Here is a 66,619-nt window from a genome sequence, read left to right on the forward strand (position 1 = left end):
CGCTAAAATATTTAATATGCTTACTTGAGCACCGCCTTGACAATAAACTATTGTTCTGTGATGAGCCATGTTTGTCACGCGGAAGACAGGAATAAAGCCAATCAACACGGCGACAGTCCAGATACATCCCATAGCAAGTCGAATCTTTCCCTTCGTCATAATCAATGGATATCTGAGAGGATATTTTAAAGCGATGAGACAATCTAGAGCTGAAAACAGTACTGAAAAAGTAGACGCCAGTGATATCACGGTAGATTAGCATACAACCAATTCACAGCCTGGGAAGGCTTTAATATATCGCCGGTTAAATATGACCTCCATAATACCGATGGTAAGTAAAGCTGCTTGTATATCATAAACTGCCATATTGATGGAGAATGCGTGATGATTTTTCCATTTACTTCCTTCCATCTGAATTAAGTAAATGTTACAAGGACCAGAAGGTTGCCAAGTGTTGCTATTGTTCAAATTCCCTGAAAAATCACACGTAGTGAGATTAAGGAAGTTGCACTAGTTGCCCCGGACCTGTTAAACTCAGAACTGTTTAGATCCATCCATTGACCGGTTTCAGCAAACCTACTGACGTTTCGTATATCTGATTTTATCTGACCAAAATTTCTGGCTAAACTCACCTGTTATGTTTATATTTGTGCATTTTTTCGCGTGACCGGCTTTTCCCAAATACTAAATATATTTATCGTTATATTGTTCTGCCAGCATGCTTCATACAGCTGCTTCGATGAAGCGATATGATCTCCTCCTGTTTCATTGGCGCGAAATTATCAGTGCAGGAAATTTTACCTATTGAACTGAATAAAAACAACCCATTTTATGCTGGTGTTATACACTAGCATTCAATTCTGCTGCGTGTTGATCCTTTTGAAATAGCGATGTCAAGATAAATCATCTTTTCGTGTAGGCAAGTTCGTGAAGCCTCTTCTAAAATGTTGATGAAATTGAAAATGATGAGGTAAGATTCATACATGGAGAACTGAAATTTGCGCGTCAAAATGCACTCATTTGTGGGTTTTTTTCCCCATTTGTTAAGAGAGTTAAACGCATCGAAATATCACCTTTCTGCTCACCTAAGGATTGTGACGAGTTGCTTCGAATAATCCTTTTGATGTACCATACTTCATTATTTAGCTGTATTCACTTGAACAGGTTCTTCTGTTATTTGGAATACAACCTGGCTATGAACAAAGCTATAGAACTCGACATTTTTGTACCCCTTCGTGGCCTAAAGTTTCCTTGAGGTCATGGGTTCCGAACAGGTACTTGTACATATTTCTGACCGTCTGCACTGTTGTTCATGTACATTGTAAGATATCGATGATTCATAGGCAGGAGAAATGCAATGTTCACGATTTAACATCGTCGCCTTCGATACAACATGCATCTTTGGCGGCATCCTCACGATTTGTATACAGATTTAAGTCATTCGCCTACATCCATTTGGTTGATGACATACGAATGTCTGTTTTGGCACCTAGATTGAGTTTCATCTTAGATGTATAAGGTTTATTGTATTAACACTGACAGTCATACATGAAAGCATGTAAGGGATTCATCGTCCGTAGTATACGGACTATGTGGCAAGTCACTATGAAAACCAAATCTTCAAATGAGTCGTTCTCTTAGAACAATTTGTACTAAACAAATGTGTCCTCAGATCACAGTTTTGTCCAAAACACCCAGCCGTAAAGTGTCGCTCGATCCAATTCGTGCCGCCTTACAACAGAAATGTCCAGACACGACGTCACTGAATAAAATATTACACTATACAAACCTTGTACGCAAACTCAGCACTTGACATGAATTTCCTGATCTCCAGCCTGTTCAAAACAATATCACGAGTTTTTATTCATGCTTTGATTCAAGTCCTCTATGCAGAACAAATTTACTGAAGCCATATCTAAGCATTATTCGCCTTTGTTTAGGTTGAAGTGTCCGGGCTACAGTACTGATACTTGCTTTCATATCGGTTATATATACAGTGATCTTACTTTGTTTTGATTTACATTATATACTTACAGTATTCGTTCATATCTGGAAAGAAGGTAAATCCGCGGTACACGAATTTGTTTGGATTGAAACCATATATCTACCATGGTGTAACTGTTCATTTTGAGGTTATTTGTACCATTCATCCCTGTTTGGCTCGAGGGGCCTCCGTGCACGGCCAAGGGGGTTAGTGTGCCATGCAATGACCCAGGAGTCTCACACCAATGCAGTCGCTGTGAGTTCAAGTCCAGCTAATGCTGGCTTCCTTTATGGTCATACGAGAGAAGATCAGCAACCTGTGGATGGTCGTGAGTTTTCCTCGGGCACTGTCCACTTTCCTCCCATCACAATGCTAGCCGCCGTCGTGTTAAGAAAATATTTTTGAGTATGGCGTACAAAAAGTAAACAAATAAATGTTTGCGCCTTGCTTTGATGACGTCATATTTGCACTAGTGGTTTTTGTTTTTATTGACTTGATTTTGATTGTTGCTTAACGCCATACTCAAAGAATTTCCAATTACACGCTGGATTTTATGGGTGGCGGAAACCAGAATGTCTGGGGTAAACCACTTTTGCATGTTACCCACTAATTTCCTCACGTGATATATACACACCGATATGGCGTAACACAAGTGGTGTTTAGAGAATGGTAGACTCAGTTAATGGTCACGCATGTCCTGTCCAAGGCCGGTTTTGAAACAGCACCTCTTGCGTACTAATGATTTTAAGGCAGGCACCTTTAACTACTCGGCCACAGTCCGCTCCTTGTTTTGATAAAATCTTATCTACTGTGTGGGCCCTTGTTTGGATTAAAGTCATATCTGCTATATTGGTCCTTCTTTTGATTAAAGTCATGTCTACTGGGTTTGTCCTTCTTTCTATTAAAGTCATATCTACTGTGTTGGTCCTTCTTTTGATTGAACATATCTACAGCGTTAATCGTTTTTATTGAAGTCAAATCTAGTTTATGTAGGCCTTTCTTTTACTGAAATCTTATCTGTAATGTGTTGGTCTTCTACTTGATTTATGTATGTATTTGTTTGATTAGTGTTTTACTAAGTACCCCCTTTTGATTGAAGTCATATTTTTCCTGTGTTGGTTCTTCTTTGAAGTCGTATCCATACTGTGTTGGTCTTTCTTTGATTGAAGTCATATATACTGCGTTGGTTCATCTTTTACCTCGTTTTAATTGAAGTCATATCTACTGTCTTTATAATACATGTTTTCACTGAAGTTTCACTGATCTAGAGTGTTGATCCTTATGGTTGTTTCATAGCTTTTATAGGTTTGATTGATTTATTTCGTTTATGAACTTTACTATTGTTTAACGCCATACTCAAGAATGTTTCTCTCACTCTCAGAATGGCGGTCAAATTTTGTGGGTGAAAGAAATTTGAGTGTTCGATGTAAATCACGGACCTTTGGCAAGTTAACCATGACCTTTGCCATGTGTGACGAACATTCTAAACAAGTACTGTTGACGGCTTATTGTCAGCAAAGCCCCACGAACCTTGAGAGCTTAGGAATCCACAAAGTCGATGTATATAAGTGTTTTAATTGAAGCCTTATCCAGATTAATGGTCATTGCATGGGCTGATAGCGCTTACCAGATGTATATACATACACTCCATGAAAACAATGACTCCTTATATCTTATTCAGATAATTGGTCATTGCATGGGTTGATAGCACTTGCCAGATGTATATATACATACACTCCACGAAAACAATGACTCCTTATGTCTTATTCAGATAATTGGTCATTGCATGGGCTGATAGCGCTTACCAGATGTATATACAGAAAGGGTAAATGTAAATGCCCACAGCCCAATGGACAGATAAGTATTATTGAAGCCTGTATAGCGATGTAATTATATCGGTGAATGCGAACCTTAATCGCTGAGGTTTGGTACAGAAAGAACATGAAACCGGAATGGACTTACACACTGGTAAAATTTAGGAAAGTAGCGATTTTACATACATAATTTTAAAAACACAGCGTCTTACATGGACAAATGTAAACGATCAGATTTTTGGATGGAGAGTGGGATATAGACCTACCCATACCTGAACATGTTTATTGACTGTTACTATCGCAATGTAAAAGATTATTATTTCAAGAAAAAATACCTTAGGGCATCTTATAAATGTGGACTGTTTACTATAAAAGATAAACATATAAAATATAACTGCTGAACGTTAACTAGAAACAAATTCTAATAGTACAGTTGACAATAACTGTGAAAATGAGTTCTTGGTGTGACAGTGTTGTCTTTGAGGTAGTACAGCCACCGGCGGCTTTCAATACACATCAAAGTGAATTTCCATTTTACCTGCCTGCAAATAGTAAGTTCATCATACCATGTTATGTGAAGCCTGCCACAGTACTGCTTGACGCACCAAGCATTTGCATGCATACATGTATAGTTAAAGAGGCTACATACCGAAGAATATTGGTTACAGACATTAAAGTATAATTTCGTTAAACTTGTTTGTTTCATACAAAGAATATTATTGTTGGTTGGTTTGTTTATTTATTTTCGTTTTTGATTTTGTTCAGTTTTTGTTTTCTCTTTGATATGCAGACACACTAGTAATTTACGTGCAAATACTATACAAAGGAATTAAAGTCGACTCATAAACTGCAGCTCCGTCCTTGCAGTCGTGTGCATCCAGAGCGGAAGCGTGGGCTAAAAGTGAGAATGAAGTTCAAAAGATGTCGACAAGCTACGTTTCGGGATGCCATTCTATGGATTTTCCATCCTCGTACGATAAATTCCACAAAGCCGACTACAGTGAAAATTTAATAACTCTTTACGATGGTTAGTTTGAAGTACTGGAAGTTAACAGTTGGAAACTTTTGTCTCAACACTTTAATTTCCAAAGCCCCAAAATGAGCTTTAAGATAATATTTCAAATTTTGAGTTACATATATGTGAGAAACGGCTTTGTGAAATTGGCCGTCGCATATTGAATTATATAATTATTACCATTGTAGTACTATATATATCGGAGATTTGCTGCATGAATTTTTCCGGGAAGTTACAATTTAGGATAAACTGAAAAAATTATTTTAAAATGGGCATGTCAATAATGGTGTACAAACCTCTAGGCCTCTTTTCCCTGTTATTCGAAGTCGGGTCATACCAAAGATTTTAAAAATGGCACTTGTTGCTGCCTCGTCAGAATAAAGAGGTTAGACCAAGACAGGTTGGCCCGGTGTCAGTATAATGTGACTGGGTGGTTTGTCATGTCTGGTATTTTCGGCATTATACTTTGGCGACATGGAATCTCTCTGCCACCAGAAAACACAGTATATGTACACACACCTAATGACTCCTCGTCGTCATATGACTGAAACTTTGTTATCGTCAACGACCGTAGCAAGAAACTCCACTCGATTGACTGACGACACCGTTAAGTGCTGGTGGAATAAGTAGCATTTTGTTTATCAAGCTGTGCACTAAATGATGGATTCCCATCTAGTTTTGATGTGCCATCAAGTTAAGGCAATGAAAGCCACTTGGATACCGAGATTTATAGATCAAGTGGTATTGGCAATTGGATCTGTTTAATGAAATTATGTTTCGATACTATAGAGTTTAGGGATTCCCTATGATGCAATTTCTCTAAATACGACATCCCACGATCTGTATCCCCTTTCATCAAACAAATTTTGGATATCTTGGGCGAAATCTTTGACGATAGTAACCTAGATCTGGACGCTGAAGACATTGCTAAGCAGATGCTATGGTTTAATGAGCATATTCCCCTCAATATGAACACCATGTTTTGGAAGGCCTGGTATAAGGCAGGCATTAAATATATGCATCGATTATTTAATGAGAATGGTATGCTTTATTTGCCAGATCAGTAATATACAATGTATGGCATTTCCGTTGAGGATAACTTATCGTAGTTTACGGCACGCCATACAAGACAGGGAAATAACAAATGGTTTCGCTGTCTGTTTTCAGCGTAAAACTCACAAGGTTTTACAGTTAAAATGTAATTAAAATTAAAAAACATATACTGGCATCGTGTTTCAAAACTTGCCAAAGAACCAGCTGGGTTGAGTAGATGGAAGAGTGAATTCATGGTAGACGATGCCTTATTGACAAACAGCTGTGTATTTTTTAACAAAACCTGTAAAATTAGTAAACTTAGGACTTCCACTTAAAGTTGTTATATATTACTATGCAAGAAATTTCGGTTTATGATTAATCAGGTTGATAGCCCTTTTGTACGGAATGCGGTGACACAGACACTTCATGTCTTCATGTCTTCTACCATTGTCCAATAAAATGCATACTTTGAAAAAAACTTGAAGAATGGTGGAAAACTGAGATAGAAGAGATAGAATGTTTAAATAAATGTGCTATTATACTGGAGGCAGTACTATACAATAAAAATTCCCTTTTGACTTATTGTATATTACTAGGGAAGTGGTTCATACACAAATGTAACATTGAGGGTAAAGAACCGATTTTCAAATCTTTTCTATACGAAATAAAAAATAATCTTAACCTTGAAAATTATATACATGTGAAAAATAATGGAATTTTTGACGACTTTCCAGAAAAATGGCCACAAGTATGTACATCACTTGAAAGTAGGCTTCATTTACAAGAGGCATGAGTCACTTGATGTTTTTTCAATCTATATTGTAAGTTAATGGGTTCTACATGCGGGGGTATCTTTATTCATTTGTCAAGTGTGTATTCTAAACATGTTGGTATCATTGTCATTGGTGACCTGTAAAATGTAAAAGAGAATCAAGATGAGCTTGTGAAGAAAAAAAAGTAGCAGTTTGTTGTCAGTTACCCGGTCATTTGGTTTGATCATGTACACACGAAATTACACCTAAGCTTGCATGTTTCCAAATTTATACATGTAACTATATGTCTAGAGTGTGTACAACTTGATTCTAATCAAAACCTGAAAACAATTTTATTGATGAATGCTGATTAAGTAGTTCCCAGGGAGGACACTTTGATGAGGTTAAGCCAAAACAAGCCTACCTGTGTCTCACAGGCGCGCCAGAGGTAAGCTTGTCTGTTGGTGGCAGTGATGTAAAGCGAATTGCAAAGAGCTATGCGCTGTAAGGAGATATGGTGGTTGAAGATGAGGGTTTCTTAGGGGATTCCCCTCCAATCATATACCTGTGAGGCTCCCGTGGAGAGGGTTACGGTTTACGAAGAATCATAAATTACATGTACCTCACAGATAAACTTTCAGTGAGTGAAGTTTCTCACACGTGATACCGTTGCGTTTTAAATTTTTGACGATGTAATGTATTACACGTTTGGTTACGAGCCGGGATTAAGATTGATATATCCTAATCCCATCATCATGTTACTTGTTAATGTCAAGGTCACGTGATAATGCGGATGTCACGTGATGAACGCACATCACCCAAAACACAACCGTGAACTCACCGTGGTGACACAAACTTCGTTGGTCCCCTTGTCGTTTGCGGAAGGTTTCGATGGTGGCATGCAAGTCTGTCATCTCATTCTGCAGTACTGTGTAAGTAAAATACCAGTGGTTGAGTTCATGATGTGAAAAGTAACGTCAAACGTAAACTTTATAGGCCTTTAAACGGAGATGTTTAATCTGTGTTGTTGTTGTATTCCACTTTGACACTTGCCTTACACTTAGCCCTACTGTATAGCTCTACCTGAAGGTAGGTACTGTACTGACTGTGAAATAATATCGGAGCGAAGGTGTCGTCATGCAGAACTACCTTACACTTCGGCATAAGCTTATACATGCCCAATACCGCACACTTCAGAGTAAAATCAAATAGGATTGCCTTAGACTTCTGTGCTTTTTTGTCACTTACCCTGGTACCGGTATGCAAAAAATTTCGTTTAATTCCTGTTTAAATAAAATGTGATTGCCTACTGTTACTAGTACTAGCTAGAGCAGGAGAGATTGGTTGTGCTGTATACGATATGCATTAAGAGAAGGAATAGTAACCCTTCAGATCATTGTTGCTTATATATTTAAAAATAGCTCCTGGACTTCCTGGTTTCATGCCCAGCAGGCCCTAGTCTATTCAAATTCAAATTCGACCGACCGGGTTTGGATAGTGTTTGATTATTACTACATCATGGGCATAGGATATGATCAGGATGCGCATATCATATGGTACCATATTATGAGCATATGATGACCGTATAATTTTACTACATACATACATAATTGTGCATTTTGCTACAATAGCCATAACTGTGAAGCTCTACAACCCTTTCAGCACGTTTCAGTGATAATCAAATGTGAAACAGTATTGAAATCCATGAGGGTACACCTGTAGAATTTGTCAGTAAAAGTGCATCCAGTTTTGGTTTCTGTCTATGTAGGCTTACCCTTTACAATCACATGACAAAGTCAGCATGAAATCCCTACAATAGTGTAACTATTGTCACGTCTGCAGATTGTCTACAGTAGTGAAGTGACACAACATCATTCGCCTATGTTCCTACTTTGTACTGGTGTAGAAGTTTAACATCTACATTGTATTATATGTCCTTGGCGTTTACATGCTTTTATCAGAATAGTCCCAAACAGTAGGCTACAAGCACCAATCCTTTTCACACATGCAAACATGCGAATATGCTGAAGAGTTACCTTAGACTCGAATTTTTTTGAACATTTTTGAGCAGGCAAAAGTATTTGTCATTACACAAAGACACGATGTATTTGCTGCCAGTAAGTTCATAACAAAGACATCATGAATATTGCGAAATTCTGATCAGCAGGATGGCAGGATGGCATGATGATATGCATATGATGTTGGGCCCACCATTATGACCATGAGCGGACGATCGTGTCAGGATACCAGTAGAGAGTAATTTGTTTATTTGATTGGTGTTTTTACATGTGCGCATGAGCATGGGATATTTGGCTAGGATCCTGCTTTACCATTGGCCAATGCATAGGTTTTTTGGTCTTACTTGGCTGCTACCACCACCTATAATCTGGACAAACAACAGAAATTAATAAATTTGTTTCTAGTGCACTGGTTATTACTTTCATACAATGAAAGATACATGCAAAGACCTCTCCACCCTTACCACAAAGGAAACATTACACTGCATTGAAAGCTTCCTAACAGCATGGAATATGGAGGTATCCTGTCCAGGGCATCACAGAAGTATGGCTAACAAGGAGATAAATATTAACAGATTTCAGAATCAAACTAAAACCAAAAAGAATTCAACTCATTAGGATTCCAGTCTGAATCTGCCTGGCTAGAGGATCATGCCTCCGTATGCACTTGCGGCTGTTAAGAAGATTTTTTGTTATACATCCTGAACAGCATAAAGCAACCAAAGCAAACAAACAAAACCAGAATTCTTCATACACAGCATGACATACAGCAAGAAAAGAAAGAAAGCAAAGCTTATAAAGCAACACCCAGTACAGCTGAACAGGCAAAACAAATCAACTAAATAATACATAACACCAAATGAAAGTCAGGTAAGCATACAGTGAGGTCTTTGTGATCAGTCTGTCGTGACATATGGACAACATGCCTCATCTGAATTACCTACCCTGTCACATGACAGCTGCTGTGACGCAACATGAGATAAGTTTTCGAGCTGTACAACTGCGAGAAGCTGGACCTGGCATACTGAATTAGGCCTGTTCAGTACATTCATGTGTACATGTACATACCAGTTTTGTCATAACTGTGGCAACTGTAGGCCTATGCCAGGCTGCAGAAAAACATTTAGAGTTTCAGGTTTTAAATGAAGTATGTGTTTTTCAGCTTAGGTAGAGTATACACATTTGATGGAGTTTACTGAAGCTGTATATTTGTTGTACATGTACAATATCGTACATGTATTTTCATTAAGGTTTTTTTAAAATTTCTTTTGAATGGCCTAAAAAAATTATATAGCATTTATCCTTGGCTTTTCAAATCAGTTTACAAAATTAAAATAGATCTTAAAGGTAGGTCTTCAACCAGCTTATATCAAATTATTTTTTATTTGTCCATGTATCAGTACATGTACACATATCATCAAGAAGTTTCCTACATGGAACTTCACAAAAATACCAGAGATTCACTTTACAATAAAAGGAATCATTCATGTATTTGTTTAGAACATATCTCTTTGGATGTAAATGTGAATTGTAATATGTGGACAAACTTTGAACAGATTTCGAAATCATGCAATTTGCCATTTAGTTGAGCTATAATAAGTAATCAGGATTTATGTTGATTTTGTTTCAGGAGTGAAACATGAAGATTGCAGCAGAAGAAATGATACCCGAGATGCTCTCGGTATTTGAAGGTCTCAAAGTCGTATTTGAGCTAGACTCTAATGTTCGATATAAACAGAAGACTGCTCTCAAAGAACTCGTTATTAAAAATGGAGGTGTTGTGTCTTACATTCTTACCAAACAGGTGAGGTGTATGAGAGTCATTAACTTGTCCAATATCATGCTGTTAATGTGTATATTACAGTATGTGTTGTTTCTAATCATGAAAGTGGCTAACACATGTTCACATTTAAGCATTTAAGGTAGTGATGACCATAATTTAACTGGTCAAGAAAGGATACCAGTTATATTATTATATTATTGAATACACGTCAACCTCATTGTTCAAGGTTGTGATCGAACCAGCACTTAACCATCTAAGCCAGCAAGGCCACAGTAATGCTTCAAAAATGTTCTAAAGTATATGTGTGGGGCATTAAAGGGTGAAAAACACTACTTTAAAAAAAGAAAGTATGAATGTGTATGATGTTGTTGTTGTTGACAGTGCTCTTACCTGGTTGTCAGCAGTAAGGAGAAGGCCCAGTCTTACAGGTGTCAGACAGCCAGCAAGTATGGCGTCCCCTGTTGTCCTCGTGAACTTCCTGCAGGACTCTGTCAAAGCTGGAAAACTTCAAGACTTTCGAAAATATCTTGTCATAAAAGAGGACTTAAAGATTTCAGACGATAAAATCAAAGGTTTGAATATAAACCTTATGTCATCTTAGATTTGCAACATACAGTCAGTGTTCTGAAATTATCGCAGTTTTAGTCCTGTTTTAGTTGTAGTAAGGATTACTGTATGTGTAAAGAGGTAGGGCTTCAGAATCATCACTGATTGGCTGCTGTACAAGATAAGTTTAAATAGTTACTGTTGATTTATTTGATGTGCACTCAAGTGTGACCAATGTTACACAGTTTAACTGAGTCAACAGAACTCAGCCAGTCCCTGTCAGTCTTGTATCCTTCTAAAGAGAAATATATGTGATGACAGTTTAATCAGAACAGTTTTAAATATGTTTTTTCACCTTCTTCAACTTACATGCAGTAAAGTTTAATATCTCATATTCACCTTTTACACACACTGTCATTGTTGACACCCAGTGAGTGTTATGAAAACAATGCCCATACTTTGGTGACATGAACTATCATGCCACAAGAAGACATACTATATATACACACACCGAGTGACACCTCCTCATCACATAGTATTGAAAAATTGTTAAGTATGATGTTAAACTCAAGTGTACTTGTATACATATTTTGTTATGTCAATGGAATATGCCAGTGTCTCCATATCAAGTATGACTTACCATTCTGCAGACATACGTAAACATACATGTTAGATGATGTAGTACATTGCTCCAGTTCATTTTTTCAGAGTCTCCAAAAAGCCTGAGGATTCAGCGCCATCAGGAAGAAGACATTTGTGATATCAGTTCCAAAGTGTGGGATCAGAATGACAAGAATAAACCACAGTTTGAGGAAGAATCGTTTGAATTGGCAAAGTGTGCAGTGTTTCAGGTATTGTGTTACAGTACCTATAAACACACATGTTTTTGTTATTAAAATTATTATTATTGAAAGTATCAGTGTTGGAAAATAAGCCCTAGCTAATTTACACTACATTTTCGACCTATTTGATTTAAAATGTTTGATTCATGTATCTGTCTTGTCTTACCTGATAAGCTGTAACATACTTGTAATGTTTGAAGATGGCATTTTGAATTTTAGCTTTATAAATTTCCTGCTCCTTTTATTTTCTCCTCAAAAGGCCAAGCAGAACATAATATATGTGTTTGAAATCCATGCATCCAAAAAGCAAGAGGTGATAAGAGGTCAAGAGGTGACAAAGATTGATCATCCAAGATTCAGGCTGTTTTCTCAACAGTATTCACAGGTACTTAATCTTTAAGTTTTCTTTGGAGTGCTTTGTATCGTATTTGGATGCACAAGAAGCAGACCTGAACAGACATTTATTGCACCTACACATACAACATGCCTGTGAAACAGATGTGGTATTTTTGAGGTTTCAGTGAAAAAACAATGTGAACCAAAAATACATGTATTGTGGACTTTATCAAACCTTTATCAAACATTCAGACTACATGGACATATATGTATACTGTAGTCAATGTTTATTTGTACAAGACTACAACCAAATCCAAAATAACCAAGTTCTCACCCTCTTCTCCAGATCATGGGCATTTGTATGATTACCATGTTGCTTACCGTGCAGTCTCTTACTGTAGAGTTCCATTTATTACTATGTAGGCTAACTTAAACGATAATGTATTACTACCACATCCAATGGTTATCCTGCCATTTCCAGTTAGGGCTAAGGTAAACCATAATGCATTACTACCACATCCAATGGTATCCTGCCATTTCCAGTTAGGGCTAATGTAAACAATAATGCATTACTACCACATCCAATGGTTATCCTGCCATTTCCAGTTAGGGCTAATGTAAACTATAATGAATTACTACCACATCCAAAGGTTATCCTGCCATTTCCAGTTAGGGCTAATGTAAACCATAATGCATTACTACCACATCCAATGGTTATTCAGCCATTTCCAGTTAGGGCTAATGTAAACCATAATGCATTACTACCACATCCAGTGGTTATTCAGCCATTTCCAGTTAGGGCTAATGTAAACAATAATGCATTACTACCACATCCAATGGTTATCCTGCCATTTCCAGTTAGGGCTAATGCAAACCATAATGCATTACTATCACATCCAGTGGTTATCCTGCCATTTCCAGTTAGGGCTAATGTAAACAATAATGCATAACTACCACATCCAAAGGTTATCCTGCCATTTCCAGTTAGGGCTAATGTAAACAATAATGCATTACTACCAGATCCAAAGGTTATCCTGCCATTTCCAGTTAGGGCTAATGCAAACCATAATGCATTACTACCACATCCAAAGGTTATCCTGCCATTTCCAGTTAGGGCTAATGTAAACCATAATGCATTACTACCACATCCAATGGTTATCCTGCCATTTCCAGTTAGGGCTAATGTAAACAATAATGCATTACTACCACATCCAATGGTTATCCTGCCATTTCCAGTTAGGGCTAATGTAAACCATAATGCGTTACTACCACATCCAAAGGTTATCCTGCCATTTCCAGTTAGGGCTAATGTAAACCATAATGCGTTACTACCACATCCAAAGGTTATTCAGCCATTTCCAGTTAGGGCTAATGTAAACCATAATGCGTTACTACCACATCCAAAGGTTATTCAGCCATTTCCAGTTAGGGCTAATGTAATCTATAATGAATTACTACCACATCCAATGGTTATCCTGCCATTTCCAGTTTCGGTTAATGTAAACCATAATGCATTACTACCACATCCAATGGTTATCCTGCCATTTCCAGTTAGGGCTAATGTAAACCATGATGCATTACTACCACATCCAAAGGTTATCCTGCCATTTCCAGTTAGGGCTAATGTAAACCATAATGCATTACTACCACATCCAATGGTTATCCTGCCATTTCCAGTTAGGGCTAATGTAAACAATAATGCATTACTACCACATCCAATGGTTATCCTGCCATTTCCAGTTAGGGCTAATGTAAACCATAATGCATTACTACCACATCCAATGGTTATCCTGCCATTTCCAGTTAGGGCTATTGTAAACCATAATGCATTACTACCACATCCAAAGGTTATCCTGCCATTTCCAGTTAGGGCTAATGTAAACCATAATGCATTACTACCACATCCAGTGGTTATCCTGCCATTTTCAGTTAGGGCCAATGTAAACCATGATGCAGTACTACCACATCCAATGGTTATCATGCCATTCAAATGACAAAATCTTTTAATTTGATGAGATGGTATAAACTGCTGCAAACTACACTTTCGGGTATATGAATTTTTTCATATACATATATAATAAAGAGAAATAAATCACGACAGGTTTTACCTTCATTTGCAGGGAAAGACACAGAATATTAAATACGTATTCAGTAATTCTGCTGATAAAATTGTGGAAGCATACACACAGCAGTGTGAAGAAGTGCAGAAGAAATATAATGCTGAGAGAGTACAGAACATTCAGCAGGTTCCCCTGGAAGCATTGGGAACACGTCAGTTTAGAAAGGTAGGATCACGCCATAGACACCTGCAGTATACAAGTATGTACAGAGATAGCTGCATTATTCCTTATATGATTGATGGTTTGATTGAGTTGTTTAATGGGTAGATTCCTTGAATAACAGGTTATGGTATTACATTGTCCATCATTAGTACATGTGTGCCCATGTGTGTAACCTTTTCAGCAGTTGCACTATACATGTATATACATAGAACCACTCTAATTAGAGTTTTAAACTGGACATATTTAGGCATGTGTAATTTGTTTACTGAAAATGAATCCTGATTGCAAAATCTTACGCCCCTTTTTTAGCACGTGGAATTTTCATGTTGTCAACACTGTATCTGCAGAACTCCTTCATGTGGAGTTTTTCATCTGGATATGCTTATGCACTGTCCATTGGCCCAGAAGCATAATGAAACTTGATTTGAGTGTGTGTCTTTGCTGATCATTGAAAGATCATACATAACATACCATAGTACCGTAGTTCTTTCAGTTTGTCGAAAAATTTGGGTTCATTCGAGAAATACATTGTATTTGTTGATGTAGAAATGCGAGAAACATAACTGATCTGTAAATGGTTCTGTTTTCAGGTGTATCGAGAGAAAATGGTCACTGAAACCATCCCTGATCCTAGGGTGCTCACCCTTGTTAAGCAGGTGTGGGAGGAGGCTGTTGGACATCTGGGGCAAATCCTCACTGTACCTGTGGACAAGATTAAAATGGAACAGGTACATGCCTGAGTTAATTTGAAATGCTCTTTTTATACACCGTTATTTACAGGTTTCAGTTTGGTTTGTCTGTTTGTCCATCTCTCCCTGTGAACAATGCATTTGCGGTCTGTTTGCTTCAGATCAGCTTATCCTTTTTAGTAGGCAGGCTTTGTGTAGGCAAGTGTGAATTAGGACTGAAAATAGGATTTTATAATGCCTGGTCATACCGTTGCATGTACATGTAGTGATTTTGTATTGCCTGGTCATACCGTTGCATGTACATGTAGTGATTTTTGTATTGCCTGGTCATACCGTTGCATGTACATGTAGTGATTTTGTATTGCCTGGTCATACCGTTGCATGTACATGTAGTGATTTTTGTATTGCCTGGTCATACCGTTGCATGTACATGTAGTGATTTTTGTATTGCCTGGTCATACCGTTGCATGTACATGTAGTGATTTTGTATTGCCTGGTCATACCGTTGCATGTACATGTAGTGATTTTGTATTGCCTGGTCATACCGTTGCATGTACATGTAGTGATTTTGTATTGCCTGGTCATACCGTTGCATGTACATGTAGTGATTTTTGTATTGCCTGGTCATACCGTTGCATGTACATGTAGTGATTTTGTATTTGGGATCATACTGAGATGAACTGGGTGATACAGGTTTTTTCAATCAAAGTTCTGATTTCCCGAGTAGTGGAGTAAAAGTCACAGTTAAGCTCCAATAAGGTGATCACAGTAGACGTCTTCATATTTGGTATGTTCTTACATATTGAAGTGAACTACAGTGTAGGTTTTAATTTAATCTGGGGCATTTGCAATCAAATTCTGTTATAATGGAGTTGAAGAAGGTGCGTTCCAGTGATGTCATCCCTGAAATCAAACCAGTCCAGATTTTATCTCTGGTATGCAGGTTTATGTTGAACTGAACTAGGCTTCAATTTAAAACAAAGGTAAGAAAATAGCTGTGGAATATTTTTGAATCTAACTTCTGAGAAAGTGGCGAGTCAGTGTTTTAGCTAAAACTTTTGAAGCTGGTTTGATCAAATTTCAGCTGATTATTAATAACTGAAACATTGTACTTAACAATTTTTCAGTCATATGACGACGAAGGAATCCTTAGAGTTCATGTAATGTGCTTCCTTGTTGCAGGATGGATTTCCACCACTCTTTTATATACTGCTGCTTCACTGAAATGGCTTACCATTACCATTTCCAAGTAAGCCCCCCCTGCTGGAGCCATTATACTGATACGGGTTAACCAGTCATTGCACTATTCCCTTCTTGCTGCACGCCAAGCGAGGAAGTTACAACTTCCTCTTTTGATGTCTTATGTCTGACTCTACCCAGGATCAGGATTGAAACAGACGCTCTATCATGAATAGTATTACGGAAATGAAGAAGTTCATACCCAGAAACCAACTGGTGGATATAGTTAGATTTATTAACTATGACTGTGTAAATCTACTGACAGGTGGAGAAGGCAGAAGGAGTGTTATTACAGATAAAGGAGGCACTTGAAGGTCAATCCAGTGCTAAGGATTTGGAGAACCTCAGTTCTCAATTTTATGAAGCCTTGGCGCATGTGAATCCAGTAACTATTACAAACAAGCTTATCCTGTGCAGGAAGAAAGACCTTTGTCAGGTACGTGAACCATGCCTCTATATATATGTGAGCAGCTACCCTTTAAGGAACAAGCACGTACATTAAGGTATACACGTAGCTTAAATGTATTTAGTAATGTTATTAAGTGTATTTAGCTGTTTGCGTATCTTATTATTAAAATGTTTTCTTTTTCGTAAAAATTGTATTTTGTGCGGGAAGCGCAAGTAAATGTGTGGGATTATGCATGCATGCAACATTACATTGAAATCATGTAAAATCAGCACAATGGCTTGAATGTTATGTAATTATGATACATGTTCCTTGTTATTTGTAGTTAATCCGGGACATGACAGCAGTAGGGGAGACAACCCACTGGCAGAGACATCCCTCAGAAGTAGCCACGTACAAAGCTCTACGTTGTTCTCTGGAATACATGAAGACAACTGATTTAGACTTTGAAACTGTCTCCAGTTTAGTTAAGGACAGTCTCACAAGGTAAGTCAGTTTTAAGGGTCGTGTGTCGAAAATTTGTATGTACATGTTTTTGATCTGGAATCAAGACATATGGTAAATGACCTAAAGTTTCGCCCTGGACTAGGAAAGTGTATCCCAGGATTCATTGCATTGGTTGTGGCTGTTAATGACTGAGCGCAGTGGGAGAACATCAGGGGTGGTCAGGGGATTATACTGACCGTACAAGAATGTAATAAACAAGTCCACGCTTCACTGAAGAGTTAGTCCATGTTCCTACCACAAACATTTCATGTTTTCCTCAGCTTTAATCATAATAGTTTTAGTCCTCTGGCGACATGTTAATCACGTCTGGGGAACAACCATACACAGGAAATCATAAAAAATCTTGTTTATAAAGTTAGTGACGGTGTTGTGCCAACTCTAATGTGATAACTCAAACAAGTCCTGTCTCCTGATATGCCGGACTCGTACACAAGTGGTAAAAGTAAATCCTGGTAGTTTTCGAAAACCTTGCATGGAGTATGTTTTCTGTGTTTAATGGAGGTTCCCGATAAAAAAACACGGAAAAGGAACCTTTCTGCAATAGGATGACAATTCTGACTGTAAAGAAACAAAATGTGCGTGTAGACTGACATACGAAATTGGAATTACCTGGACACGAGAAGCTGCTAGTCAAGAAACCTGCAAAACTTACTGTCAGTGACTTGACCCCATATAGTGAGGATTAGCAACCACAGCTGCTAAAAAGTGCCATTCAGAGGGTGAGGGATCTCTTCTCTCATTTTGCCGCTATCTCAGATTGTGCGGAAATAAACAACATTAACTCACGTGTGAAACTTCGTTTACTGTAGATGTTTTGTGTTATAAGGAGGGGCATGTCATATGATGCAGTTCAGCATGTGACATGTTGGAATACAGCCATGTCTTTGAGATGGATCTTTTTGGAATACTGTTCAAAGTGTATCCTTTTTTTTTGTCTTGTTTGTAAGACAAAAGCACTACATGTCTTGGAGAGGACTTGTATTCCACCAATGTGACTTGCATATCTGTTCCTCACACATGAGAAAGTTTAATTGTCAGTGACTTTCCGAGGGTTTATACCCCAGTTACATTGGTTTATTTATTAGATTGGTGTTTTCCGCCCTACTCGAGGATATTTCACGTATACGATGGCGGCCAGCATTATGGTGGGAGGAAACCAGGCAGAACCCGGAGGAAACGCACAGTCATCTGTAGATTGCTGGCACACCTTCCCACTTACAAGCAAAGAGGAAACCAGCATGAGCTGGACTTGAACTCACAGCAACCATGTTGCTGAGAGGCAAGCTGCCCTTTAACCTGCCCTAACGTGCTAACCAACTGAGCTACGTAGGCCCCCTGCATTGGCATACTCCACGTATAAAACACACTACCATTGTAAAAGTTAAACCTGTTCGAATGTGGAATTGGACAGTGATAAAAAAAAAATAAATGTATGAACAATGAAATGTCACGCATAATGTCTGAGACAAATGGAAATAGAAAACCATACCATACTGCATCTTATTTGTGACTTTATCTGCTAGGTTAGGATAATACTTCTTCCTATTTTTTCACAACCAACCTAATGGCCCTGATGTCTTCCTTCTCCTTCAGACAAGACAGAATGGAAATCGTAAATATCTTCACAGTCCAGCGACCAATGGAAGAAGAGATGTTCAGACATGACCTATCCCCCAAGAAACTGCTCTTTCATGCCTCCAGCTTCTCACGTTTTCTTGGAATACTCTCAAGGTGAAAATAATTTTGTTCATTTAGTACTTTTTTCAACACTCTCTTGCGGATCTTTATGAGAACAATCTTGGTCCACTACAAGAAAATGAATAAATGATACATTGTTTGAACCTCAAAAGTCCTGACCATTCCATGGGTTGCTATTTAAACAGTTTATTAACACGTGTAACCCTAAACGACCTAATATTTCGCCCACAAAACTGCATTTTTAGAGGCAAATAAATGTCACAAATTATTATTTTTAGTGCCGAAACTTACAATTTTCCAGTAGAATATTATCCCATGTCCCAAGCAGACCTCAAAGCAATAGAACTCTCAGAATCTGGAAAAAATGGGCAAGTTAGTCATGGATGGAATTTACGGTCATTTTATGGTATGTAGTGAAAGAAAAGTGGCCTGTCCATACACTTATGAAGCATTCCAGTTCACCAACACTGAAAAGGGCTGATTTATTTGTACATTAAAAGTAATTTAAGAATGAGTACTGTATTGTATGGCATATATATTATAAGTGGCATTTCACAATAAGCTTCATTACAATACATGCCGGCTGTTTTCAGTTATACGTTAAAAAATGTGAAAGAATTAGGTTGATTAATTTTTTTACTTATAAGTTTCTGTTTTTCTTCAGTATATTTAAACCGTCATTGTTGATTATCTTCATAATTGTGCAGTAGTTCTGTGTTAAAGTGAACAAAACAACCATCCCCACTAAGCATGAATGCATTTGATCCTGTTGCAGAGGTCTTCTGTTGCCCAAGCTTGTGGTGAATGAGTATGGGGGAAGTAGGTCGGACCCTGGTAACCTGGGTTATGGCATTTACTTTGCTGAATCAGCCAGGTATGTGTAATGAAAGTTTCAGAAACCAATCAGAAAGTGCCAGAATATTTTGATCCAGATAATGGTAATGACACTATCCCATGTTTCCCATTAGAGTTCAATCATTTTTTAATCAAAAAATCTACTCCCCTTATTGTTTTCTTTTTAAATTACATGAAGGGAAATTATATGGTTGAAGTGTTACTAGATTCTGTTCATTTGAATAATGAAGACGGAGACAATAGATTTCTTACATATGTTTGTATATTCTCAGCTAGGTCCTCTCCTATATCTAAACCAAAAAAGTTGTGGACACCTATTGATTTCATTTACTTCTCAATTAAATATACTTTACAGAGAATTACTGCTACATGTTTAAGCTGTTTGGGTAGAAGTTTTCCATGAACTGTGAGGCTTGTTTTAGCATCTTCACATCTCTACCTCCATTTCAGCGTGAGCTGTGCATACTCTGGAGTGAGTCAGTCTCGTGGGACTCGCTTCATGCTGATAACAGAGGTGGCCCTGGGAGAGAGTTGCAAGTTCTACACTCAGCAACCTGATCTCACTGCGCCACCCCCGGGCTATGATAGTGTACATGGGGTAGCTCACTCACCTCAACAACCCTCCTTCTTCAAGGTACGGACCGACATTTACAGATATACATGTACATGCACTTTTGTTTAAGCATCCATTCGCTTCAGTCATGTCTATATTACATGTAGGTGTCCTCAGCCTGTTACTGTTTATTTCATTTGAATGAGTGTAGGGTAATATAGACTTGTTGTGGAGTGTGGGGTTAGGGTGGGTCGGAGTATCGCAGCTATTGCAAATTTGCACTTGTTTGGTATGGGGTCTATAAGCCACAATTAGAAGAATATCTCGTTTACTTTTCTTTTCCAGAATGATGAATTTGCCATATATCAGAGTAACCAACAGAAGCTGAGGTACCTGATCGAGTTCACTTTACCTGGGGACAAGCCACTGCCTGCACCACTACAGCTCACCAGAAGTGTGAAATCACCAGACTTTGAGCACCTGGATTTCTCTGACATCATGGCAGGTATGGGGTAATGTTCCATCAGCTCACCCATCCATCATGTTTGCCATCATGCAAATATAAGGATTTTCTGCCTCTACGGTAGTTATTGAATGAACTTTTTGAAAAGCAGATATTTTGTATTCGTATGGCATTTTGTTATTTCACTTAGGCCACACCAATTAAAATTTTTGTTTTGACAAGCTGAATAAATCTTCTCTCTATGTCGGAGGGTATGAAAATAAAACTGAAAAACCACCTACACTGTAGCTCATCACATTTGTGGTAACTGTGAACTGTCCCAACATATTTATGTGATCCGAAAGCCTAGGAAAACTATAAAATCACAAAAAACATTAAAGATTGTACAGAATAAAAAGTTGGGTTTTCAATTTTATTTTTATTTCGTTTTTGGATTTTCTGTTGTTGGCTTGCCTGTGAAACATAAAATAAAATTGGTGTAGCCTGAACTCTAAGGAGGGACACACCAAAAGTGTCATGGAATTATTGAGCCACAGACTAGGGAAAACTGGATTTATTTTCATTCAGTATAAAATTTCATATGTAATAAATGTATACCTAAATGTATTATAAAATTGTGGTGGTGGGGAGTGAGAGTCTCTCACCAATGCAGTCAATGTGAGTTCAAGTCCACTGTATGCTGGATTCTTCTTTGGCTTTATGTGGGAAGGTTTGCCAGCAACCTGCAAATGGTCGTGGATTTCCTCTGGGCTTGGTCATATAAGTGAAATATTTTTAAGTACAGCATAAAACACCAATCAAAGAATTAAAATAAATACTATAAGATGGTTTTGGAGAACTAGGAAAAGGTATGATACTGAAAGTTTTGCACTAAAAAATGGTTCCATATGATCATGAGTGATGGAGAGTGATGTGGGCTGTGTCTAAGGATTGGGGATCTCTTCCTCATAGTGGTCTTTTAAGCATTCACGTTTTGAAAGAAATATTTTGATGGTTATTTAAAGAAGTGGATTAAGCTGAAATAAAAAAAAAATGGAAAACATGTTTGTAGTAGATTTTTAAAGTTGTTTGGGATTGTGCATGAATTGCTTTCAGATGTGACACGTGTCCAGAGTAAGGAAGACCCATTGAGTAAAGTGACCAGTGGACTAGTGAGTTCTGGGGATTCGTCTGTCCCCCTCAAATCGGTCCATATCAGGGCACGTCTCCTCGACATGGCTGCTCAGGTACATGTAATGCTGATTTGTCTCATCATGTTTGTACAATGTAGGATTGTGGTGCTGTAAAGGAATTTGGTTTGCTCAGTTTATACTGATCAGGCTAGTATGATTGTGGCGCTGTAAAGGAATTTGGTTTGCTCAGTTTATACCAATCAGGCTAGTGGGATTGTGGCACTGTAAAGGAATTTGGTTTGCTCAGTTTATACTGATCAGGCTAGTGGGATTGTGGTGCTGTAAAGGAATTTGGTTTGCTCAGTTTATACCGATCAGGCTACTGGGATTGTGGCGCTGTAAAGGAATTTGGTTTGCTCAGTTTATACTGATCAGGCTAGTAGGGTTGTGGCGCTGTAAAGGAATTTGGTTTGCTCAGTTTATACCGATCAGGCTAGTAGGGTTGTGGCGCTGTAAAGGAATTTGGTTTGCTCAGTTTATACTGATCAGGCTAGTGGGATTGTGGCGCTGTAAAGGAATTTGGTTTGCTCAGTTTATACCGATCAGGCTAGTGGGGTTGTGGCACTGTAAAGGAATTTGGTTTGCTCAGTTTATACTGATCAGGCTAGTATGATTGTGGCGCTGTAAAGGAATTTGGTTTGCTCAGTTTATACTGATCAGGCTAGTAGGGTTGTGGCACTGTAAAGGAATTTGGTTTGCTCAGTTTATACCGATCAGGCTAGTATGATTGTGGCGCTGTAAAGGAATTTGGTTTGCTCAGTTTATACCAATCAGGCTAGGATTGTGGTGCTAAGGTTTGACATGTTTGTACTGCTAGTAGAATTGTACTGCTAATGTAGACTTGCTCATTTTGTTATGTACTGTAAACTTAACTTGGTATACAACAAGTAAGCAATAAATTTCCCATTCCCATAAGTTTTTGTCCCATTTTAACCATTGTCAACAAAATTATGACTGTTTTTGTCTTGTGGTCGTTTTTGACATACTATACATATTTAATATTCTGATGGCTGAAACTGGCAAGGGACATGTATTGCCAAAAAACTTAGTTTAACAACAAAGTGTAACACCTTTTAATTAAGACACCTGTGTACATATATACTGTGATTATTAAACACAGGTGGTTGTTCTACAAGAGTACAGTAATGACCTGAACACAGCCATCGAGGCCAAGTATGTGTTTCCACTGGATGACCTGGCTGCTGTCTGCGGGTTTGAGGCCTTCATTAACGGTAAACACATTGTGGGGGAGGTGAAGGAGAAGGCTACAGCCCACAGGGAGTATAAGGAGGCTGTTAGTGCTGGTCATGGGGCATACTTAATGGACCAGGATGAAGAGACACCTGTGAGTTGAATTTAAGGCATGGTATCACATTCCTGAGGCTAAACCACTTTTGAAATGAAGTCCATGTTTGCCAGTTAGACACACCTAACAAAATCGTGTCTAGAGAAACTCAATTTAGGTGTGTGCTGATCAAATTCCTGGTCTTTTGTAAGGGATGTGATCACCACAAAAACAAAGATGACAGCCTGAATTTAATCCACAACTGTTTGGCTGGTAAATTCTTTTAATTTGAGGAAATTTGAGTTAATTGTTTTACATGTTTCAACCATATTGACATCATTTGAATGTGAGTGAATTATTTTTGTGTACAGTACATGTATCTTACATCCATAAGATATACGCAGTTGTTAATAAATAAATAACGCAATGAAATAAATAAACATTGATTAAATGAATAAGGAATAAAAATAAACTCCAGTCAAACAAACAAATATTTTATTAGGAGATAAATAATAGGTTATCTATTATTATCTTTTTTAAAGGTTGGTGGTTCACCCCACAGACTCAGGTCTCCACCAGCCATAAAAACTGACTACCATCACCTAAGTGAAATATTCTTGAATAAAGCATTAAGAAACAGTCAGATATATGAATCATTAATTGTAGTAGTGGAAGGTGAATCTGATGTCTGTGCTTGTTGTCCAGGATGTGTTCACAGTTAGTGTTGGGAATCTGCCCCCAAAGGCCAGTGTTCTTATCAAGATCACCTATGTGGCAGAGCTGCTGACAGAGGAGGGACTGATCAGCTTCAGTCTTCCTGGTAGTGTGGCGCCATGGAAACGAGACTCCGCCCTTGACCAGACTACACAGGTGAGGACGAAAACTTACTGACCAGGATCCGTGTCTCTAAACTACAGTAAATGAATTGTAATTTCGTGAAAGTTTTCACCCTGCTGTGGGAGCTGTAGTACATAAGAGTGATTAGTTGGTGAGCAGTCATATGACTTAAGCTAATAATGAATTTATTTTTGAATTTTAATACTCCTAATCACCCAATGTTTTATGTGATTTTCTAGTTGGTAAAGCTTCTTTAAAATAGTAGATGATTTACTGTACATATACGTTAAACGTGCATGATGTGCCTAAATATAGCTCATCATACAAATCAGATACAAGTTGAGTGATAAAATCATGGGGAGTAATAGGTCTATTCGTGTTGTTACATTGCATGAAATACAACAGTGGGGTCTGTGATTCAGGATTGGTCACTTCACCATGCTTGTGTTATTAACTAAATCCTCACCCTATTGGACCTCTAAAGCACTTTTCCCCATGGAATTTATGCCTACATTAATATTAAAATAGCCTTTAAATGAAAATGTATTCATGTTGAAACATTGTAGCTCGACACTGTTGACATATTATGTCAGATGTACATACATGTACACATCTGAAAATTATGTTTTTGTGATCTTGGCTTTTTTCAGACAGCTGTGGATACACTGAAGGTGGACTCTAACATTGGTCAGAACACCAGTCTCCAGATCTCCGTGAACATGCCCTTTGACATCAGGTTTATCGAGTCACCCACGCACAGGCTGAAGAAAAAGGTATGTAGGTAGATATGTGCATATATGTACTACATTGTACATATTCAGGGAGTGATGGCCACTAAGTTTGTGTTTTGAACAGAGATTACTCTGCTCAAATAGTTTTATGGAAAAGCATTATTTTAAAGCTTTTATGTACTTATGAAAGTTTTTACAGGCAAAAGTTTTGGTGAAATACAGTATGTAAGCTATGATTTTTGGTCTGATTTACTACAGACTACAGCCTCCAGAGCAGTACTGGAGTTAGAGAAGAACCAAACACTTGAGGGTGGTTTTCAGCTCCTGATTGGCCTGTCAGAGATTCATGTACCACGGATGTGGGTTGAGGAACACCCGGACAATGAGGACAGTCAGGTAATCATAGTTGTCTCCCCCTTCCTGTGATGACCAGGCCAGATTGACCCTGTACTGATGTTCATAAAGTCAAGTGGACCTGAGTTGGAGCTGTTCCTTTTTGCAGAAGAATTGTTGCAAGTGTTCAAGTTACTTTCATGGTACCATTGGAACAAGGCATCCTTATGTAATATATTTAAAATAAAATTTCATCCATAACTCACTTACTCTTTTTTCCTGATTCTGAGAGTTCTGTGGGTCTTGAAAAGGTTCTTTCACGTTTCATTGCAAGGTAAGATGATATCCATCTGGAAAGATGTTACCAAAAGTAATATTTTATTTGTTTATTTATTTCATAAATGGCAAAAAGTTATATCCTCCACACATCACACATACATGTCTGTATGTACTTATTTCCTTATTTTTTTCTTTTAGTACAGTCATCATATCATCATCAGGATATAATGTTACCATATTTCATAATGTTTGATTATCTTGATATTTACTGTATTTTTCTCGATTTCAGGCATGCATGCTAACATTTTACCCAGAGATTGATAGTGGAAAGTCAGGAGCATCCAAGACTGTCTTCCTTCTTGACATGTCTAACTCCATGAAAGAGAAAGCTGCTAAAGACGCTGTGACTCTGCTTGTCATGTTGCTCAACCAGCTCAACAAAAATACTCACTTCAATGTGATTGTCTTTGGAACTGGTAAAAAAAAAATTTTTCCACTTAATAGCTCTTTATTTTGACTGACATTTCATAAACACTGTATTATGATTTAGACTGTTTTGAAACCTGACCATTGCAGTAAGAGAACATATGTGATGTATAAAGGAAAGAGTTACTATACATTAGGCCATCAGTGAATTTAGTTGGTGGTACATTCCAGAGTTTCTTCTGTGCTGTGCTGTGCTGGTGTTTAAATGTGCATCTAATATTTTGAAACCAGCCAAGAAGATTGCATGTTATGAGATAACTAACTTATAGGATGCTTTTGTAATATACATAATTAATATAGTTCATACTGGAATGATGCCCTTCAGGCAAACTATATATACTGCTGACAGCTTGGGTAATTCCAGTAAAAATATAAGTTTTTTTGATGTGACTATGTAACAATCGTTGATATGATCTTTTGTCTGCCCATTCCCCTCCCCTTGCTTTACAAATGCCCCTGTCTGGGTTGTGTACATCATTGTCTTCCGATGTAACCCAATCTGGCTTGTGGGGAAGATATGTGAAAACTAATTAAGTAGGACTGTTTAAGAAGACCCACGCTTTGTTATATCACTTTTGTTATGATCTAATTAACTTTTGAAAAATATTACTGTATTTGTATATATTTTCTTAAATATACAGAAATTCTTCATAACTTGTTCCTTGTACACATGTGTTAACAATTTTTATCATCCATGTGGTGACTGTATAAAGACTGTATATTGGTGGGGGGGGGGGCATATATGATGATTTGTAAACACCTGGCACACAATCTAGTATTTTATTTATAGTGGTGTGTCAGTAGATTAATTTGTAAATTTGGAATTTAGTAAATTAAAGGCTTGATGTTTCGTTACTGAGCAGTGTGGTTTTTGTCTTTAGACTCAGAAGAGGTGTTCAGTGACTATCAACCAGTTACCAAAACCAGCATACAGGCTGTACTCAAATTTCTCAAGGTTTGTATATAAAAAACTAAATGGAAAAGCTTTGAAGGAAAAGGGTAACACAGGGTCATATACAAGAAGATTTTGATACCTTTCACTGGTGGCCAAATTACAGCATATCCTAACAAGGCAAAAATTGTGGAGAATATTGTCCGATAATTTTTTAAAAAATTCCTTATATTCATAGAAACTGACTGTAGAAAGATTTATCGGTAACATCAAAACTTTAATTTGGTATAGGACATTAAGTTAAGGTTTTTGATGGTCTGGAAATAGTTTCACCCAAACTAGCCTACTAAAAGGGTGTCCAAAGGAAAAATCTGTATTTAGCACGGTAGCACATCGCATCATGAAAGAATTTACTATCAAAATAATTTATACTATCTCCCTATGCTGGTATGTCTTATTCTTTTTTGCTCTCCATTACACAGGAGAAGGTAACCAAAACTATGGGAGGAACAAACTTATATCACCCCCTCCATACCCTCCTGCTTCTTCAACCAACAAGTACCCCCCTCAATGTCCTCTTGATATCAGATGGCCATATCAACAATGAGGAGGTGATATTGTCTGATCTGATGATTAACTCTACTTCCCTTAGGCTCTTCACTGTCGGAGTCAGGTTTGTACATTTAGTAGTGAAAAATGTAGAGATTATTTCAGTTTGTTAGTTTGCTCAAAAATACCATTGTATACATGTGAATGAATGATAAATACAGGAACGCTATTCATGCCATCTCAGGATGATCACTAAAGCACACCACAGTACATCAGTACAAAGTCATGGCATATGGGCCTGTAATGTGTCTCGGTCATTGATAAGCAAACTTTAGGCATGATATACCAGGCCTATAAAGTTGATGACATTGCTCAGGTTGACCAAACATAATAACCTTTTTCTTTTTGTAGAATATCTCTGTACTTGTTTTTTTAAAGTATGTGTATGTAAGTCCATAGTGACCCAGTATATGAAACTAGTAAGGATTTCAGTTAAAATTGTATGTGTGGATTTGAAAATGTTGTGCATGTTGTATTTTACAAGAATACAGGGGTGATTAATTCTGTTGTTTTCCACCAGTGATTCAGCTAACAGGCACAGATTAAGGTCTCTGGCAAGAATTGGAAGTGGCTGCTTTGAATTCTTCGACAGCAAATTGAAGTCTAAGTGGGGTGCAAAGGTGTGTAAAAGTTGTGTCAAAGTTGAAGCATATTTATATTGTCAGACATCTGATTTTTCAGGTTTCTCTTGGTACTAAAAGCATGAAGCAAAACTGTCATAAAAAAATCTCATAATTTGCTATACCTTTGATTTATAGGTGAAGTCTGTATTGTACAGAGTGTCACAGCCCAGCCTCACCTCAGTGCATGTGGAGTGGCACCAGTATGATAACAACCCCCAACCTCCCATCCAGGCTCCCCGACAAATCATGTCTCTCTTCACGGGAACACGGCAGGTTGTCTACGGATTTGTCTCAAATTGCCAAATGGTAAATGAAGCAAATTTATCGTCAGTGCACACACAACTGATCCTGTGTGAAATGTCATGTACATGTATTTTAGATTTGTGCTGGGACAGGCATTGAAGAAAGGGTTAAAACATCCTCCGTCTCACCACAATCATCCTCCCTCTTCCAATAAGCATGTGTGAAGTTTGCTCCCACTAGGGTTTAAATCAGGGGGTGTGTGAGGAACTCCACCAATGCAGTCGCTGTGAGTTCAAGTCCAGACGCTGGCTTCCTCTCCGGCCATACGTGGGAAGGTCAGGCAGCAACCATGGTCGTGGGTTTCCCGCGGGCTCTTCCCGGTTTCCTCCCACCATAATGCTGGCCACCGTCGTATAAGTCAAATATTCTTGAGTACGGTGTCAAATACCAGTCAAATAAATAAATAAATAAATCTGAGTTACTCCAGCTGGTCTTTGCTGTTTCATACACTTGCAAAGTGAAACACTCTTGAGTACAGTGTTGAACAGCAATCAAATAAGTAAAGAAGTACTTTTAAATGCGTGCAGGCATAACTTAATCATTTAGCTGTTTGTTATAGTGTATTAAACATCATGCTGCATGTGTATGTTGATTAAAGAATGATTCAGTGGAAGTCATATCGTACAGTAGAATATTGGATCCTGACTTGATTAATATTACATCGGTTAATGATATGATCATATGTATGCTGCCATGTAGTGAAATTTTGACTCATGATGCGTGATATTTTTGGTATAAACCATGACTGATTATTATTTGTGTTCTTGTATTTTGTCCAAAAATGGATGTTTTACATTCTGCATGTATTACAAAGGTTGATATTTCTGATAATTGTTGTCCAGGCCACTTTGAAGGCTGTGGTGAACGGGGCAGAGATATCCACAGTGGTGTCATCCTCTCAACTCAGTAACACCAAAGGCACTGTGAGTATCTGTATACTGTGAATAGTTAAATCAAAGGCACTGAGATCATCTGTATATTGTGAATAGTTAAATCAAAGGCACTGAGATCATCTGTATATTGTGAATAGTTAAATCAAAGGCACTGAGATCATCTGTATATTGTGAATAGTTAAATTAAAGGCACTGAGAGCATCTTTACATTGTTAATAGTTAAATTAAAGGCACTGTGAGCATCTGTACATTGTCAAAAGTTACACCAGAGGCACTGTGAGTATCTGTATACTGTGACTAGTAACACCAACGGCACTGAGTACATCTGTATACTGTGAATAGTTAAATCAAAGGCACTGAGATCATCTGTATACTGTGAATAGCTAGACCAAAGGCACTGAGATCATCTTTTGTGAATAGTTAAATTAAAGGCACTGAGAGCATCTTTACATTGTTAATAGTTAAATTAAAGGCACTGCGAGCATCTGTACATTTTCAAAAGTTACACCAGAGGCACTGTGAGTATCTGTATACTGTGACTAGTAATCCTAAAGGCGCTGTTAGTATCTGTATACTGTGACTAGTAATCCTAAAGGCGCTGTTAGTATCTGTATACTGTGAGTAGCTACACCAATGGCACTGTTGGTATCTGTATACTGTGAAGAGCAACACCAAAGGCACTGTGAGTATCTTTATACTGTGAATAGTTGCACCAAAGGCACTGTTAGTATCTGTACACTGTGAAGAGCAACACCAAAGGCACTGTTGGTATCTATATACTGTGACTAGTAACACCAAAGGCACTGTTAGTATCTGTATACTGTGAAGAGCAACACCAAAGGCACTGTGAGTATCTGTATTATGTAAATACATGCACAGTGTGGTAAGATTTACATTGTACATGTATGGCACTGTGCAGTAGATGTAGGTACATGAACAGTAAGGCAGGTATGGTACTGTGCATTAGATGTAGGTACATGAACAGTAAGGCAGGTATGGCACTGTGCAGTAGATGTAGGTACATGTACAGTAAGGCAGGTATGGTACTGTGCATTAGATGTAGGTACATGAACAGTAAGGCAGGTATGGCACTGTGTTAGAAGTATGTACATGTACAGTCAGGTATGGCACTGTGCGTTAGATGTAGATACATGTACAGTCAGGTATGGCACTGTGCATTAGATGTAGATACATGTACAGTCAGGTATGGCACTGTGCGTTAGATGTAGGTACATGAACAGTAAGGCAGGTATGGCACTGTGCAGTAGATGTAGGTACATGTACAGTCAGGTATGGCACTGTGCATTAGATGTAGGTACATGAACAGTCAGGTATGGCACTGTGTTAGATGTAGGTACATATACAGTCAGGTATGGCACTGTGTTAGATGTAGGTACATGTACAGTCAGGTATGGCACTGTGCATTAGATGTAGGTACATGAACAGTAAGGCAGGTATGGCACTGTGCAGTAGATGTAGGTACATGAACAGTAAGGCAGGTATGGCACTGTGCAGTAGATGTAGGTACATGTACAGTAAGGCAGGTATGGTACTGTGCATTAGATGTAGGTACATGAACAGTAAGGCAGGTATGGCACTGTGTTAGAAGTATGTACATGTACAGTCAGGTATGGCACTGTGCGTTAGATGTAGATACATGTACAGTCAGGTATGGCACTGTGCATTAGATGTAGGTACATGAACAGTAAGGCAGGTATGGCACTGTGTTAGAAGTATGTACATGTACAGTCAGGTATGGCACTGTGCGTTAGATGTAGATACATGTACAGTCAGGTATGGCACTGTGCATTAGATGTAGGTACATGTACAGTCAGGTATTGCACTGTGCATTAGATGTAGGTACATGTACAGTCAGGTATGGCACTGTGTTAGATGTAGGTACATGTACAGTCAGGTATGGCACTGTGTTAGATGTAGGTACATGTACAGTCAGGTATGGCACTGTGTTAGATGTAGGTACATGTACAGTCAGGTATGGCACTGTGCATTGGATGTAGATACATGTACAGTCAGGTATGGCACTGTGCATAAGATGTAGGTACATGTACAGTCAGGTATGGCACTGTGCATTAGATGTAGGTACATGAACAGTAAGGCAGGTATGGCACTGTGCAGTAGATGTAGGTACATGAACAGTAAGGCAGGTATGGCACTGTGCATTAGATGTAGGTACATGTACAGTCAGGTATGGCACTGTGCATAAGATGTAGGTACATGTACAGTCAGGTATGGCACTGTGCATTAGATGTAGGTACATGAACAGTAAGGCAGGTATGGTACTGTGCAGTAGATGTAGGTACATGTACAGTAAGGCAGGTATGGTACTGTGCAGTAGATGTAGGTACATGAACAGTAAGGCAGGTATGGCACTGTGTTAGAAGTATGTACATGTACAGTCAGGTATGGTACTGTGCATTAGATGTAGGTACATGAACAGTCAGGTATGGCACTGTGCATTAGATGTAGGTACATATACAGTCAGGTATGGCACTGTGTTAGAAGTAGGTACATGTACAGTCAGGTATGGCACTGTGCGTTAGATGTAGATACATGTACAGTCAGGTATGGCACTGTGCATTAGATGTAGGTACATGAACAGTAAGGCAGGTATGGCACTGTGTTAGAAGTATGTACATGTACAGTCAGGTATGGCACTGTGCGTTAGATGTAGATACATGTACAGTCAGGTATGGTACTGTGCATTAGATGTAGGTACATGAACAGTAAGGCAGGTATGTCACTGTGCAGTAGATGTAGGTACATGTACAGTAAGGCAGGTATGGCACTGTGCAGTAGATGTAGGTACATGTACAGTCAGGTATGGCACTGTGTTAGAAGTAGGTACATGTACAGTCAGGTATGGCACTGTGCGTTAGATGTAGGTACATGAACAGTAAGGCAGGTATGGCACTGTGCAGTAGATGTAGGTACATATACAGTCAGGTATGGCACTGTGTTAGAAGTAGGTACATGTACAGTCAGGTATGGCACTGTGCGTTAGATGTAGATACATGTACAGTCAGGTATGGCACTGTGCGTTAGATGTAGGTACATGAACAGTAAGGCAGGTATGGCACTGTGTTAGAAGTATGTACATGTACAGTCAGGTATGGCACTGTGCGTTAGATGTAGATACATGTACAGTCAGGTATGGCACTGTGCATTAGATGTAGATACATGTACAGTCAGGTATGGCACTGTGCGTTAGATGTAGGTACATGAACAGTAAGGCAGGTATGGCACTGTGCAGTAGATGTAGGTACATGTACAGTCAGGTATGGCACTGTGCATTAGATGTAGGTACATGAACAGTCAGGTATGGCACTGTGTTAGATGTAGGTACATATACAGTCAGGTATGGCACTGTGTTAGATGTAGGTACATGTACAGTCAGGTATGGCACTGTGCATTAGATGTAGGTACATGAACAGTAAGGCAGGTATGGCACTGTGCAGTAGATGTAGGTACATGAACAGTAAGGCAGGTATGGCACTGTGCAGTAGATGTAGGTACATGTACAGTAAGGCAGGTATGGTACTGTGCATTAGATGTAGGTACATGAACAGTAAGGCAGGTATGGCACTGTGTTAGAAGTATGTACATGTACAGTCAGGTATGGCACTGTGCGTTAGATGTAGATACATGTACAGTCAGGTATGGCACTGTGCAGTAGATGTAGGTACATGTACAGTCAGGTATGGCACTGTGTTAGAAGTAGGTACATGTACAGTCAGGTATGGCACTGTGCGTTAGATGTAGGTACATGAACAGTAAGGCAGGTATGGCACTGTGCAGTAGATGTAGGTACATATACAGTCAGGTATGGCACTGTGTTAGAAGTAGGTACATGTACAGTCAGGTATGGCACTGTGCGTTAGATGTAGATACATGTACAGTCAGGTATGGCACTGTGCATTAGATGTAGGTACATGAACAGTAAGGCAGGTATGGCACTGTGCAGTAGATGTAGGTACATGAACAGTAAGGCAGGTATGGTACTGTGCATTAGATGTAGGTACATGTACAGTCAGGTATGGCACTGTGCATTAGATGTAGGTACATATACAGTCAGGTATGGCACTGTGTTAGAAGTAGGTACATGTACAGTCAGGTATGGCACTGTGCGTTAGATGTAGATACATGTACAGTCAGGTATGGCACTGTGCATTAGATGTAGGTACATGAACAGTAAGGCAGGTATGGCACTGTGCAGTAGATGTAGATACATGTACAGTCAGGTATGGCACTGTGCATTAGATGTAGGTACATGTACAGTCAGGTATGGCACTGTGCATTAGATGTAGGTACATGTACAGTCAGGTATGGCACTGTGCATTAGATGTAGGTACATGTACAGTCAGGTATGGCACTGTGCATTAGATGTAGGTACATGTACAGTCAGGTATGGCCTGTGTTAGAAGTATGTACATGTACAGTCAGGTATGGCACTGTGCGTTAGATGTAGATACATGTACAGTCAGGTATGGCACTGTGCATTAGATGTAGGTACATGTACAGTCAGGTATTGCACTGTGCATTAGATGTAGGTACATGTACAGTCAGGTATGGCTTTGTGTTAGATGTAGGCACATGTACAGTCAGGTATGGCACTGTGTTAGATGTAGGTACATATACAGTCAGGTATGGCACTGTGTTAGATGTAGGCACATGTACAGTCAGGTATGGCACTGTGTTAGATGTAGGTACATGTACAGTCAGGTATGGCACTGTGTTAGATGTAGGTACATGTACAGTCAGGTATGGCACTGTGTTAGATGTAGGTACATGTACAGTCAGGTATGGCACTGTGCATTAGATGTAGGTACATGTACAGTCAGGTATGGCACTGTGCATTAGATGTAGGTACATGTACAGTCAGGTATGGCCTGTGTTAGAAGTATGTACATGTACAGTCAGGTATGGCACTGTGCGTTAGATGTAGATACATGTACAGTCAGGTATGGCACTGTGCGTTAGATGTAGGTACATGAACAGTAAGGCAGGTATGGCACTGTGCGTTAGATGTAGATACATGTACAGTCAGGTATGGCACTGTGCATTAGATGTAGGTACATGTACAGTCAGGTATTGCACTGTGCATTAGATGTAGGTACATGTACAGTCAGGTATGGCTTTGTGTTAGATGTAGGTACATGTACAGTCAGGTATGGCACTGTGTTAGATGTAGGTACATATACAGTCAGGTATGGCACTGTGTTAGATGTAGGCACATGTACAGTCAGGTATGGCACTGTGTTAGATGTAGGTACATGTACAGTCAGGTATGGCACTGTGTTAGATGTAGGTACATATACAGTCAGGTATGGCACTGTGTTAGATGTAGGTACATGTACAGTCAGGTATGGCACTGTGCATTAGATGTAGGTACATGAACAGTAAGGCAGGTATGGCACTGTGCATTAGATGTAGGTACATGTACAGTCAGGTATGGCACTGTGCATTAGATTTAGGTACATGTACAGTCAGGTATGGCACTGTGCATTAGATGTAGATACATGTACAGTCAGGTATTGTATAAAGTTCCACTCAGTTACAGAAAGCTTTGTTGCCATTATCCTGAACATATTTCATTTTGTATCCACCCAAAAATACATAAAGAACTTGGAATAATCAAGTGAAGGTGTTATTGATAGGCTAAAAGAAAGTTAGAAATAATAAGTAACTATTTTTTAAATAAATATGAAATATTATGTTCTTAAATGCACTGAGATTCTGGAAACAGGGTTTCACCATTATTGCTTTAAAATTTTGATATCGTGGGAGTATTAAAGCAGTTATTATATTCTATTTTGTGCAGAAAGGGAATGAAATTAATGAAAGGGTAACAGCCATATGCTTTATATAAAATTAATGACACATTTGTTGACTGTTGTTTCAGATTGTTCACAAATTGACAGCCCGTGGTATTATTCGAGATTGGGAAGATGGCGTCTTGTCATTGGACAGAAACAAGCATGAGGTTGGCACTTTGTCTGTTTTTTTCTGTTTGCACCACTATTATTTTATGTTAATAATATGCATTAAGCAACTTTAGGGCAGTTGAATAATCAGCAGGTCTTATGTTCAAGACTTCAGGGGATCATTTACAGTATACAGTTGATACAAGTGTTGTCCATGATTGATCATGTGCTCTAGTATGAAAAATTCGGTCTAATTCTACCTAACAAGTGACTTAGAATCACCAAAGCGAAGTTGCATTGTACTGATCCTGGGATTAGATATTGGCATTTGTGACATAAAGCAAACAATCGCGCTTGTGAGGTCATTTTATCAGTCTGACATTCTTTGAAGAATTGTCAAAGAATTTGTCTCTTCCTCCAATTTTTGTGTATCTATTTGTATGTCAGCATGGGAAAATGTGACCAAATGTCAGGGGTTTTAAACCCAGAGTGCACCTCTTTCCTCCACCTATATACCTGACCATACTTTAGTATGTGGTGGATCTCATTATAAAACAATACAAGTTTATTGTCACTCAGCTCACTGGCTTCTTTCGAAGTCGGAAGACTGGGATCAAACTTGGGTCAGATTATACTTGGCACTTGTTGTCACGTAGCTTGGCGCTCAAGAGCTGAACGTTTAAAGCAAGTAAACAGGAATGGTCGGCTTGGTGTTGGTATAATGTAACGTAGGTGTCAGAGTTGGAGCTGTTTGTTTTTGAAGAACAATTGTTTCAGTTGTTACATTTACTATTGTGGTACTCTTGGAACAAGGCATCCTGATGTAATGTATTTGACATAAAATTTCATCCATGACTAACTTACTTATTTTTCCTGATTCTGAGAGTTCTATGGATCTTGAAAAGGTGTTTTTTCAGGTTTTCGTGAAAGGTTAGATGATATTCACCTGGAAAAATGTTACCAAAAGTAGTATTTTATTTATTTATTTATTTATTTTGTAAACAGCAAAGAGTTATGATTCTCCAGATATTAGTGTAATGAGGATGTCTGATGTGTTCGGCATGACAATTCAGTGGTGGCAGTATATGTACATACACCTTATGACTGCCCTCTTTGTCTTGTGTTGTAGGCTGATAGACTGGAGCTGAAGGAGTACATCATCAGGCTGAGTAAGGAGTACTCTATTGTCACCCAGCTCACTGCCTTCTTTGTCTTGTGTTGTAGGCTTATAGACTGGAGCTGAAGGAGTACATCATCAGGCGGAGTAAGGAGTACTCTATTGTCACCCAGCTCACTACCTTCTTTCTCTTGTGTTGTAGGCTGATAGAGTGGAGCTGAAGGAGTACATCATCGGGCTGAGTAAGGAGTACTCTATTGTCACCCAGCTCACTACCTTCTTTGTCTTGTGTTGTAGGCTGATAGACTGGAGCTGAAGGAGTACATCATGAGGCTGAGTAAGGAGTACTCTATTGTCACCCAGCTCACTACCTTCTTTATCTTGTGTTGTAGGCTTATAGACTGGAGCTGAAGTACATCATCAGGCGGAGTAAGGAGTACTCTGTTGTCACCCAGCTCACTACCTTCTTTGTCTTGTGTTGTAGGCTGATAGACTGGAGCTGAAAGAGTACATCATCAGGCTGAGTAAGGAGTACTCTGTTGTCACCCAGCTCACTACCTTCTTTGTCTTGTGTTGTAGGCTGATAGACTGGAGCTGAAAGAGTACATCATCAGGCTGAGTAAGGAGTACTCTATTGTCACCCAGCTCAATACCTTCTTTGTCTTGTGTTGTAGGCTGATAGACTGGAGCTGAAGGAGTACATCATCAGGCGGAGTAAGGAGTACTCTGTTGTCACCCAGTTCACTACCTTCTTTATCTTGTGTTGTAGGCTGATAGACTGGAGCTGAAGGAGTACATCATCAGGCTGAGTAAGGAGTACTCTATTGTCACCCAGCTCACTACCTTCTTTGTCTTGTGTTGTAGGCTGATAGAGTGGAGCTGAAGGAGTACATCATCAGGCTGAGTAAGGAGTACTCTATTGTCACCCAGCTCACTACCTTCTTTATCTTGTGTTGTAGGCTGATAGACTGGAGCTGAAGGAGTACATTATCGGGCTGAGTAAGGAGTACTCTATTGTCACCCAGCTCACTACCTTCTTTGTCTTGTGTTGTAGGCTGATAGACTGGAGCTGAAGGAGTACATCATCAGGCTGAGTAAGGAGTACTCTGTTGTCACCCAGCTCACTACCTTCTTTGTCTTGTGTTGTAGGCTGATAGACTGGAGCTGAAGGAGTACATTATCGGGCTGAGTAAGGAGTACTCTATTGTCACCCAGCTCACTACCTTCTTTGTCTTGTGTTGTAGGCTGATAGACTGGAGCTGAAGGAGTACATTATCGGGCTGAGTAAGGAGTACTCTATTGTCACCCAGCTCACTACCTTCTTTGTCTTGTGTTGTAGGCTTATAGACTGGAGCTGAAGGAGTACATCATCGGGCTGAGTAAGGAGTACTCTATTGTCACCCAGCTCACCAGCTTTGTGGCTGTGGAGGAGAGAGCAAAGGTAGGAACACACCTGTGACTCTGCTGGGATTTTTCCCGAAATTTCATGTCTTTGGCATGATACTTGAGTTACGGCATGGGTTCCCCCTGCCACAAGAAACACAGTATATGTACACACACGTAATGACTCCTCATTGCCATATGACTGAAAAATTGTTAAGTATGACGTTAAACCCCAAGCATACATACATATGTACATATATCCATTCATTCATTCATTCATTCATTAATTCATTTGTATGATGATCACTTTGTCATGAATTCAGGATGATATTTTCTTTCATGTAATAATATTTGGCCTTTCTCCTTCACTGTAGGATGAGGCCAAAAGTGTGACGTCAGATGCTCAAATGGAGGAGCTTATTCAGGCAGAAGATGTGGATGATCTGTCCTACATAGGGTGGGAAAGATCTCCGGTAATTACTGTATCTGAGCAGTATCAAATGCACATAGCTAATACACATTACACATTACAGAACCAATGTGAACATCATATATATGTAAAATATCTGATGTGTAGCACACAGGTTCAGCCTCATGGTGGAAGGGGCAGTGCAAGTCAGGTGTAGTTCAGTTGTATGGGGAATTAGGGGTGGGGGTGTCAATGTAATTCAGGTGTTGTTAAGTCATATGGGGGATTGGTGGAGGGGGGGAGGCAATGTAAGTGAGGTGTAGTTCAGTTGTATGGGGGATTAGGGGTGGAGGTGTCAATGTAAGTGAGGTGTTGTTAAGTTGTATTGGGGATTGGTGGAAGGGGCAGTGCAAGTCAGGTGTAGTTCAGTTGTATGGGGAATTAGGGGTGGGGGTGTCAATGTAATTCAGGTGTTGTTAAGTCATATGGGGGATTGCTGGAGGGTGGGAGGCAATGTAAGTGAGGTGTAGTTCAGTTGTATTGGTGATTGGAGGGTCAGTGTACGTCAGGTTTAGTTAAGTTATTTGGGGGATTGGTGGGGAAGGGGACAATATAAGTCAGGTGTACTTCAGTTGTATGGTTGATTAGGGGTGGGGGGGGGGGGGCTCAGTTTAAGTCAGGTGTAGTTATGTTGTATAGTGGATTGAGGAGGGGAGAGCAATGTCAGTTAGGTGTAGTTAAGTTATATATGTAGGTTGGAGAAGGGTATAATGGCCTGTATCACACCCACGGCATGTTAAGGTGGCCACCCACAAGTTGTACATTACCACAAGCTGCATTATACAGGGTGTCTACCACCCTGCGACTCAGCTTGTTTCAAGGTAAAGCTCAGACTGCAGTGAAGGTGTTCATTTTGCTTGATTCTGAGGGTACTGTTGATCTTAAAAACGTCTTGAGATGCTGTTCTACAGTGAAATAGTGTAGATTCAACACTTTCCAGTCGTCAAGACAAACAGTGGGCAGGTTCAAACCCAGCCTTAGTCAAAGAATATGTAGATTCCAGGTTAGGCAGGGTTGTTTGTCAGTTACCTGTACATGTGCCAGATTAGGCATGGTTGTTTGTTAGGTTGCAGGGGAGGCAGGGTTGTTTGTCAGGTACATGTACCAGGTGAGGTATAGTTGTGTGTCACGTACCAGGTGAGGTGTGGTGGTTTGTCAGGCTCATGTACCAGGTGAGGTATAGTTGTGTGTCATGTACCAGGTGAGGTGTGGTGGTTTGTCAGGCTCATGTACCGGGTGAGGTATAGTTGTGTGTCAAGTACCAGGTGAGGTGTGGTGGTTTGTCAGGTACATGTACCAGGTGAGGTATAGTTGTGTGTCAAGTACCAGGTGAGGTGTGGTGGTTTGTCAGGTACATGCACCAGGTGAGGTATAGTTGTGTGTCAAGTACCAGGTGAGGTGTGGTGGTTTGTCAGGCTCATGTACCAGGTGAGGTATAGTTGTGTGTCAAGTACCAGGTGAGGTGTGGTGGTTTGTCAGGCTCATGTACAAGTCTGATGATTTCAGTCAGCTTCAAACCAGTGTTCCTCCAGCCACAAAGCCTAACCACATTCAGATAAGTAAAATACTTATGAGTCAAAGTCTAAAGAATAATATTGGTTAGACATACTGTATGTATATTTGTTCAGGCATGTTTCTAGGGTGACAGGTTTCAGTTTTGTCAATAAAAGTGATTTTCTTTGAACTTCGTTTATTAATGAGAGTGTGTTCTATTATGTTTGCAGCTGGCTTTAGATGTGGCCGAAGACCAAGATATTTTGTCCGTGACTCAGGAGGCACTTTTTGGTAAGATGATCATTATAGATGCTCACTGACCATGTACACTGTTTTTGCCATGTTGTAGCATCTTGCATAGCTTCACCTGTACCTTCCATCATTTGTGTTATATATTTTAATATTTAATTGTTTAATTTTCATTGGTATTTAAATAAACCTTCAGGGTTTTATATCGCTGTACGTGCCCTTCAGTATTATTGTCGTACTCAAATAAACTTAAATCTCTCTTGCAGACAATGCTGTCCACCAAAATTAGTGTTGTTGTTGATTCAGTATCATTTCCTGGGTATTTTGGAGAGGAATGTTGTCTCATAGCCAGAGATAATTTCACATTATTTCTTGTCCTTACCATTTTTCTTTACATGCGGAACAACTCTTAAGATTTGTGTATTGTAGATCAACCAGATTAGGGGTTTTATTTTCATGATGAGGTTATTATTCTGACAAAATTGTATCTTTTTAGACAAGTTATATGATTTTCCCTATTCACATGCACCACCTACATTGTCACTGCTAATGGAAATTTTGTGTTGGGTCACATCGTTTTAATTATGTAAGATTTAATGCTGATACTCAAGTGTTTCCATGTGTTTATCCAAATAAGAAATATTTTAACAGATATATGTATTGCTTGGAGATGTGCATTAGTTTTCTTTGTGCTCATCATAGTTTTCTCAAACCATAAATGAAAATTTCATGTTATCATTTGTGTTAGCTATAACTTGAACTGTAGTTATCTTGTATGCTTTTTTTGATGTTTGAATCAGATGCTGAAGTAATGTTGGACAGTTTAAGTGAAGATGAACACAAGCAGAGTTCTGTCCCTGTGCAGCAGCTCAGAGATGTTATGTGAGTTGCTACCAAATTTGGTCAAAATACCTGTTTCATTGCACAGTTATATTCTTATAAACATTGCCTTCTGTCTCACAAATTTGAAGTTGAAATGCTAAGTTTTCAATTTTTGCATTGAATAAAAGTTTATGGTAGCTTTTTTGTGAAAATAAACGATCTTTTACATTTGAATGAATCAGGGCCACTGTAACAACATGATGGTCCAAAATTAGGTGGAGCCAAAACAAATAATATTTATTATTTTATACTCACTAAACTTAAAACTTTTCACGCATGCTTGATTACTGTATCCTGTGAATGGTAAATTGACTGTTCCAATGTCTTCTTGCAGGTGTGTACGTTCAGAAGCGGCAAGTGCCGTAGTGATGGGTAAGTGGATATCAGTAATGTCAGTTGAAATTTTAGGAGGCACTGGCAGACTTGTACACTGTATTAGAGTGAAGATTGTTAGTTTACTTTGCCTCACTCCAGGCTGTTATCTTCCAATCAATGATGTAACGAATATTAATCTAGATCTTGCTGTTTCAGTTGCAGCCTTATACACAAAGAGCTTTGTTCACCAACTACATGAATCAGTGTGTGGTGTCTTGGTTAGCACCTACATGTATCAGTGTGTGGTGTCTTGGTCAGCACCTACATGTATCAGTGTGTGGTGTCTTGGTCAGCACCTACATGTATCAGTGTGTGGTGTCTTGGTCAGCACCTACATGTATCAGTGTGTGGTGCCTTGGTCAGCACCTACATGTATCAGTGTGTGGTGTGTTGGTCAGCACCTACATGTATCAGTGTGTGGTGTGTTGGTCATCACCTACATGTATCAGTGTGTGGTGTGTTGGTCAGCACCTACATGTATCAGTGTGTGGTGTGTTGGTCATCACCTACATGTATCAGTGTGTGGTGTGTTGGTCAGCACCTACATGTATCAGTGTGTGGTGTGTTGGTCATCACCTACATGTATCAGTGTGTGATGTCTAGGTCAGCACCTACATTTACATGTATCAGTGTGTGGTGTCTTGGTCAGCACCTACATATATCAGTGTGTGGTATCTTGGTCATCACCTACATGTATCAGTGTGTGGTGTGTTGGTCAGCACCTACATATATCAGTGTGTGGTGTGTTGGTCAGCACCTACATGTATCAGTGTGTGGTGTCTTGGTCAGCACCTACATGTATCAGTGTGTGATGTCTAGGTCAGCACCTACATTTACATGTATCAGTGTGGGGTGTGTTGGTCAGCACCTACATGTATCAGTGTGTGATGTCTAGGTCAGCACCTACATTTACATGTATCAGTGTGTGTTGTCTTGGTCAGCACATACATTTACATGTATCAGTGTGTGATGCCTTGGTCAACACCTACTTGTATCAGTTTTTATGTATTTATTTGATTAGTGTTTTATGCTGTACTCAAGAATATTTGACTTATACGATGGTGGCCTGCATTATGATGAGAGAAAAACCCCCAGAGCCCAGGGGAAACCTGCAGGTTGCTGACAGACCTTCCCACGTAGACTTGTATCAGTGTGTGATGTCTTGGTCAGCACCTACATGTATGGTTGGGTGGTGTCTTGGTCAGCACCTACATGTATCAGTGTACGATGTCTAGGTCAGCACCTACATGTATCTGTACAATGTCTTGGTCAGGACCTACATGTACATGTATCAGTGTGTGATGTCTAGGTCAGCACCTACATATATCATTGTGTGATGTCTTGGTCAGCACCTACATATATCAGTGTGTGATGTCTAGGTCACCACCTACATGCACATGTGTCTATTTGTACCGTGCCCAAATCCTTGTGAGGATCTGTGATAATAAGTGATTGACAACATTGTTTGTGCAGTCTAATGTTCTCTGATGACCACTTGTCTTCCACCAACATGGTATGTGTCAGTTACTTGCCAAAGGTTGATGGTCTACCCAGGCATTCCAGTTCCGTCCACAAAATTTAACTATTTCATATATGATATGGGTAGAACATGACCTGGACTTGTCAAAGTTTGTTTGTAAGCATATCACCATGAATGACTAAGTGATTAGTTAAGTGAATAGGAGACCACATTTATGAATTTAAGTATTTTCATGTTTAAAAGAAGTTAAAACTATCATTTTTTTCTAATTAGTAAGTGAAAGTTAAAATATGGTGACACATCACATGTATGAACTTGTATTCATATGTGTTATATACGAGACCTGTGCGAAACCTTCATAGCTAATGTATTCTTCTGTCATGTCTGTACACCATATTCTCTTGTTCTACCTTCACATCCTGTGTGCCACATTGTATGAACTTGTATTTATATGTGTTATATACGAGACCTGTGCGAAACCTTCATAGATAATGTATTCTTCTGTCATGTCTGTACACCATATTCTCTTGTTTTACCTTCACGTGCTGTGTGCCAGATTGTATGAACTTGTATTCATATATGTTATGTACGAGACCTGTGCAAAACCTTCATAGATAATGTATTCTTCTGTCATGTCTGTACACCATATTCTCTTGTTCTACCTTCACATGCTGTGTGCCAGATTGTATGAGCTTGTATTCATATGTGTTATGTATGAGACCTGTGCGAAACCTTCAGAGATAATGTATTCTTCTGTCATGTATGTACACCATATTCTCTTGTCCTACCTTCACATGCTGTTTGCCAGGTTGTATGAGCTTGTATTCATATGTGTTATGTATGAGACCTGTGCGAAACCTTCAGAGATAATGCATTCTTCTGTCATGTATGTACACCATATTCTCTTGTCCTACCTTCACATGCTGTGTGCCAGGTTGTATGAGCTTGTATTCATATGTGTTATGTATGAGACCTGTGCGAAACCTTCAGAGATAATGTATTCTTCTGTCATGTATGTACACCATATTCTCTTGTTCTACCTTCACGTGCTGTGTGCCAGATTGTATGAACTTGTATTCATATGTGTTATGTATGAGACCTGTGCGAAACCTTCAGAGATAATGTATTCTTCTGTCATGTATGTACACCATATTCTCTTGTTCTACCTTCACATGCTGTGTGCCAGGTTGTATGCACTTATATTTATATAGTATGTCAGATTGCATGGACTTGTATTTGAATGTGTTATGTAGATGGCATATTCTCTTGTTCATGCATCACATGCTGTATGCCAGATTGCATTTACATGTATTTGTATGCGTTATATAAGCTGTGAGAACTGTACATGTAGGAAACTCACAGATGATGTAATTGTTCATTTAATTGTTCTAGATTACAGATTGGGAGGAGCTGGTGATGGAGATGACAAAGGTAACTCATCGTCATCAAGTGAGGATGAGGACTACGCTCCAATACCTGATATATATAGTGAAGGTGACATTCTACATTACATGTTCTGCCATTCCTCTATGCCTCTAGATGAGATAAATATAATTATGTGTATGCATGGGCTCTTTCACTCATGGACAGGCCTAAGTCCAGCAAATAAGTTTAAACAATGGACAGGAATGACAATTCTGCAAACACAGCATTTATTTTATTTTCCATCAAAAGTTTGACAATTATGTTCAAGCCTGCTGGCCTTCATCCTGAGAAACATTTTGTCAGTGACGAGACAGACAGTAGCAGCTAGCTATGTCGTCATCCTCCTGATATATAGACAGTGTACGGGACATAGTGGCCAGCTATGTTGGTGACATCCTCCTGATGTATAGACAGTGTACGTGACATAGCGGCCAACTATGTTCTTAGCATCCTCCTGATATATAGACAGTGTAGGGGACATAGCGGCTAACTATGTTGTTGGCATCCTCCTGATGTATAGACAGTGTATGGGACATAGAGGCTAACTATGTTGTTGGCATCCTCCCGATGTATAGACAGTGTACGGGACATAGCGGCCAACTATGTTGTTGGCATCCTCCTGATGTGTAGACAGTGTACGGGACATAGTGGCTAACTATGTTGTTGGCATCCTCCTGATGTATAGACAGTGTACGGGACATAGAGGCTAACTATGTTGTTGGCATCCTCCCGATGTATAGACAGTGTACGGGACATAGAGGTTAACTATGTTGTTGGCATCCTCCTGTGGTATAGACAGTGTACGGGACATAGAGGCCAACTATGTTGTTGGCATCCTCCTGATGTATAGACAGTGTACGGGACATAGAGGCTAACTATGTTGTTGGCATCCTCCCGATGTATAGACAGTGTACGGGACATACAGGCTAACTATGTTGTTGACATCCTCCTGATGTATAGACAGTGTACGGGACATAGCGGCCAACTATGTTGTTGGCATCCTCCTGATGTATAGACAGTGTACGGGACATAGAGGCCAACTATGTTGTTGACATCCTCCTGATGTATAGACAGTGTACGGGACGTAGAGGCTAACTATGTTGTTGACATCCTCCTGATGTATGTGTGGGGATCTGTGATAATAAGGGATTAACAGCATTGTTCGTGCAATCTAATATTCGCTGATGTATTCTTCTGTCATGTCTGTACACCATAATTCTCTTGTTCTACCTTCACATGCTGCGTGCCAGATTGTATGAACTTTTATCATATACCTATGCGTGTTACCCGCCTGATACAGAGCCCCCTGATATTTTTTCGTATCACCATCCTCTGAACATTTTGCGCGCGCGAAACTACTTTTGCACCGAGTGACCTTTCCCTGGGAAAGCCCTGCGGTCCTTGACAGGGATTTCCATGCAGACCTGACCTACTTACACGAACATGCAACTTATTCTCCCTAAATTTAAGACCCAGAAAAACTAATAAAAATTTTTCTACACTGTCTACATGCCAACATTATGGGCAAAAAGGTTATAATCAAATATTTTCGTCATTTTATTGTGTCATCTGCTATGTGATTTTTGGTGTCAAATTACATTCCGCCACGCTGATAGCTGTCGATGTCAAACTATATGAAAGTCCGGTAGAGGCGTACAAAGTCTACAAGGACCACAGGCCACCAAAAATGTGAACAGCCGACAATCCATTTTACCTCGGCATCGATTACAAAAGAAAAGTTTGCAGCAATGTATGGTACAAATGCCAACCAATGGGAGAGCACACCCTAAAATCAATTATGAAAACCATGGCAAAACGATCGAACTTACCTGGCCATTTTACAAACCACAGTGCCCGCAAAACAACATGTAACCGTCTCCATCATGCTGGCGTAGCTCCCGCAACTATCATGCAACTCACTGGTCACAAAAATATTGCAAGTATGAATAATTACGCTGTTTTTTTCTCATAGTATGCAGGAAAAGATGAGCCACATCATTTCAAATGCACCAAATGTCACAAAGCCTTTCGCTGCGAGCGTAACTCTTTCTCCCCAACCCAGTACATCCACAAAAATTGATGCAGCTGTCCCATCATCTTCTACAGTACAGAATGATCTGTTTGTTTCACAGAATTTCACACACAATGTAAACCATGCCACCAGAACATGTACAACTACCGGTATTTTCCAGGGTGCATCCTTTTCAAATTGCACGTTCCACCTCAATTTCTGCCACGGATCAGCTGCTCATTAACTTTGTTGACAAACTCTTTCAAGAACTCACAGAGACTTCAGCAAATTTATAGAACTTTCAGTCATCCACATGCAATTAAATCACTTCTTCACTTCTAAAATTGGTGGTTGACCTGATTTAGCGCACTTTACAGCTGCTATAATCAATTTCAAAATGCCACTTGTCAGGTTTGAGATGATGTTTATATAAACGTTACAGTTCTTGCATTCAGATAGCATCTGTGTTTTTCGAAAAGCCAGCTATACTTACTTGATGTTGTATAAATAATATTTCCACGGTTTTTTGAGTCTTTGTTTTATTTTATTTTCTTTATTTTCATATTTTTTTTTTTACCCAATGTTTGTGTCTTCAGCGGTGGTCAACTATTTTGAAATATGCTATATTTAGAACGAAATCCATGTGCGCGTCACAGTTTGTGAGCATTATGACGGCCTGTGCACTGCCAGACACTATACCCTAAGCAAAGTAGTCTGAAGAAATATCTGCACTTTATGACCCCCAAAGTAGTGTCAATAGAAGGTATATGATAAGTAGATTATCATCACACTGTGCTGATCTGCATCATCCTATCTGCTCTCGTTCTCTGCGGTTGCGTTGCCGTATCGACCGAGCCCTGTGGGCGACGATTCAGATCAGCACAGTGTGATGATAATCTCTGTATTCATATGTGTTATGTACGAGACCTGTGTGAAACCTTCATAGCTAATGTATTCTTCTGTCATGTCTGTGCACCATATTCTCTTGTTCTACCTTCACATCCTGTGTGCCAGATTGTATGAACTTGTATTCATATGTGTTATGTACGAGACCTGTGCAAAACCTTCCGAGCTAATGTATTCTTCTGTCATGTCTGTACACCATATTCTCTTGTTTTACCTTCACATGCTGTGTGCCAGATTGTATGAACTTGTATTCATATGTGTTATGTACGAGACTTGTGCAAAACCTTCATAGCTAATGTATTCTTCTGTCATGTCTGTACACCATATTCTCTTGTTCTACCTTCACATCCTGTGTGCCAGATTGTATGAAGTTGTATTCATATGTGTTATGTACGAGACCTGTGCGAAACCTTCATAGCTAATGTATTCTTCTGTCATGTCTGTACACCATATTCTCTTGTTCTACCTTCACATGCTGTGTGCCAGATTGTATGAAGTTGTATTCATATGTGTTATGTACGAGACCTGTGTGAAACCTTCATAGCTAATGTATTCTTCTGTCATGTCTGTACACCATATTCTCTTGTTCTACCTTCACATGCTGTGTGCCAGATTGTATCAGCTTGTATTTATATAAGTTGCGTATCCAGTATCCTCCAGTATACTACCTTCATATGCAGTGTGTCAGGTTGCATGGACTTGTATTTGTATGTGTTATGTAGGAACTGTAGAAAACTTTTAAAGAAGATGGCATATTCTCTTGTTCATGCATCACATGCTGTATGCCAGATTGCATTTACATGTATTTGTATGCGTTATATAAGCTGTGAGAACTGTACATGTAGGAAACTCACAGATGATGTAATTGTTCATTTAATTGTTCTAGTTCACGGATGGGGAGGAGCTGGTGATGGAGATGACAAAGGTAACTCATCGTCATCAAGTGAGGATGAGGACTACGCTCCAATACCTGATATATATAGTGAAGGTGACATTCTACATTACATGTTCTGCCATTCCTCTATGCCTCTATGGGCTCTCTCACTCATTGACAGGTCTAAGTCTAGCAAATAAGAAGTCTAAACAATGGACAGGAATGACAATTCTGCAAACACAGCATTTATTTTATTTTCCATCAAAATTTTGACAATCATGTTCAAGCCTGCTGGCCTTCATCCTGAGCAACATGTTGTCAGTGACGAGACAGACAGTAGCAGCTAGCTATGTCGTTGTCATCCTCCTGATATATAGACAGTGTACGGGACATAGAGGCCAGCTATGTTGGTGACATCCTCCTGATGTATAGACAGTGTACGGGACATAGCGGCCAACTATGTTGTTGGCATCCTCCTGATATATAGACAGTGTAGGGGACATAGCGGCCAACTATGTTGTTGACATCCTCCTGATGTATAGACAGTGTACGGGAGGTAGAGGCTAACTATGTTGCTGACATCCTCCTGATGTATAGACAGTGTACGGGACATAGCGGCTAACTGTGTTGTTGACATCCTCCTGATGTATAGACAGTGTACGGGACATAGTGGCTAACTATGTTGTTGACATCCTCCTGATGTATAGACAGTGTACGGGACATAGCGGCTAACTATGTTGTTGACATCCTCCTGATGTATAGACAGTGTACGGGACATAGCGGCTAACTATGTTGTTGACATCCTCCTGATGTATAGACAGTGTACGAGACATAGCGGCTAACTATGTTGTTGACATCCTCCTGATATATAGACAGTGTACGGGACATAGCGGCCAACTATGTTGTTGACATCCTCCTGATGTATAGACAGTGTACGGGAAATAGAGGCTATGTTGTTGACACCCCCACGATGTATAGACAGTGTACAGGACATAGTGGCCGGCTATGTTGTTGGCTTCCTCCTGATGTATAGACAGTGAATGGGACATAGAGGCCAACTATGTTGTTGACATCCTCCTGATGTATAGACAGTGTACGGTACGTAGAGGCTAACTATGTTGTTGGCATCCTCCTGATATATAGACAGTGTACGGGACATAGCGGCTAACTATGTTGTTGACATCCTCCTGATGTATAGACAGTATACGGGACATAGAGGCTAACTATGTTGTTGGCATCCTCCCAATGTATAGACAGTGTATGGGACATAGAGGCTAACTATGTTGTTGGCAGCCTCCTGATGTATAGACAGTGTACGGGACATAGCGGCTAACTATGTTGTTGACATCCTCCTGATGTATAGACAGTGTATGGGACATAGAGGCTAACTATGTTGTTGGCATCCTCCTGATATATGGACAGTGTACGGGACATAGAGGCTAACTATGTTGTTGACATCCTCCTGATGTATAGACAGTGTGCAGGACATAGAGGCTAACTATGTTGTTGGCATCGTCCTGATGTATAGACAGTGTACGGGACATAGTGGCCGGCTATGTTGTTGACATCCTCCTGATGTATAGACAGTGTACGGGACATAGCGGCTAACTATGTTGTTGACATCCTCCTGATGTATAGACAGTGTATGGGACATAGAGGCTAACTGTTGTTGGCATCCTCCTGAGGTATAGACAATGTATGGGACATAGAGGCCAACTATGTTGTTGGCATCCTCATGATATATAGACAGTGTACGGGACATAGCGGCTAACTATGTTGTTGACATCCTCCTGATGTATAGACAGTGTACGGGACATAGCGGCTAACTATGTTGTTGACATCCTCCTGATGTATAGACAGTGTACGGGACATAGTGGCCGGCTATGTTGTTGACATCCTCCTGATGTATAGACAGTGTACGGGACATAGCGGCTAACTATGTTGTTGACATCCTCCTGATATATAGACAGTGTACGGGACATAGAGGCTAACTATGTTGTTGACATCCTCCTGATGTATAGACAGTGTACGGGACATAGTGGCCGGCTATGTTGTTGACATCCTCCTGATGTATAGACAGTGTACGGGACATAGCGGCTAACTATGTTGTTGACATCCTCCTGATATATAGACAGTGTACGGGACATAGCGGCTAACTATGTTGTTGACATCCTCCTGATATATAGACAGTGTACGGGACATAGAGGCTAACTATGTTGTTGACATCCTCCTGATGTATAGACAGTGTACCGGACATAGAGGCTAACTATGTTGTTGACATCCTCCTGATGTATAGACAGTGTACGGGACATAGCGGCTAACTATGTTGTTGGCATCCTCCTGATGTATAGACAGTGTACGGGACATAGCGGCTAACTATGTTGTTGACATCCTCTTGATATATAGACAGTGTACGGGACATAGTGGCCGGCTATGTTGTTGGCATCCTCCTGATGTATGTGTGGGGATCTGTGATAATAAGGGATTAACAGCATTGTTCGTGCAATCTAATGTTCGCTGATGTATTTTTCTGTCATGTCTGTACACCATAATTCTCTTGTTCTACTTTCACATGCTGCGTGCCAGATTGTATGAACTTGTATTCATATGTGTTATGTACGAGACCTGTGCGAAACCTTCATAGCTAATGTATTCTTCTGTCATGTCTGTACACCATATTCTCTTGTTTTACCTTCACATGCTGTGTGCCAGATTGTATGAAGTTGTATTCATATGTGTTATGTACGAGACCTGTGTGAAACCTTCATAGCTAATGTATTCTTCTGTCATGTCTGTACACCATATTCTCTTGTTTTACCTTCACATGCTGTGTGCCAGATTGTATGAAGTTGTATTCATATGTGTTATGTACGAGACCTGTGCGAAACCTTCATAGCTAATGTATTCTTCTGTCATGTCTGTACACCATATTCTCTTGTTTTACCTTCACATGCTGTGTGCCAAATTGTATGAACTTGTATTCATATGTGTTATGTACGAGACCTGTGCAAAACCTTCATAGCTAATGTATTCTTCTGTCATGTCTGTACACCATATTCTCTTGTTCTACCTTCACATGCTGTGTGCCAGATTGTATGAGCTTGTATTTATATAAGTTGCGTATCCTCCAGTATACCCCATTATCTGGTTCTACCTTCATATGCAGTGTGTCAGGTTGCATGGACTTGTATTTGTATGTGTTATGTAGGAACTGTAGAAAACTTTTAAAGAAGATGGCATATTCTCTTGTTCATGCATCACATGCTGTATGCCAGATTGCTTTTACATGTATTTGTATGCGTTATATAAGCTGTGAGAACTGTACATGTAGGAAACTCACAGATGATGTAATTGTTCATTTAATTGTTCTAGATTACGGATTGGGAGGAGCTGGTGATGGAGATGACAAAGGTAACTCATCGTCATCAAGTGAGGATGAGGACTACGCTCCAATAACTGATATACATGGTGACTGTGACATTCTACATGACATGTTCTGCCTTTCCTCTATGCCTCTAGGTAAGATAAATATAATTATGTGTATGCATGGGCTCTTTCACTCATTGACAGGCCTAAGTCCAGCAAATAAGAAGTCTAAACAATGGACAGGAATGACAATTCTGCAAACACAGCATTTATTTTATTTTCCATCAAAATTTTGACAATCATATCCAAGCCTGCTGGCCTTCATCCTGAGCAACATGTTGTCAGTGACGAGACATACAGTAGCAGCTAGCTATGTCGTTGTCATCCTCCTGATATATAGACGGTGTACGGGACATAGTGGCCAACTATGTTGTTGACATCCTCCTGATGTATAGACAGTGTACGGGACATAGCAGCCAACTATGTTGGTGACATCCTCCTGATGTATAGACAGTGTACGGGACATAGCGGCCAACTATGTTGTTGACATCCTCCTGATATATAGACAGTATACGGGACAGCGGCTAACTATGTTGTTGGCATCCTCCTGATGTATAGACAGTGTACGGGACATAGCGGCCAACTATGTTGTTGGCATCCTCCTGATGTATAGACAGTGTACGGGACATAGCAGCCAACTATGTTGTTGACATCCTCCTGATGTATAGACAGTGTACGGGACATAGCAGCCAACTATGTTGGTGACATCCTCCTGATGTATAGACAGTGTACGGGACATAGCGGCTAACTATGTTGTTGACATCCTCCTGATGTATAGACAGTATACGGGACAGCGGCTAACTATGTTGTTGGCGTCCTCCTGATGTATAGACAGTGTACAGGACATAGAGGCCAACTATGTTGTTGGCATCCTCCTTATGTATAGACAGTGTACGGGACATAGAGGCTAACTATGTTGGTGACATCCTCCTGATGTATAGACAGTGTACGGGACATAGTGGCCAACTATGTTGTTGGCATCCTCCCGATGTATAGACAGTGTACGGGACATAGAGGCCAACTATGTTGTTGACATCCTCCTGATGTATAGACAGTGTACGGGACATAGCGGCCAACTATGTTGTTGGCATCCTCCTGATGTATAGACAGTGTACGGGACATAGCGGCCAACTATGTTGTTGACATCCTCCTGATGTATAGACAGTGTACGGGACATAGCGGCTAACTATGTTGTTGGCATCCTCCCGATGTATAGACACTGTATGGGACATATCGGCTAACTATGTTGTTGGCATCCTCCCGATGTATAGACAGTGTACGGGACATAGCGGCTAACTATGTTGTTGGCATCCTCCCGATGTATAGACAGTGTACGGGACATATCGGCTAACTATGTTGTTGGCATCCTCCCGATGTATAGACAGTGTACGGGACATAGCGGCTAACTATGTTGTTGACATCCTCCCGATGTATAGACACTGTACGGGACATATCGGCTAACTATGTTGTTGGCATCCTCCTGATGTATAGACAGTGTACGGGACATAGCGGCTAACTATGTTGTTGACATCCCCCCAATGTATAGACAGTGTACGGGACATAGCGGCTAACTATGTTGTTGGCATCCTCCCGATGTATAGACAGTGTTCAGAGTGCATATACTGCTGCTTACTGCTGTAACTTCTTGTGTAGCGCTTACCACCTTGTTAGCTACAACTCCTGTTTACGGTTTATGCCTGTCCATCTGTTGTTAGCTTTATTTCCCATCTCAAAACTCTCAGTTGAAATCTTCAAGCAAGAACTTACTTCAGGCAATGTGTGAAACTCACCCAACAACTATACAGTTTGAAGATATAGCAATCCGCAGATGAGAGTTAAATGTTTACCTAATAAGCCTGTTCTTTATGATTCCATTTTTACATGATGCTCATTGTATAAATAGTCCAAGAAGGTGACTGTGTCTAGTGGTGAGCCCCTCGTTCAGTCCAGAAACGCAATTGCTCCAAATATATTTAAAGAGAGTATATCGGTGAATTTTGGTGGAAAATAGATCGGTAAAAATCTGTCTGTTTGCCATTGTTTTGGAATAATCAAAATGATTACCTTTCACAAAATATTAGCCGTGTTTGCGAATGTCCTTATCACTGTGTATAGTTTAGGTATGAGTCGAATACTTACTGAAAGACAATGATGTGAGCTATTCTTGGTAAATAGAGTGATCTGATGGTGAATATGGATTTTTCCTCCAAAAGTCTCCGGTATAGATTCTCTAAGAAAAAGCTTCCACATTTGGTGCACATGTTTTCCTTGAAGAACAGTTCTTCTGAAACACATTATTTTAATTTTAACACTTAATATTGAATGTCTGACAGGTCTGAATTTATTAGGAGAGGAAGCAGAAGAAGAGGATGTGAAAGAAGAGGAAGAAAAGCATTCATTGAAAACATTTCAGAGTGAGTGAATTATCCTTTAAATCATTAGGGAAGAACTGACCTGCAAGAATGTATGTTGTGAAGAGTATCTAAGAATCTATTCTGTCACATCTGCCAAATTTGTACTACATGTACTTGGAGAATATAGAAACGTTGGCAGCTTACACACAATCACAATTTTTAATTTCATTATTTGATATATGAATAAATGAATCAAGGCTCATTAAGTACTTTTCCTCAGAGTTACTCACATAAATGCTACTGGCATTATTTTGTTATTATGTGTTAACCCATTAGGTTTGTTTGGGTGTATATTGTGTTCACCTTCACATGGTTTGTATCTGTGAGTCATTAATGAGTGACCGGCCGCATTATAGTACAGTGTTATCCATACGTCTGTTAAAAATTGGTCCTGAGAGGAGTATCTTGAATTTCTGAAATCTTGTTTTACTGTTTTGGCCTCTTTACCAGGGGCTGTTATATAGGGAAGGATAAGATTGCGCTTGGCCAGTGTTAATCCCACCATAATGTCGTCATCATCATATGAAGTGCACCATTATTCAGTAGGCAGATAAACACCAATCAAATAAATAAGTAGATATTATTAAAAAGTAAAGTTAAGCCATGAAATGAGATCAAATGTTACTTCTCAGCTGTAGCATTCCACAGCTTTACAGTATCAGTGTTTGAATTCATGCACAGTTTGAAAAGTCTAAAGCCCTGTCCAGACTATCCCACATCACTCAGCTTTTGTTGAATTAACAAGATTCAACTTGAAATTGAGGCAACAGGTTGTGCCATGTTGAGTAGTCTAGACAGGTACTTCAACTTCGTTCAGTAACACTCCTCACCATCCAAAATTGTTGAATCAAAAATGTGCATGTGTATTTTTGTCAACAAGTTGAGTCAATCAGCAAGCGTGTAAAAATAATGTGACCGCCTTAAGGCATGTGACCTGGGCAAAACAGCAGCACCACAGGCGAAAGAGAGAAACTGGTCTCATGATGAGACAGTTTCGTTGATACAGGAGTATGATATATACCCTTGCCTGTACAACACTGTCTCTATAGATTACAAAGACAGGGACAAAAGAAAATCATTGTCTCATGCACTGGAGAGAAAGATGGAAATTTCCCTGCAATTTATTGAAAGTTTGGTGAAAAAACACAGCTCAGCACACAAGTGTTGGACAATGTTGAACTATCTGATTTGTAGTGTGGACGGGATACTCAACTTACCTCAACAGATTCAACTTACTGTTGAGTCAACAAAAGTTGAAAGATAGCCTGGACAGGGCTTCAAGATAAAGTAAAACACTTTGATGATTTGCTTTTAGCTCACTTGTACAAAATAGAAATGTAGCTTAGTTATGTCACTCCCTGAGCGTCAGATAGCAGGGATGCACTGTTGAACAAAATGTTAAAAGTGGTATGTTAAAAAGTACTGCATATGTTGAGCTCAGGATTTGCACATATGTAGAGCACAATAGCATCAGAGGAACATTCCATCGTTGATTGAGTGTGTACATATTAAATGCCGTAAATTACTGAATTCTTGTCTTGATGTATTGTGTAAACAAACTGGTATGGATGGTATCTCCAAAAGTATTTATGTACTGAGCTCAGATTTTACACACATATAGAGCACAATAACTTGAAGGGGATGTTCCATCATTGATTTGCTTATGTGTGTGCATACGTAGGGTTTTTGACACTCATTTTGCTAATCATCATATATTTGATCTCTATGATATAAATGAACTAGTCTTGAAAAATTGCCTCCAAAACCATTTAATTGATACAAATTAGACAATCTTTAAAACTTTTTGTAGAGCATAACCTGACCCAATCAGAAAAACGAAGTAGATTGGTAGAGGTAGATTTTTTAGAAGTTTCACAAATGAAAATGATAGGGATTTTAAAAACATTGAGAGACAAACAAACAAACAAAAATTCCATCAAAAGTGTAATAAAACTATCTAAAAAACAATAAGAGTAAGGCCTTTTTTGCAGAGTTGATTAGGTCATATTTAAATGATAGCCTTACTCCCCAAATCACTCCATGATATATTGGAAAAGTTTTTCTTTGTTAACCCCTCATGTAATGTAGACAGCACTGTGCGCCTGATACACAGGACTTTGCGCGTACATTACAGGTAATACTTCAAGCTTGGGGATGGAAGGTAGTCCTGATGAGTACTATGAGGCTATAGATACTGATGCTGCATTCTTCCCAGATATGTACAAGTAAGTTAATTATGGAAACTGTAGGTATATCACGGATGGTCTGAACTAGCTTGGTGTGCCTCCAGTTTCATTATAATGTTTTCAGGCTGTTCTTGCTCTGATTGTTATTCTTTGTAAGTATTGTTTTTGTTTTCCCAAATTTGTTTTTAGTATTAAAGAAAAGCTTTCACTGGTAATGGTATAAACTACCAAGTAAGCTATTCCAGAATTGTTTGTCACTCTCAGCCTGTATCTGCAAGTGGTTATGATCCCTCTTTATCTCACTTTTCATCTCATCCATTTCAATTTCAAAAGGAGTACATGCATGAATTAATATTTGTTGACAGAAAAGAGTGCGTAGATGAAGAAGCGGTGGATGATGTACGTGCTGCTGCAGATGAGCAAAGCTGTGCTGACGTACTCATCAGCATGGCGCAAGCAATCCCAGCACGCAGCCTGTCACCAAGACGTTTCCTAACCAGCTCAGGTACACACAGGACATGCACTTACACGTAGTAAGATATGTGAGGAGCACTGTCCAGTTTTACGGGGCCCCTAGCTGACTTAGATGTCATTATGCTTTCCCCTTGGATACCACTAGCTATTGACGAGCAAGGTTGGATGCTGGAATATAGCTGCTTCTTGTCGAGGGGTTTGCCCAGTATATGTTTTCACATGAGCAGACAAGATGTCCAAAGCTCTACTCAGTTTAATCATCCCATGAAACCCTGACCCACCATCATATTTGTGAAAATTTTTTGAAAACAGTGTTGAAAGAACAGTCAGATAAATAATAAAACATGTGTAACACCATAGTCACAACGTCAGACTGTACACCAGGTAAGCTATACAAATCCGCTCGACACTGCACATCTCTGCAGAAATACAGGTATACTGATTAGACAAATGGTACATGTAACCACAGTGTAGAATGTCCCCCAAAACAGTGCACTTTTTAGAGGCTAATGAACGTCACATTTTTCAAGAAAGAATTCTCCAAATATCTGTGCAAGATCGGTAGAATCATTAGAAACTGACAAAATGTGCAGCATAACTTTGAGGTCATTAACTGTAGAATGGTCTGTGTTGGTAAAGTGTCACCACGATAACACTGCAAGATTGCCAAAGTGCCAGTAAACCATAATCTTTGATTCATTTAACCACTCATACTTTAAGTGATCTGACAAGAACGGAGAAAAAATGTTAATTGCAAATTCAGACTATTTTGATTTTAGTTTTACCTGTGATCAACCCAGGTATGATATGCACTTCAGAAACAGCATTTTGTTGAGTGTAGCAAGATGTAAGCATTACTGGGAAAATATGGTAGATGACCGTAGCTTTGTGAGTTACTAAGTGGCACATTTTGCCTGCTTCTGAGAGTTCTATTGATTGTAATAAGGTAGTTTGAGGTTTGTTTGGCAGGTAGGGTGATATCTAGCTGGAAATGCTTGCCTTCAAAAATGTACTTTTTGGAACAAAATGTTAGATCATTTACAGTAGGACTTACTGATTAAAAGTCTGTGAAAAGGTATGGCATGTTGTTTGTTTCTATTTGATTGGTGTTTTACACCGTTCTCAAGAATATTTCACTTATTCCACAGTGGCCAGCATTATGGTGGGAGGAAACCAGTCAGAGCCCAGCAGACCAACCCGTGACCATCAGCAGGTTGCTGCAGACTTTCTCATATGTGGCCTGAGAGGAAGCCAGCATGATCTGGACCTAGCCACCGGTACTATATTAACTGTTGTCTATATACATTGTATTTTTGAAAACAAAATCTGTTAAGCTTGTATTAATGCCAGTACACGTACCCCCAATAGTCATCTTCTGTTTCACCTAGCCTCTGCCCATTTTCCTCCCAACATAATGCTGCCCTTGTATAAGTGAAATATTCTTGAGTATGGCGAAAAACATCAGTCAAAGAAATATGTATATCTGCATGTTTACATTAAGGTCATGCTGCAGGATATTCACCATTATTGCCAAATAGGGTTATAGGTGTGAAAAAAGCGTCTACCTTGTGGGCGGCGAAGCGTAACCTACATACATGTACATTTGTACAGTAGGGTGGCAGGATATTCACCATCATTGCCAAATAGGGTTATAGGTGTGAAAAAAGCGTCTACCGTGTGGGCGGCGAAGCGTAACCTACATACATGTACATTTGTACAGTAGGGTGGCAGGATATTCACCATCATTGCCAAATAGGGTTACAGGTGTGAAAAAAGCATCTACCTTGTGGGCGGTGAAGCGTAACCTACTTACATGTACATTTGTACAGTAGGATGGCAGGATATTCACCATTATTGCCAAATAGGGTTATAGGTGTGAAAAAAGTGTCTACCTTGTGGGCGGCGAAGCGTAACCTACATACATGTACATTTGTACAGTAGGATGGCAGGATATTCACCATCATTGCCAAATAGGGTTATAGGTGTGAAAAAAGCGTCTACCTTGTGGGCGGCGAAGCGTAACCTACATACATGTACATTTGTACAGTAGGATGGCAGGATATTCACCATCATTGCCAAATAGGGTTATAGGTGTGAAAAAAGCGTCTACCTTGTGGGCGGCGAAGCGTAACCTACTTACATGTACATTTGTACAGTAGGATGGCAGGATATTCACCATCATTGCCAAATAGGGTTATAGGTGTGAAAAAAGCGTCTACCTTGTGGGCGGCGAAGCGTAACCTACTTACATGTACATTTGTACAGTAGGATGGCAGGATATTCACCATCATTGCCAAATAGGGTTATAGGTGTGAAAAAAGCGTCTACCTTGTGGGCGGCGAAGCGTAACCTACTTACATGTACATTTGTACAGTAGGATGGCAGAATATTCACCATCATTGCCAAATAGGGTTATAGGTGTGAAAAAAGTGTCTACCTTGTGGGCGGCGAAGCGTAACCTACATACATGTACATTTGTACAGTAGGATGGCAGAATATTCACCATCATTGCCAAATAGGGTTATAGGTGTGAAAAAAGCGTCTACCTTGTGGGCGGCGAAGCGTAACCTACTTACATGTACATTTGTACAGTAGGATGGCAGGATATTCACCATCATTGCCAAATAGGGTTATAGGTGTGAAAAAAGTGTCTACCTTGTGGGCGGCGAAACGTAACCTACATACATGTACATTTGTACAGTAGGATGGCAGGATATTCACCATCATTGCCAAATAGGGTTATAGGTGTGAAAAAAGCGTCTACCTTGTGGGCGGCGAAGCGTAACCTACTTACATGTACATTTGTACAGTAGGATGGCAGGATATTCACCATTATTGCCAAATAGGGTTATAGGTGTGAAAAAAGTGTCTACCTTGTGGGCGGCGAAACGTAACCTACATACATGTACATTTGTACAGTAGGATGGCAGGATATTCACCATCATTGCCAAATAGGGTTATAGGTGTGAAAAAAGCGTCTACCTTGTGGGCGGCGAAACGTAACCTACTTACATGTACATTTGTACAGTAGGATGGCAGGATATTCACCATCATTGCCAAATAGGGTTATAGGTGTGAAAAAAGCATCTACCTTGTGGGCGGCGAAACGTAATCTACTTACATGTACATTTGTACAGTAGGATGGCAGGATATTCACCATCATTGCCAAATAGGGTTATAGGTGTGAAAAAAGCGTCTACCTTGTGGGCGGCGAAACGTAACCTACTTACATGTACATTTGTACAGTAGGATGGCAGGATATTCACCATCATTGCCAAATAGGGTTATAGGTGTGAAAAAAGCGTCTACCTTGTGGGCGGCGAAACGTAACCTACTTACATGTACATTTGTACAGTAGGATGGCAGGATATTCACCATCATTGCCAAATAGGGTTATAGGTGTGAAAAAAGCGTCTACCTTGTGGGCGGCGAAACGTAACCTACTTACATGTACATTTGTACAGTAGGATGGCAGGATATTCACCATCATTGCCAAATAGGGTTATAGGTGTGAAAAAAGCGTCTACCTTGTGGGCGGCGAAACGTAACCTACTTACATGTACATTTGTACAGTAGGATGGCAGGATATTCACCATCATTGCCAAATAGGGTTATAGGTGTGAAAAAAGTGTCTACCTTGTGGGCGGCGAAACGTAACCTACGTACATGTACATTTGTACAGTAGGATGGCAGGATATTCACCATCATTGCCAAATAGGGTTATAGGTGTGAAAAAAGTGTCTACCTTGTGGGCGGCGAAACGTAACCTACTTACATGTACATTTGTACAGTAGGATGGCAGGATATTCACCATCATTGCCAAATAGGGTTATAGGTGTGAAAAAAGCGTCTACCTTGTGGGCGGCGAAACGTAACCTACATACATGTACATTTGTACAGTAGGTTGGCAGGATATTCACCATCATTGCCAAATAGGGTTACAGGTGTGAAAAAAGCATCTACCTTGTGGGCGGTGAAGCGTAACCTACTTACATGTACATTTGTACAGTAGGATGGCAGGATATTCACCATTATTGCCAAATAGGGTTATAGGTGTGAAAAAAGCGTCTACCTTGTGGGCGGCGAAGCGTAACCTACTTACATGTACATTTGTACAGTAGGATGGCAGGATATTGCCAAGTAGGGTTATTGGTGTGAAAAAAAAGTGTCTACCTTGTGGGCGGCGAAACGTAACCTACATACATGTACATTTGTACAGTAGGATGGCAGAATATTCACCATCATTGCCAAATAGGGTTATAGGTGTGAAAAAAGCGTCTACCTTGTGGGCGGCGAAGCGTAACTTACATACATGTACATTTGTACAGTAGGATGGCAGGATATTCACCATCATTGCCAAATAGGGTTATAGGTGTGAAAAAAGTGTCTACCTTGTGGGCGGCGAAGCGTAACTTACATACATGTACATTTGTACAGTAGGATGGCAGGATATTCACCATCATTGCCAAATAGGGTTATAGGTGTGAAAAAAGCGTCTACCTTGTGGGCGGCGAAGCGTAACCTACATACATGTACATTTGTACAGTAGGATGGCAGGATATTGCAAAGTTGGGTTATAGGTGTGAAAAAAAGCGTCTACCTTGTGGGCTGTGAAGCGTCTACCTTGTGGGCTGTGAAGCGTCTACCTTGTGGGCTGTGAAGCATAACCTACATACATGTACATTTGTACAGTAGGATGGCAGGATATTCACCATCATTGCCAAATAGGGTTATAGGTGTGAAAAAAGCGTCTACCTTGTGGGCGGCGAAGCGTAACCTACATACATGTACATTTGTACAGTAGGTTGGCAGGATATTGCAAAGTTGGGTTATAGGTGTGAAAAAAAGCGTCTACCTTGTGGGCTGTGAAGCGTCTACCTTGTGGGCTGTGAAGCATAACCTACATACATCTACATTTGTACAGTAGGATGGCAGGATACTTTTTCAGCATTTTCAGATTATTCAGATGTATACATGGAGAACAGCATACAGTGTGTCAGTATTTGAGTGGTTTGAGGTCTTGTTCTAGCTTTGTTCAGCTTCCATACAACCTGGTTGATGCTGTACATATTAATATTGCCAATGTAACACACCTAAAAATTCAGTATCCAAGTCAGTTAATTTCATCAGGGAGGTTTTGAAAACTGAGTGTAGGTGGTTTTTGGTGATGTGACTTTTATTTTGTCTCCCTAATGGCCAAACCTATAATATGTTCAAACTTCCATCCACCTCAGTGTGGAATCATTTGTGATTCAAGTTTTAATCATGCACAAGTCATATGTAGGACACTTTGATTTTGTGTTTTGCAGATCATGAGCAGAAGAAATATGCAATATCAAAGAAAGAAAGCAGTTCATCCAGATCAAATTTTAAGGAAAGACTACAGAAAAGGGCAATAAGCACCAGGTTTGCAGATTCCAGAGAAGAGAAGCATCTGATGACAGGACAATTGGTGGACTCTTCAGCAGATAAACCATCTGCTCTAATTCCTGACAAAAACAGAGAAATACCACTCCATGAAAAGATTGTTGAAAAACCAAAAAAGAAAATAAAAGATCTATCCGGATCAGTATTCATTCCTCTTTGCGGAAGGATGTCTTCTCCAATAAAACAAGTAGGAAAATCACCACCACCCAGCAGATTTGGAAGATCACCACCTCCACCACCACCTAGCCGATTTGAACAAGGACCACCTCCACCACCACCTAGCAGATTTGAACCAGTTCCACCTCCACTACCTCCCAGGAGATTTAGAACAGTACCACGTCCACCACCACCTGGCAAACTTGGATCAGTACTACCGCCCCCACCGCCCAGTAAATATGGATCAGTACCACCTCCCCCACTGCCCAGTAAATCTGGATCAGTACCACCTCCCCCACCACCGAGTAGATCAGTACCACCTCCCCCACTGCCCAGTAAATCTGGATCAGTACCACCTCCCCCACTGCCCATTAAATGTGGATCAGTACCACCTCCCCCACCACCCAGTAGATCAGTGCCCCCTACCCCACCGCCCAGTAAATCTGGATCAGTAACACCTCTACTATCTACCAGTAAGATTGATTCAGCAATACCATCACCTCCACCTCCTAGCAGATTTGGATCAGCACCACCTCCTCCACCTCCTAGCAAATTTGAATCAGCACCACCTCCTCCACCTCCTAGCAAATTTGAATCAGCACCACCTCCTCCACCTCCTAGCAAAGTTAGACCAGCCCGGCTTTCCACTTTTCACAGGAGATCTCGTGAACGCAAGTCAAATGTTGTATTTCCATGTGGAAAACAATATATGCTTCAGGGGCATGCAGCTGTCTCCTCAGAACACTATTCAGAATGTGCTGAATCATTAGTTCACAGGAAGGAGTTTGGAGATGTAGTTCAGACAGTATTCCCTGGGGCAGAGGCTGTGCTTGATAAAATGGCAGTGATAGGTAAATACTTGGTCACACATGTTTTTCGTGCTGTTTCATCGATTTTGAAGGAACTTATGGCCATTCTCTCCTGTTATAGTTTTGAACAGTTTTCAGAACAATTTTTTTTTTGTGCAAAGTATTTTAACAGTTATTTTTAGCTCAGTTCTATGAAGTAAGGAAAGGTATTGTAAAGGGTGGGGCAGGTGGGAAGGGTCAGTGTTGGTTAAACTTTTTTAGCTCCATAGTATATGGAATGGTATGTAAATGTACCTGCTCAGATGGAAGGTTAAGCATTTTTTTAATACAGCAATAGAAACTGTGTTACCCCCTTAACAAAGATACATGTCATGTGTATACAGGAATCTCCTCTGTCCTTCTGTCTTTAGACATGATTATGTCCATACATCTCCTCCCTAACTACTCAGCTAATTTTGAAGAAACTTACCATACATCTTGCCTACCATCTAAACTTGTGCATGCTTATAAAGCTTAATTATTTTCATCTGTTGTGGGTCCTCTCAGGCTGGGCTTGGTTTCCTCTCACCATAATGCTTGCCACCATTGTATATCATTTATTTATCGCCATATCATTTATATCATCTAGACATCTTCATGCTTAATAATAATGATATTCTGATTATTATTTATATGTTCATACATGTAGTTACCCCCATTCAGGTACCTAGCGTAATTATGCCTTTCATGTATACATCTAAATGAGCAAGCTGAAAATATTTCATTATCGCAATGTTCAGTATGGATCCTGTATCACCTTTTGGTCCATATCTAGCAATTTTTGCTCAAGCATTCTATATTTTTTCTGGGCGTATTTGACAAATTTATAGTTTTCTTGAATGAATTTTGTCCTTCATGTATACATCGAAATGGGCAAGCTGAAAACATTTCATTATCGCAATCTTCAGTATTTCACACGGATAATATCTGTGAATCTTTGAATAGCTAAGAATAATATCGCATGAATGACGATGTCATTCTGCTTTATGTTGGGTTAGCTGTCAGTATTTGAACCTATGCTATCTGCCATGAACATTATGTGGTTTGATGAGCTCATCTGCTCTTATCTCGTTTCTTTGCTAGGCTGTTCCCATCTGGTTTAGCAGCTGAGCTTTTTTTATCTAGTTGAGTAGCCCAACTGTTTCCATTTGGTTTAGTAGCTCAGTCATTCCCATCGGATGCTCACCTGTTCACATCTGGACTAGCTCAACCATTCCCATCTGATTTGGTAGCTCCGCTGTTCCCTTTGAGTTTGGTAGCTCAGCTGTTGTCAACTGGTTTTGTAGCTCAGCTGTTCCTTTCGAGTTTGGTAGCTCAGTTTTTCTCATTTGTTTTCTTTTAGCTGATCTGTTCCCATCAAGTTTGGTAGATCAGCTGTTCTCATCTTATTTTGTAGATCAGCTATTTTCATCTGCTTTGTTCTTAGCTTTTCTCATTTGTGTTCTTTTAGCTGATCTGTTCCCATCAAGTTTGGTAGATCAGCTGTTTTCATCTTATTTTGTAGATCAGCTATTCTCATCTGTTTTGGTAGCTCAGATGTTATCATTTGGTTTAGTAGCTCAGCCATTCTCATCTGGTTTGGTAGCTCAGCCATTCTCATGTGTTCTAACCCAGCTGTTCACACCTGGTTTGATAGCTCAGCCATTCTCATGTGTTCTAGCCCAGCTGTTCACACCTGGTTTGATAGCACAGCCATTCTCATGTGTTCTAGCCCGGCTGTTCACACCTGGTTTGATAGCTCAGCCTTGCTCATGTATTCTAGCCCAGCTGTTTACACCTGGTTTGATGGCTCAGCCTTTCTCATGTGTTCTAGCCCAGCTGTTCACACCTGGTTTGATAGCTCAGCCATTTTCATGTGTTGTGGGTCAACTGTTCACACCTGGATTGATAGCTCAGCCATTCTTGTGTGTTCTAGCTCAGCTGTTCTCATCTGGTTTAGTAGCTCAGTTTGAGTTTCTAATGTTAGTATCAGAACAGCATCTGGGTTTAATGATAAGGAATATATCCAATGTCTAGCTCATTGATTGATTGATTTATTTGTTTGATTGGTGTATTACACCGTACTGAAGAATATCTAATTTATACGATGACGGCCAGCAAGATGGTGGAAGAGTCCGGGTGGGACCAACAACCATCAGTAGGTTGGTAACAGGCCTCTCCAAGTACAGCCGGAGAGGAAGCCAGCATGAGCTGTACTTGAACTGACAGTGACTGCATTTGGTAAATGATTGGTTTAATGACATAGGAATGTGATTGCAATTTGTTGATTAATGATTTTATTTCAGATACGTAACAAAACAGATGTGATTTATATCAAGCAGTGAGTTAATGTTGTTACATTAATATGAGCCTATCTGTGTTCCTTCTCAAATGAGAGATGTCTCTTTTCAGATGAACAGCTTCGTTCTGTGAAATCGTCTGTGCCCGCCACAATTGGATTCAAAAAACTAAATATTTCCAGATTGGTTGAACTTTTTGAACTTCAAGGCAAAGTAAGTTGCTTGGTTGGATAATTTTGTTTAACATATTGATCCCAGGCTAGCTTCGTAAACAAGGAATTTTGGGGATTCCCATGCCAGCAGTACCCTTGTGGTCATGATGGCAGTGGAAGACTTGAGGACAGGCTACAAAGAAGGTCCAAATGGCAGCATAACACTTTCTTCTGTGTTATATGAGCACAAATACATCAAAAATTATGATGTACTTGTAATATAGAAAAAAAACAAAAGAATCCATAGCTGTGGACTGTTTTGTTACAAGGGCGGGAAGGAGTTTTACCAGTTCCCCATGAATGGTCTACAGCACTAAAAGTCTTTGTGTCATGTGAAAAGTAAGACAGTTACTTGCCAAAGGTTGATGTTTTAACTGAATACTCTTCATTAATAAAACTGACTGTTTCGTGTATGTATAAATGAAACATATTGTAGAAACAAATGTGCAGTTACAGCAGCGGTATTTTGGCTATTGGTAGAACACACATACATTCCACAGTAAATTTAAGCAGGTATGCGTATATAAAGAACGACTTTTTCTTCAATTTTTTTTCAGGATGGTCGCTGGACATTGAGCAAGGAATTTTCCAAAATCCTTAATGTGGACGTTGACAAGTGTGAGGAAACATTGATTTCAGCTGGACTGAAGTCACTTGGTAATTTCTTCTGTTAAATGTATATTTTCTCACTTTGGTTTAAGCCTTACACCCCCGAATCACCACAAAACCTATTTCTTCTAATTCCTAAGACAGATAAAGTAGTTCTGAAAGCAAAGAATAACATTTGTTTCTCCATTTTTTGGGATTACGATCAGTCTAGCCAGATATGAATATGTTTCAAGGATCTTGACTTGCCACAGCATGGCTGAAATATTGCCGATGTGGTGTTAAGCAATAATCATTCATTCATACAGTGACTTTGAATTTGAACGTGAACAAAAATTGATCCTGTTGATTGTGCACTACTTGCCATCATTAATAAGCATTGCAGAAGATCTGTCATATTGTAAAGCATTGAAACACATGAATAGGTAGTATTGTTCTTCTGGATTCTGCACTGTTCCCACCAACAATAATTCTGGTTGCCATTGTGTAAATGAAATATCCTTGAGTGTGGTACATTAAAAACAGTGTTGTGTTACTCTCTCCTGTTTCCAGGTCAGAAGGTGACAGAGGATGTGTTGGCTCTGGTGGCTACCATGATAGCCCTGACTGCTGTTTTGCTGTTTGTCAGGCCTAGAAAGTCACCACTAAAAGCCTGCGATCTACGCCTGGACTTCAACACTGATGAGTTGTGGGACCAGCTGATGGGCAAACTCCAGCATGAACA

General features: G+C 39.7%; 1 protein-coding gene across 1 annotated transcript; it reads left to right on the forward strand.

Annotated features, from left to right (window-relative positions):
- The first annotated feature begins 10,257 nt into the window (after positions 1 to 10,257).
- On the forward strand, positions 10,258 to 53,715 carry LOC135477886 (protein mono-ADP-ribosyltransferase PARP4-like). Its single transcript, XM_064758136.1, is given in 34 exon segments — positions 10,258 to 10,422; positions 10,783 to 10,857; positions 10,859 to 10,973; positions 11,656 to 11,798; positions 12,049 to 12,174; positions 14,246 to 14,410; positions 14,998 to 15,135; positions 16,601 to 16,771; positions 17,067 to 17,227; positions 18,842 to 18,979; positions 19,722 to 19,820; positions 20,252 to 20,435; positions 20,700 to 20,859; positions 21,913 to 22,043; positions 23,110 to 23,334; positions 23,980 to 24,144; positions 24,762 to 24,884; positions 25,101 to 25,238; positions 25,744 to 25,930; positions 26,822 to 26,895; positions 27,315 to 27,505; positions 27,962 to 28,061; positions 28,200 to 28,370; positions 29,210 to 29,290; positions 35,181 to 35,261; positions 37,659 to 37,760; positions 38,077 to 38,175; positions 39,896 to 39,956; positions 40,715 to 40,796; positions 41,131 to 41,168; positions 44,044 to 44,082; positions 47,880 to 47,918; positions 51,240 to 51,386; positions 53,627 to 53,715. Coding segments are annotated over 34 exon segments (4,203 nt in total).
- Positions 53,716 to 66,619: the final 12,904 nt, after the last annotated feature.

Source organism: Liolophura sinensis, chromosome 1 (assembly GCF_032854445.1).
Source record: "Liolophura sinensis isolate JHLJ2023 chromosome 1, CUHK_Ljap_v2, whole genome shotgun sequence".
Lineage (NCBI taxonomy): Eukaryota > Metazoa > Mollusca > Polyplacophora > Chitonida > Chitonidae > Liolophura > Liolophura sinensis.